This window comes from Chrysemys picta, chromosome 11, assembly GCF_011386835.1.
Source record: "Chrysemys picta bellii isolate R12L10 chromosome 11, ASM1138683v2, whole genome shotgun sequence".
NCBI lineage: Eukaryota > Metazoa > Chordata > Testudines > Emydidae > Chrysemys > Chrysemys picta.
The window spans coordinates 63,724,561-63,795,640 of record NC_088801.1 but is presented as its reverse complement, the minus strand read 5'-3'; the positions used below and the strand labels follow the sequence as shown (position 1 = coordinate 63,795,640).

The 71,080-nt window shown below is 45.5% G+C and overlaps 3 protein-coding genes across 3 annotated transcripts; all 3 read left to right on the top strand.

Annotated features, from left to right (window-relative positions):
* Window positions 1–17,239: 17,239 nt before the first annotated feature.
* LOC135974274 (interferon lambda-3-like) lies at window positions 17,240–22,451 on the top strand. Its single transcript, XM_065561289.1, has 5 exons — window positions 17,240–17,395; window positions 18,638–18,715; window positions 19,624–19,767; window positions 20,574–20,654; window positions 22,038–22,451. The coding sequence occupies exons 1-5, from the start codon at window positions 17,240–17,242 to the stop codon at window positions 22,134–22,136; spliced, it is 558 nt and encodes a 185-aa protein (XP_065417361.1). The 3' UTR covers window positions 22,137–22,451.
* Window positions 22,452–38,238: 15,787 nt separating this feature from the next.
* On the top strand, window positions 38,239–40,622 carry LOC135974273 (interferon lambda-3-like). Its single transcript, XM_065561288.1, has 3 exons — window positions 38,239–38,400; window positions 38,842–38,919; window positions 39,623–40,622. The coding sequence occupies exons 1-3, from the start codon at window positions 38,239–38,241 to the stop codon at window positions 39,830–39,832; spliced, it is 450 nt and encodes a 149-aa protein (XP_065417360.1). The 3' UTR covers window positions 39,833–40,622.
* A 1,820-nt stretch (window positions 40,623–42,442) lies between these two features.
* LOC135974272 (interferon lambda-3-like) lies at window positions 42,443–47,746 on the top strand. The gene is made up of 5 exons (XM_065561287.1): window positions 42,443–42,598; window positions 43,715–43,792; window positions 44,701–44,844; window positions 45,655–45,735; window positions 47,111–47,746. The coding sequence occupies exons 1-5, from the start codon at window positions 42,443–42,445 to the stop codon at window positions 47,207–47,209; spliced, it is 558 nt and encodes a 185-aa protein (XP_065417359.1). The 3' UTR covers window positions 47,210–47,746.
* The last annotated feature ends 23,334 nt before the right edge of the window (window positions 47,747–71,080 follow it).

Genomic DNA, 71,080 nt, shown 5'->3' with positions numbered 1-71,080 from the left:
TATTTTGCTTGGGGTGGCAAAAAAGCTAGGGCCGGCCCTGCTTACAAATGTACTCTGTTGTTTTGCAGATCATGTACCCTTTACCCTGGCATATTCCCTAAGTACCCAACGTTCTTCCAAAGACTTCACTACTGGACATGGTAAAGTGTTATTCCTTCAGCATCTTCGGGGCGTTTCTGAATGCACTTTCATCAAAGACAATACATGCGAGAATCACAAATCTGTATGGCAGGGGCCAGTGACTTTTTAGGAAGAGGTGCCTAAATACTTGTCTGTGAAACTTTCATTCCTTATTAACCTATCACATGGGGATTGGCCCCTCTAGGGGAGACGGTCCCCACCTGTGACTAATTAGCAGATTAGTTGACTGCAGGAGCAAGGGAAAGCAAGCCTGTCTGGCTCTTGTAGGAATCCAAGGCTCAGGACAAGGGGGTAAGTGGGGAGAACACGAGGTGAGGGGACCGTCTCCGGGAACTGTAGCCCATGTTGGGCTGAGGATCTACTTTGTGATGACATTTTTGACAACACTTCTGGTTAGCCAATACATTATGCCCTGAGGAAAGGGCCTGAAACCAACCCTGGGATGATATTGACACTTCCTTGGCTAGTGGGAACCCTGCAGCTTCCATGTGGTGGAGAACACGGACCAAGGATTGGGCCTTGGGTGTCTGGTGGGGCCCCCACTCCTAGTAAATAGAAAGGATGGAAGTGATTCTCTGCCTGCTGTTGGCTCAAAAGGAATAACAGCTCCCCTCCAGCACAGTCAACACAAGAAGCAGGAGGCTCAGACACCAGCAGCAGAAGTCATTCCTGAGAGTAATTTTCACAACTGTATTTTGCCCCAAATTCTCCCAGCCAGGTGTTGTAATTCTACATTACATCATCCAGGAAGAAGAGTGATCCCCAGAGCAGGGGAGGTCTTGTAGCTGCCGGAAGATGGGCTGGATATCAGTTGAGCAGGCCCCCATAGTGATTCTGTGCAAGATGGTCTCTCTCAGATCCAAATGGAGGCTTATGGAGCACTGACTGCTTTGCATTTTAGTGTGGTCAGCACAGGGGCAGAGCTCCGGTGGCCCAACTAAAAGCCACACAGTCAACACAGGCTCTCCATGGGCCTCTCCATGGATCTCAGAGGGGCTATTCTGGCTGCCCCTGCACCATGTGTAAAATAGCCAGCGTTTGACCCAAGATAAGGAAAATGTGTGACTTCAGGAGGTAACAGACATAATGGTGCTGTGAAAAGGACGTTGCTTTGAAACTCTGGTAACCGTGCTATATTTTGATCTCAATACAATGAATTAACTGCAGCTTCTAGTTAATGAGAAGATTAGACGAGAATTAGAACTCAAAACTGTCCTCAGAGTTATTACAGCCCAATCAACCATAATTCAATAGGGTCTGTGAATTCAGAACCTCGCTGATGAGACACTGAGTCCTAATCGTGGAAATCAGCCAGGAGATGAAAGTCAGCTCATTTCAGCTGTTTCTTAGCAACACAGCCAACTATTAAGAAATGCATACCCTAGAGGAGAAATTTGGACTTCTGCTATTACTTTGTCTCGGCTTTACTTCCAGGGTGTTTGTACTCAGAAATGAAAGATGACTTCGATTGTTTCCATCTTATCTTTCTGACAAGGTGAACTCCAACGCACTGAATGTTCCCCAGCTAATCTTGGTTTTGCCTACACATGTGAGAAGATGCAGTGCAATGCATGCAAATGAGATATAGGTCAGTGAAATGCACACCGAGAAATCTCATCCATTTACAATAACTCTGCCTAGCACCTTGCATAGCTAATTATTTATGCACTCTTCCTCCTCGTTATCTGCACAACACTTTGCTTATTACCCACCCTGCCTATAATTTTCCGTCAACTTGCCCTTCTAGTTCTTGAGCAGACAGTCTCCTGGTTTAGGGGCTGATCCAGCTGCCACTGAAGTCAGAGGTACAATAATTATTGCTTGGCTCTGACCACTAGGTCTGGCTGCCCATGACCTGGCCCTGACAGTGGACAAGGACCCCTTTGCGCTAGAGCGGTACAGACACAGAACAATGCTCAGGTCATTTATTTCCCATGTTAAGAACATAAGAACAGCCAGACTGGGTCAGACCAAAGGTCCATCTAGCCCAGTATCCCGTCTTCCGACTGTGGCCACTGCTGGTGCTTCAGAGGGAACAGAACAGGTAATCATCAAGTGATTTGTCCCAGGTCACCCATTCCCAGCTTCTGGCAAACAGAGGCTAAGAACACCATGCCGGCCCATCCTGGCTAAATGCCATTGCTGGATCTATCCTTTATGAACTTGTCTAGTTCTTTTTTTAAACTCTGTTATAGTCCTGGCCTTCACAACATCCTCTGGCAAAGAGTTCCACAGGTTGACTGTGCGTTGTGTGAAAAAATACTTCCTTTTGTTTGTTTTAAACCTGTTGCCTATTAATTTCATTTGGTGACCCCTAGTTCTTGTGTTACGAGAAGAAGTAAATAACACTTCCTTTCTACTTTCTCCACACCAGTCATGATTTTATAGACCTCTATCATATCCCCCCCCCAAGTCATCTCTTTTCCAAGCTGAAAGGTCCCAGTCTTTTTAATTTCTCCTCAGATGGAAGTTGTTCCACACCCCTAATCATTTTTGTTGCCCTTTTCTGTTCTTTTTCCAGTTCCAATATATGTTTTAGAGATGTGGTGACCAGATCTGCACGCAGTATTCAAGATGTGGGTGTACCATGGATTTATATAGAGGCATTATGATTGGAGGGTTAGGGGTGCCTGCATTATCCCTGTCAGCTTTCTGTCTTTCTGCTGCAAAGCCCTTAAAGTCCCGTAACGGCTCTCTAGCAAACATGCTTTCCAGACATAGGTTCAGATCCTTTTTGCCTGACGCATACAACTAGACTTCGAAGTGACTCGCATAAGATGAGCAGAATTTTTCCCTCAATGGAAAGTATTAGGGTTCTATAGTGATCTTAAAATGGAAGTATTCTTCTCCGCCCCCGCCCCGTTCCTATACAGCTGCATGCATCTGCCATGTGTCATCTAGTGGCTAGGGAACTGACGTAGAACGCAGGAGGTATGAGTTAATTCCCAGCTCTGCCAGTGAGTTGCTGGGCGACCCTGGCCACATCAATTCCCTCACTGAACCTCAATTTCCCCTTCTGTAACATGGCGATGATACTGGCCTCCTTCATATAGCGCTTTGAGATCCAAAGATGAAACTGGTAGATAAGAGCTAGGTACTATTATTGCTAATTACGTCTAACTCTATCATAGCCACAATAGGCAATTAACAATCCTGAATAATTAAACAACACACCTGAAAAGTTCTTTTAAAAACTCTTGTGAAATAATAGCTGCATCTAAATGGGTTAAAAATTTCTTTTGTACATTTCACCTCTTGAATCCCATTAATCCATTTCTCCTTCTTGAATAGGTCGCCTGCGTAGCTGGAGTTCGGAAGCAATATGTTGATGTAACTCAACCAGTTTCAGTTTTGTTTCATTAGCTCCTAACCTTATCTCAGCAAGGCACATGTCACAGAGTCCTCAGTTGATACATGCAGTAGAATTTGATTCAGTGTAGTGTATGGCCTGCTAATAGTGTCCCCTACAGTTTACTTTAGTGGTGTCAGAAAGCCGCTTTTCATACACCAGGAAACATCTCTCTTTTGTCAGCTACCTGAAAGGGTCCCACTGACTGAACCCAGTTATCTATCAATTATTTGGGCTAAGAATTGTTTCCATATAGTTGTGGATTTTCCTGTTACTCTGAATAAGAAGCCCTGATCTAATGCATGTTCTGGTTCGCTTTGCACGTGGCAAGCCGCACAAATACACACAGGTTTCCTTTTATTCATTAGAAATGTTGGGCGCAGATCATACACATCCTTCAATGGCACAGGTAGCACCAGGAATTTAAACACCTGGGTCGACATAACTGATAACTATGCCTGCCAGTGACCTGGTTATGGTTAACAGAACCTGTCAGCAGCAGAGAGAGAGAATAATGCATAGAAGGTGAACAGGAATCAGGGCTAATAAAAGGAAGTTGCTGGAAAGGCAATGAAACGTACAAGCCAGCAAGTAGAAGGGAGTGAAATCTTCTTAACAAATTGTTCGTTTAAAAAATCATCAAATCCCACTATTGAGAGAGTTAGGCATGGGAAGCTGGTTAGCTTTGGGTCTGCAGTGCTTTCATAGGCTGAATACTACTGAAGTTAGTGGGTGTTTTGTCTGAGTAAGTACTGGCAGACTTCAAAGGTGAATCAAAGGGTTTTTCTACCTTCCAAAACCTGAGTGTAGTCATTCAAGAATCTGTTTCCTAGAAAGGAGTGAGCTGCCTTTTTCATGTGTTTCTAGAGCCCTTTGCTCTAGTCAAATGCAAGCCCCTGAAATCAAAGTTTTTTCACAACTAGTACATTGTACTGCTTTGACTCTAGCGGTATATTGGCATGGTTAAAGAGTACAACCTCCCTTACTGTTCCTCTCAGCCCCCCAAAAGGAATGCAGATGCTTTATACCGGCAATAGCTCTGCCTGTACAGAAAGGTACAGGCACCGTTATGCTGAGATAACTGCATCCACACTTTGTTGTATTGGTATAATTGAATCGATTAAGAAATCACAGTCAGGCCTGGTTAACACTTGAAAGTTGTATCATTCTACGTACTGCCAGAAAAGCAAAGGTGAAACAACTTTTAAAAAATATTTATTTTATGTGGTGTAGCTTTGTTATTTCAGAGACCCATTTGGATAGCGTTTAAATGAGGAAAGGGAGCACGAGATCTGTTACTTTAAAAGTTGTCTGGCTGTATTCCTCAGAGTCTGTCTGAATAATGGAGCTCAGCCTTGACCGAGGCAAGGCGACAACAGCCATTGAATACAGCAGAAAGATCAGAACAAAAGACAGGAAACAGATCATAACACACGTACGAGTACAGCATGAGGCCTAGGGCTGGCAGGTGGGGGGAGGGGAGGACTGCAAAGAGCTGTACCTAGGAAAGGAGACAATAGCACATATACTCTTCATTAATCCGGGCCAAGCTTTGCTCCTATTACTGCCGTCCTTGTCTCTCCCCCTCACTTGTGTTCTACAACCCCATTGTGACAAGGCTCCATTTAGACTGTAAACGTATCTAGGGGACTGCCTGTATTTTATGTGTACGATGCTTATATAATGAGGCCCTGATCCTGACTGGGGCCTCGGTGAACGAGTGGAATAAATGCTACTGCAGCTAATTGGTAATGTTAGAGTACAGAAGATCTCCACAGGGACCGTATGTCCTTGGCTTTGTGGTGAAAAGTAAAACAAATGGGATGGACAAACCAATACCCACCCAGCTCGAAATTCCTGCATGTCGGGCTTAACTGTAGTCCTCAGTGCACATCTATGGTGTATCTAGACATTAAAGGAAAGCCCTGGTTTGCTGTAAGTAACCTGTGATCTGCAGGAGATTGGCAAGAAGGTTCCAACCCTCCTGATCATTTTACATTTTTGAGGCTATATCTGCAAGGAAAAGGACTTTAAAAACAAAAGGGTCTGAAATTCTTCTGGCTTAGCAATTCAGCAAGTCTACATACATACCTACTCTAGGCAGGGAACTCTTGCATAATTCACTTGTGACATCACAGTGTTTTCATCACCTGGAAATCCCTCAGAGCTCTGAGCTCAGGTGTGATACCTGCCTCACTTTCGCTTTCCCTTTCCAAACACTTTGCTGCTCTTTGCTGGGTGACAGCAGAGCTGGGTTTTTCTGCCCTAGACTAAAGCAAAATGTGGTTTCATGTTATTTTTCTTAACCAGAAAGAGCCTTTTAGTATAAAAGCAAGAGCCATGGAGAAGAAAAACCACATCCAGAGCCAAGAGAGCGGCAAAGCAGCCCTGAGACACAAGAGTCAACTAAAGCAACATCCCAGCAAATACATGGCAAGGTAAAAGTGACTAGCCTGGAGCCTCTCCTTACCACACAATTGTTCTTTACCGAGTGATTATATTGTGCTCTATGGTAGACAGCAAGGAATATATGTTGTACAAGCAAAGTGCTTTACACCTGTAATGTATTATTAATGGCTGACTATTTAAACAAAAAAACCCTCTGATTCATGAATATTTTCCTGGAGAAAATCAGAGTTCACGTTGGTATGATTTGTAGGGTGTTTAGTTTTGTATCTGGAGAATTGTTGGGTACTTGCAAAAAGGGTTTGCCTTCCCCAAAACTTTCACAACTGATATTTCATACAAAAATGTGCATGGATTAAAAATAGTTCAGTCATCAAATTATGGAGAAGAAACAATGTCGTGACATAGGAGACCAGCAAGAAAATACGACTATCAAATTTCTATCAGACAAAAAGAGTCAGTAGCCTGAAAATTATTTATCAGAACTATTTTGCAAGTGGCAGATATATATTTGCGTAAAATTAGGATTCGTTCATACTTTGCTATACTAAAAGAAGCAGGATAAATTTGTAACAAATGCTGTAGGATGATGTACCCTGCTGCACCTATTAGATACTTTATTGTTTGACGACATAGTGTGCAAGTATTTATAACAGCTGAAGTCTGAAGGGTGGTTTGAAAAGAACAGATAATTCTGCTGAATGTCATAGACTCATAGACTCATAGACTTTAAGGTCAGAAGGGACCATTATGATCATCTAGTCTGACCTCCCGCATATGCAGGCCACAAAGCCGTCCCAACCCCTTTCCCTTGACTCTGCTGTTGAAGTCCCCAAATCCTGTGGTTTAGAGACTTCAAGTAGCAGAGAATCCTCCAGCTAGCGACCCCCTCCCCATGCTGCGGAGGAAGGCGAAAAACCTCCAGGTCCTCTGCCAATCTACCCTGGAGGAAAATTCCTTCCCGACCCCAAATATGGCGATCAGTAGAACCCCGAGCATGTAGGCAAGATTCTCCAGCCAGACCCTCATTGGCCATTGATACTATTTACCAGCGATGGCACGCTGTTCATTTAACTAAAATCATGTTATCCCATTAAACCATTCCCTCCATAAACTTATCTAGCTTAATCTTAAAGCCAGACAGGTCCTTCGCCCCCACCGTTTCCCTCGGAAGGCTGTTCCAGTATTTCACCCCTCTGACGGTCAGAAACCCTTCGTCTAATTTCAAGCCTAAACTTACCCACGGCCAGTTTATATCCATTCGTTCTCGTGTCCACATTAATACTGAGCTGAAATAATTCCTCTCCCTCCCTGGTATTTATTCCTCTGATATATTTAAAGAAAGCAATCATATCCCCCCTCAGCCTTCTTTTGGTTAGGCTAAACAAACCGAGCTCCTCGAGTCTCCTTTTATACGACAGATTTTCCATTCCTCTGATTATCCTAGTGGCCCTTCTCTGTACCCGTTCCAGTTTGAGTTCATCTTTTTTAAACATGGGAGACCAGAACTGCACACAGTACTCCAAAGGAGGTCTCACCAGTGCCTTGTACAATGGAAGCAGCACCTCCTTATCCCTACTAGATATAACTCGCCTAATGCATCCCAAGACCGCATTGGCTTTTTTCACCGCCACGTCACATTGTCGACTCATAGTCATCCTGCGGTCTACCAGGACTCCGAGGTCTTTCTCCTCCCCCGTTAATTTTAACTGATGCGTCCCCAGCTTGTAACTAAAATTGTTGTTAGTCATCCCTAAATGCATCACCTTACACTTTTCTCTATTAAATTTCAACCTATTTCTGTTACTCCAATTTACAAGCTCATTCAAGTCTCCCTGCAGAATATCCCGATCCTCCTCCGAATTGGCAATACCTCCCAACTTTGTGTCATCTGCAAACTTTATCAGCCCACTCCTACAATTGGTTCCGAGGTCAGTAATAAATAGATTAAATAAAATCGGTCCCAAAACCGAACCTTGAGGAACTCCACTGGTAACCTCCCTCCAACCTGACAGTTCACCTTTCAGTATGACCCGCTGCAGTCTCCCCATTAACCAGTTCCTTATCCACCTCTGGATTTTCATATCGATCCCCATTTTTTCCAATTTAACCAATAATTCCTCGTGCGGTACCGTATCAAACGCTTTACTGAAATCGAGGTATATTAGGTCCACCGCATTTCCCTTATCTAATAAGTCTGTTACTTTCTCAAAGAAGGAGATCAGGTTGGTTTGGCATGATCTGCCTTTGTTAAAACATGTTGTAATTTGTCGCAATTGCCATTGACCTCAAGGTCCTTAACTGCTTTCTCCTTCAGAACTTTCTCCAGGACCTTGCACACTACAGATGTTAAACTGACAGGCCTGTAGTTACCCGGGTCACTTTTTTTCCCTTTCTTGAAAATAGGAACCACATTAGCTATTCTCCAGTCCAACGGTACCACCCCTGAGTTTAAAGATTCATTAAAAATTATCACTAAGGGGCCTGCTATTTCTCGCGCCAGTTCCTTCAATATTCTTGGATGAAGATCATCCGGTCCTCCCGACTTAGTCCCGTTAAGGTGTTCAAGTTTGGTTTCTACCTCGGATATGGTAATCCCCCCTCCTGTATCCCCTTCTGTCACGCTGCCAATATTCCTAAACCCTTCATTGGCCTCATTGAACACCGATGCAAAATATTCGTTTAGATATTGTGCCATGCCTAGATTATCCTTAATCTCCACTCCAGCTATAGACTTCAGCGGTCCCACTTCTTCTTTCTTTGCTTTCTTCCTATTTATATGGCTATAAAACCTCTTACTATTGGTTTTAATTCCCCTCGCAAGGTCCAACTCTACACGGCTTTTGGCCTTTCTCACTCTATCTCTACATGCTCTGACCTCAATAAGGTAAATTTCCTTACTGATCCCTCCCCTCTTCCACTCTTTGTACGCTTTCTGTTTTTTCCTAATCGCCCCTTTGAGACGGTCGCTCATCCAGCTTGGTCTAAATCTCTTGCTTACTAACCATTTTCCCTTTTTCGGGATACAGGCCTCCGACAGCTCCTGCAGCTTTAACTTAAAATAATCCCAAGCATTATCTGCCTTTAGATCCATTAATATGTTTTCCCAATCCACTTCCCTTACCAGTCCTCTTAATTTATTAAAATTAGCCTTTTTAAAATTTTAAACCCTAGTCTTCGATTTAATTCTGTTAATCCTTCCATTTAGTTTAAACCGAATTAGCTCATGATCACCTGAGTCAAGGTTGTCCCCCACGACCATTTCCTCAATGAGCTCCTCACTACTCACCAAAACCAAATCCAAAATGGCCTCCCCCCTCGTCGGTTCAGCTACTACTTGTTGAAGGAATTGATCAGCAAGCACATCTAGGAACATCTGAGCTCTATTATTGCTACTAGCATTTGTTCCCCAATCTATATCTGTTAAAGTTAAAGTCCCCCATAATTACACAGTTCCTATTAGTATTTACTTCCCTAAACACATCAAATAGTTCTTTATCCATATCCTGGGTAGATCCCGGCGGTCTATAGCTTATGTCAATAAGTTAGTTTTAATAAAAGAAGAAAACATCACTTTCGCCAGCTGTTTCATTTCATTCATTTCACAGCTGATCAAATTAACTAGTTGGCTTGAGGAAGGCTTGAGAAATGGTAACAATTGTTTTACTTCCCAGTCCCCTAAAGGAAGCCACAGCTCAGAGTTGGGCATTTCACTGACTCTGTGTCACCAGCTGCCTCCTGCAGTAGATTTAACCATGTTTGAAGAAACAGTAAAAAAAAAATTTAGAGCTAGGTTTGTCTCCAATGCAGGCCTAGCTTATGAGACGGCGTCCAACTCGCTGGCTGGTAAGCCTGGCAGCCTGGCATGTCAGTGATGTATCTCTCCCGTTCTGTCTCCCTTAGGGAAAATGGTGAACGTAGGCGACAAAGTTCTCTTTGCTCTGGCCATCTGGACGATGACTACAGAGTCCTTTCCCAAAGGCACTGAGAGGACAAAATGCCACCTCGCAAAATACAAGTCCCTGCCACCTCGGGAACTGGAGGCCTTCAAGAAAGCCAAGGACAAATTTGTAAGTGTGAAGAACACACACTGGGCAATAACAGCACTGTGAGCCCTAGGCTGTCATCGGAACAGCGGCCCGCTCTGCATGTCCCTTTGCACTCAGGGAAGAAGCTGAAAACTAACTACCAAGAAGGATTTCGTTTTACTTTTCTGCCAGCTCGAGCACCCTGCTGGCCAGCACCAGGCTCTAGCACAGCGCCTGCTGAACCCAGGTCCTCTCCTCGCTGGAGGAGAACAACAAAGCACAGTTTAAACTTGGTCATGCCTATCAATGTCATATCCCTTGTGGATACCAGCCCTAGAGGTACAAGGGACACATTTGATGTCAGCATCTCGTCTCCCTGCATCACCACTGGGATTGCGTAGAACTAGGAAGGGAAGAACTAGTACAGATTTGTTCCTTTTCCTACATAAATATGGGTCTCTGTTCTTTCCTTCTGCCTCCAGGAGGACATGATGCTGTTGTCAGACCGAAAATGCAGCACCAGGATTTTCCACCGGAACTGGGAAGTCAAAGAGCTGTCGGTATGAAAAATCTCAGCCAAGGGGCACAAGAAGGTCACATGCTAGCACAGGGGTTCTCAAACTGAGGTTTGGGACCCCTCAGGGGATTGCAAGGTTATTACATGGGGGGGGTCGCGAGCTGTCAGCCTCCATCCCAAACCCTGATTTGCCACCAGCATTTATAATGGTGTTAAATATATTTTAAAGGGTTTTTAATTTATAAGGGGGGGTCGCACTCAGAGGCTTGCTATGTGAAAGGGGTCACCAGTAGAAATGTTTGAGAACCACTATTCTAGTAGATGGTTCTTCCTAACATGTGTCCCTTTCTCGCTGAATCTGATCTCACTTACCCTTGTGCTAATCTGACACAAGGCCCTTTGACCATTGACTTTGTAGTCACTGATTTAGTCAGGAGCATGTCAGATTTGACAGTGGCTCTTTCTCAGTGTAAATAAGAGTCACCCCTCACCTTCAGTTCAGGTGCCTTCTCACTGGCTATAAACTGGTGTCAAGAAGGACGTGTGGAGATGAAGCTCTTTCCAGTCAGGAGTGATTTTAATATTTCATTTATTGACAAATCAAGAAAGCCTTGAGTGGCTTTGGAAAATCTCCTGTTTCAACCTAGACCTGAGGGACTGTGTGAGTATTCAGTGCCAGATTTCTCTTTCTCTTTCAGTGCCAGCAAATACTTGCATGTGGCTCTTGCTTTGGGCCCATCCGTATATGGGACATTGAAAGCGGGGGTAGTTGATATGACATGCACAAGGGTAGCTGCCTAGACTATGTCCGGGCAAGAACTGCTCTGCGTCTGTAGAGAAAGGGCTTTGGTCCACTGTTGGCTGAAATCTCTGGGCACCAACCAGTCTGTATCAACTTTGTTTTCAGACCAGACAAACTCATTCTCATCGACACTCCAGGAGGTTGAACAATTGGCTCCAAAATTTCCATAAGAGCAAGGAGACGGTGAGTAGTCATTGGAGACAATGAGGAAAGTGAACTTCCATACAAATTAGAGAAGGAACACGCCTACTAGGTTTCCATCCCAGAGGCGAGGGTGGGATCCATTGTGCAATGATGTCACAGACTACAGCAACAGCTAATGTATGGTTTCAATTATGCTGCATTTCATATTAGTACGATAAACTGCAGTTTGCGTGTGCATCTGCTTGGGTTCCAGAAATCCGCATTCACATTGCTCTGTTTCCAGCACTCACCCTCTTTCCACATCTTCTGTGCTTCTTAAAGATATGCACTTGCCTCCTAATTATGCAACATACCCGTGGTGGCTTTAATTTAGCCCCATTCACACTTCCTGTTGTAAATATTCTCTCATTTCCCAGGAAACACCTGGCTGCCTGGAAGCATCTGTGATCCTTAATCTCTTCCGACTGCTGAACGAAGACTTGAGATGCGCTGCCTACATGGAGCTGTGTGTGTAGCCATCTGGTCTCTGCAGTGCCCGTGTCCACATCTACTTAGAGACTGGAGAGTCCCTAGCCTGAGAGCACCGCATACATATTGGGAGAAGTCGTGTGTGAACCAGGAACATTCATCTTCTCCCTCCGGCTGCTGATCATAGATCCCCGAGCAAACGGATTCCATCCTTTTATACCAAAGAATTACACAACAGTTGGCCTCCAGGTTGCTCCAATTTCCAGCTGGTGCAGCACTCTAGACTCCTTAGACTTCACAGGGATTTGGCCCTCTGGGGATATTATTTATTGGATGTAATTGTATTGTCCCTATATGAAAGCATTTTCAAAGTCAAGGTAACATAACCAAAAATATTGGAAACATTTAATAAGCTTTAATTTTAATAAAAAACACACTCCGTTCTAGGATTTACACACTAGTCATGGCTTCGGATCTCTTAGAAACAACCTCAGGAAATGCATTAATATTGAACTTTGGAAGTTCTTACTGTACAGATCCTCGACAGATGTATTTATACAGAGTGTATTTTTATCTTGCTGCTGCTTTACGTATTATTACAAAACTAAGAAGAGTAATTGATTTCTATAGCTTCCCGACTTGAACCAAAGTGTTATTTATTATGGATCAGCTATTTATTTTTATGTATTTATCTATTACTAAGATGGTGCCTTTTTATCTATAATTGTGAACAAATACAATTGTTTTCCCAGGCCTTGGCATTCCTGCCTTTTAATTTGTAAACAGAATATTGGGTGCACTGGAGTAATGAAACCCAGCTCCTATATAGTGCTGTGCAGGAGTAGATCCCAAAGTGCTTTACAAAGGAAGTTATTCTCATTATTCCTGATTTCACAGATGGGGAACTAAGGCACAGAGAGGCAAAGTGATTTGTCCAAGATCACTTAGCAGGCCAGTGGCAGAGCCAAGAATCCTGAGAGCTGATCTTACACTGTAGCCATTAGGCCACACTGCCTCCCTTTTGCATTGTGAAGCTGCTTGCTTTTGGATCACCCTCACTGCATTTCCAAACACGCAACTAAAAGGCCAAAGAGAGATGTGACTCTTGTCTTTCTCCTTCCTTTTGGCATTACCATTAGAGGCAAACAAATGTTTCCTGGGGAGCCCAGACTAAATTCCTGTGACTGTCAATTCCGTAAGAAGCTGGAACCTCAGACCAAGCTCGCAGATTGCACACCATTTCAGAGCAACCCTGAGAGGACTTCTGCACTTGCGGCAAAGTCCAAGCAAAAACTAAGCTCCTACTTTGTGGCTTGCAAAGTTCACACATGACAAGATTGAGAAACAGACAGGTTCCCACTGAACTGACAGCAATACCCCTGAACTGACAGCGCTGCCTCCTGGAGCTGAATGTAGATTGCTTTCCCCAAGACAGCTGCTTTAACTACACACTGATCGGAGACTTTTAAAATACCAACCGGGAGGACTGTCACATTTTTTCCTGAGTGCAAGAGTCATTCAGCCTCCCTCTAATCTACACTCCTTGCCTTAGAGGATGGAGGCCCGACGTCTCTGTTGGATGGTAGTGTTGGCACTGCCACTCTGGTGTACTGTGCTTGACCTGATCACAAAGGCATGGCTTCACTTGCTACTGGCTGGTTTTTGGCTGGAACAGGCAGTAATGGATGCTAAACTGTATTATACTGTTCAGTCACGTAGTGCTGTGTGCAAAATACTTTATTTAAAGCTTACTGAGCCATACCTGGTAGAGTATTAAAGAATCTTATGATGAACATATCCGGTATATATAAGCAAGCTCTGTGACCAGGCCATTGCTGGTACAGGAGAACGTGACTTGTTGTCAGGAGTAAACTAAGAACAGAAACAGAAGGAAACAGCAACAAAAGTTGCAGACAGAAGGAACAAAGCAAGAAAGGTTGCAGGATCTCATCAACATTGTGACAGTGTACCCCATAAGGCTTTATGAGGAGGGGGTGCTTATAAATGTATGTATGACATAACTGGGATATGTTTTGTGCTGTCTGTGCCAGGTAACATATCTCCGTAAAGGTTATGGTCTACTATATCTATTCATCCTATTTGTACATATATATATCATTTTCTACTTGAGGTTAAGAATATGGGCTGTATGCTTGCTTGGTTTCTAAGTAAGCTTTGGGAGGCATTTGTTCAGCTTCTTTAGGAAGGAATTCTCCAGGTTAAGTACTTGATCAGGAAACACTTGGAGAACAATGCATCTTGGAATGCTCCAATCCACATGGGGTCGGCCTGTAAAGACTGAGTTATGCAGGGGCATGTGACTTGCCCAGGTGACTCCAAAACTCCATCTTGGAGCTGGACTTTGCATAGGAGGGGGGTCCCCACCCACAAGAGTCTATTTAAACCCGTGGGAGACCTTTCCATTTGGTCTTCAGCTGGCTAAAGAAGGAGCCTCTCCACCCCCCCAGGATACTTGAAGGAGACTGAAACAAAGGAGAGTAACTACAGGGGGTGTGAGTGATTGCTGGACCCAGGCTAAAAGGAGATTAGCCTGTAAAAGGAACAAAGCAAGAAAGATTGCAGGATCTCATCAACATGCTACTCTTCAATGCCCCAGAGTATGTCCACTTTGACAAACCTTTACAATGGACAGGCTGGAAATAATATTTTGCAAGATTTCACATTGCTACCAAGGTCCACAAAGAAACTTGAGATATGCAGGTATATTCTTTCATTTATGCCGCGGAGACGCAGGCAAAGCATATCTCTAAATCCTTTGATTTTTACTCAAGACAGTCACAAACATGACTATGCAAGCATTCTGGCTATGTTTCATGTGTTCTTTATAGCGCAAAGATAAGTGGTTTATGAAAACGAGAATTGAAGAGCCATGGGAAAATGTTGGAAGTTTCACAAGAATTCTGCATACTCTGGCTGAAAACTGTGATTGTGAGAATGTAAAACATGAAATATCAGACAGTCTAGTTATTGCATTAACAGATTAAAAACCTTTCACAGCAGCTACCATTGAAAGATTTAATCTTTGCCACAGCTATTCAAATAACAAAGCCATTGGAGCTGGTGAGACAGCAAAACTAAGAGCAACTCTCCAAACTTGAAAAGTAAAACAACTAGCTTAGAAGCTGTTAACAGATGCAGCATGAGTATTAAAAGTCATTACCAGAAAGCTCTGTGACTGAGGGACAGATTCAGCCTACATCAACAAGGTGTGGAAAAAGTCATAGTACAAGAGATGATGCATGTCCAGCAAGAGACACATAGTGTACTAAATGCTAAAAATATGGACATTTTGCACCTGTTTGCTGCATCAAAGCAGTCAGGGAGTTGATCATATTACAGACAATTAAGAGCCATTGTTTCTGGGATCTATCACTTGTGATGATATAGAGCCTGCCTGGCGAATGAAACTGCATATTTATGGCAGGAATGTTGAGTTTAAAATTAACTCAGGAACTGACATCACAATCATCTCAGTTAATTAAAAGAGTCCATGGGAGTAAGACGCTCACCAGGCATGACCTGTATAGGCTGATTGCAAGTCAGACTGGGTAGAGGGTTCTGAGCTAGATGCAGCCAGAAACAGTCAGAGATGTGACTGGTGTGAGAGGACAACAGAAGGGGCTGTAAGGCCGAAGGAAGAAGTATTCTGCAGAGTCTTTCTCAACCAGCTTCTCTACCCAACAGGCCCATGCACTCACAGCCCAGCTGCAACGATTCCTTACTAGGCCTGGAAGAAATAAAAGCAGGCAAGTTCCCTCACTACAGTGGTTTGAACGGTTACAAGAAAAGATACATGTGCTAGTTCCTAACTCTGCAACGTCGGCCACTCCTCATGCTGAATAGAAGTGTATCCTTGCCCTAGGGGCGACTCAGGCTGAGACCTTGGCCTGCCCTTGGTAAGCCATCCCTTTGTGGAGGGAAATTAAGTATTGGCTTGTACGGCCCACTGGCCACAGTTCAGGCTTGTTTCTGGTGATTTAACTGTGAGTTGTCTTCCTGTTGGCCACCTGTTAGAGCCTCTGTTGCAAGCTACCTGCTAACAAACCCGTCTTGACACACGGCCCTTATTTATGTCAGTGCCTCTGAAAACACACAGCCCCTCCCCAGTGGTGAAGAAGAGTCCTTCTCTAGACCAGTGTCCTGGGTCTGGAGTACCTTGGAAGGCTGCTACCTCTGTGCCTCCAGCCTCCATTCTCTGCTGTTTCCCCTGGGCTGTATTGTACTATTGCTGCAGCTTCTACTAACCTTCTGCCTGCTCCCCTGCCACACTCCCATTCAGCCTGGCCCAGCTCTCAGGCTGCTGGTTCTCAGTCTCCCTGGCCCAGATCTCAGACAGCCTGTGGCTGGCTCTTCCCCCTTGGACTAGTGCCAAAAGTGCTTCCCAGGTTCTCCTTCCTCCAGGCCAGGTAAATCACAAACATGGATCGTTAACCTGTATGTTATCAAGACTGCAGGGGAAGGCTCCCTTCTGGGAACAGTCCCTTTCTGCCAATTTGTGAGAGCACCGTCCTCCTCCCCTTCGCTGATCAGTGATGGCTCGCAGAGTCACTCCTGAGGGTGGGGGAAAAATGAATGAAAAGGCTGCTCAGTGGATCGTTACAATAACACAGCAAACCCGGAAGCTGGGCAATGCTAAGATTAGAAACAGAACTCGCCTACTCTAGGCAGGGAAACCTTGCATCATTTGGTCATGATGTCATGCAGAGGTTCTCTCACCTGGGAATCCCTGGTGAGGGCAGAGGGTTAGGAGCTAGATGCACCTGCCATACTTTCACTTTCCAGTTTCCATTGATCAAGAAGCAGCATTAACGTGTGGGGTTTTCTCCTTTGACTAAAGGAAAACAATATTCCATTTTATTTTTTCCTAAAGAGTATAAAAGCAAGAGCAATGGCAAAGCGAGGCTACATTCACAGACCAGAGGGAGGCAAAGCAACCCTGAGGAAGAAGAAGAAGACACTAAAGCGATTTCCCAGCAAACATGCTCCAAGGTACGTGCCTCTAAGTCTGGGGCTTCTGTCTAGCACATGGGCTTACTAGACTGATCTGCTGTGATCTACTCTAAAGAGTAAGGATCAAACATTATCCATTCCTCTAAGTATTTTACCGGTTTATTTTTTATTATTAGTGCTGGGGCTGTAAATTAAGAGGCTGGATCTGAAAACATTTGTGAATAGAAGAGTTGAGTTTGCTCAGCTGTGATCTTTGGGGTCAACCCACCAATTTATATATATGATTGTAGCCCTCATCTTCCTGCACCCCTCCTTTCCCTGCTTTGTCAGACTGTCAAAAATACAGTTTATAATCCTTGTAACCTGGAAATGGAGTGATGCGTGGAATTCCCCTTTCTGATTCAATAGGAAAAATGATGAGTTGCAAACTGGTCCTGGTCCTGACCCTATGGACAGTGTCTACAGAGGCCTTTCCCAAAGGTGCTCAGATGAAGAAGTGCCACCTCTCAAAATACAAGTCCCTGCCACCCCGGGAACTGGAGACCTTCAAGAATGTTAAGGACAGATTTGTAAGTGCAAAGAAGACACATAAGTAGGGTAATAATGGCAATGTGAGTGCTAGGCTGTAGTTTCAACAGCAGCCTTCTCGGCATATTACTATGGGCAGATGAAATAAGATGGGAGGCATATGCTTAGGTAAGGTTGGGGTGTAGGGTTGCAGATACAATAGAAAGAAGTCTCTCTGTCTGGATCTTCTTTGTTGGTGATCCCCCACCCACTCTTAATTATGAAAGGGCAAAGCACAGAATGTTCAGCTCCAGGAAGTATTCAGATATTTGGGGAATGGGGATCATAGATGTGGAGAGAGGCAGAGTCATGTTCAGGGCAGGAAGGTTGGAACTGATCTAGGGCAGAATCACAGATTAGACAATAGCAGGGAAAGAATGGGATTCTTACTGTTAGAAAAGAGCGAGGGGAGAAAGAAGGGAAAATCTATCTAAGTGGGTGTTCCTAATCCAAGTCAGTCTAAGGACGTTAGGGCCTGGCCAGCTCGGATTTCTTATAGAGTCAACCGTCCTTAATCTTAAATCTCAAAAAGTTCTGAAAGGGGTTCAAACTCTGTCCTGAGTTAAGATCAAACCTAGAGAATGAGACCCAGTTTTTAACTATCTGCGGTCTTTCCCTTCCAGAGAAAACCGAGTCTAGTCCTTTAAACAGACAATCTGAGGACCCCAAATTCATGTCATGCCATCAAGCAGAATTAGAGAGATCCAGTCACTTATTTTTAAGTTGTGCAAACATTCCATGTTAACTGAAGCTGAGGAAGTGCACCACTCAGATTAGTGGTCAAGTTATCCTCCGTGTCAAGAGTTAAAGGATGCCGGTTCTCAGTTAAACTCCTGCACAAATGCAGTTCACAGCCTGAAACCAGCAAAGCAATATGACAAGAGCGTGTTATTGACGTCTGTCCCATCTTTGGCACCATCTTGGAAAGAGCCAGGACTCTAGGAGAGCAGCATTGTTAGGGGATCAAAGTGTTGAGTCAAATTCTGCCAGGATTTGGCACCTTCGCATGGCTAGGCTGACCAGATAGCAAGTGTGAAAAATCGGGACAGGAGGTGGGGGTAATAGGTACCTATGTGAGAAAAAGACCCCAAAATCGGGACTGTCCCTATAAAATCGGGACATCTGGTCACCCTATGCATGGCTGAATGGGGTTATATGATGTAACTGAGGGCAGAATTTGGCACTTTCTCCCCTGCTTTGCCTCCACTTACACATTTCCCCGTGTTCTCATTTGGTGCCTCCAGGAGGACATCGTGCTGTTGTCAAACCGAAAATGCGACACCAAGATTTTCCACCGGAACTGGGAAGTCAAAGAGCTGTCCGTAAGCAAGACCTCTGCCAAGAGAGATGCAGTTACAAAATAGCACTTGCTTCTTTCCAAAGTTGCAGTACTGTCTCTTTCCAAGCTGGATTCTGATTTCAGGTGATCCTTTTGTAGAGTAACTTGAACAGGGAATTTATTCCCAAATGACACAGGAGTCATCTGAGGTTGGAATCTGGCCCTTTTTCTATTTCTGTATTTTGTACATCCTTAGGGCTGGGAAACCAGACAAACGTTGAGACTGTGAATCAGTTTAACAAATAATTGAGCCAGGAAACAATTTACATCTCAACATCTCTACCTTGTTCCCTGTTAATACAATGCATGATACTAACTTTATCCTCAGTGTTCAACAAACCAAAGGCTTTGTCACCGCCAACTCATCCACACCTGTCTTTATCATCTATTTCCAGACTGAACTTGGTTAACCTCCCTCACATAGGCAGCTCCAGGTCGTATGGCAGGAAATCCTCAGTTTCTGTATTTTGGTTTCCCATGAGAGAATATTTTAGTACTCTAAAATCATATCCACATTTATGTACAGCCACTTTGAAGATCCAGAAACCATTCACCAAATCACCAGCAAAAAAAAAATACTTGCACTGGCCAAATATATCTTCAGATTTTTGTAACATAATAAAGGTTTGAGACTGATCTGAAGCACAACATGTTGTTGGATTCCAAGGAAGGAAGGTGTAAGCAACAGAGTCCAAAGGTTCAAGACTAGCAGGCTCTGTGTACAGAGTGGATTCACACCTCCCCTGCGTCTTAGGTGTCTTCCCATTGGCCATGGCTTTGGAAAGTCTCCCTAAGCAGGCCACGCCTAGCTGCTGCTAACACAGACATTCCTTATCTCCGTGTCTGCGACTCCCCTTGTCACACTGTTTTACCTGCACATTCTCTCCCTAGGTGCACGACAGAATGATCCTGGTGAAGGAGGAGCTGCACCTCGTTATTGACGTGCTGGAGAACTTTGAGGATCCCAGTCTGTCCGAGCCGCTTGTGAGGCCATTAGAAATCCTGAGGCACATCAGAGAGGACTTGAAGATCTGCGTGAGTATTGGATTGCAAATGTCTCTCGCCACAGTGGGACTGGGAGTTGTCTATTGAACTCCCAACAGCATTAATTTCTTAAGTGGATCCAGGATCTAGTCATCCTTGTGCCAGTAATTGTGGACTTTGCTTTGCACCTCCCTTTATAACAATGAAAGTGTCCGGATTAGGTAGTTGCTGTATGCCTTGCTCATATACATAATCTAATTAGCTAATTAACTTGATTAACTAGTTAGGGACAGATGATGCCTGGCTGCTCTGCTACTGTGCAAGCAGGTACGTCCTCTCCTTCAGCTCCTGGGCTGTAGTTTGGTATCACTGCAGATACTGTGCTCTCTGTAGCACAGCTACTGTTGTTTCCATGTGCCCCCCAGAACATCGCAGTGGAGGTGGGGAGGAGCCGGGAGGAGACAGACCCATGGGTGGCTGCATACACTGGGGGAGTATGCTGCACTCCTGCTCAGCTCCAGGGCACGTTCGGTTTCTATTCAGTGGAGTTCCTCCCAGAGCTCTTCTGGGCAGCACAAGGCATACCTCCCCCTATATAGGGCCATTCCCACAGGGCTCAGTAAAGCCCATAGTTAATGCTTCAAACACTTCTGAAGTGAAAAGTACCATACAAATGCTTGGTATTGTATTATTAATAGAACCTGGCAGGTTAACATGGAATCCATCTAAAGAACAAGATAAACTCAATCAAACCAATTTGTGCCTTGGGCTTGTACCGAGAGGTAGGAGGCTCAGCCATTGTTCCTGAAATCTCTACTCATGTGCCAGTCTGCTTCATGTATTGATTTTCTTTTCAGACCAGCCATCAGCCTGACGCCCATCGACGCTCCAGGAGGCTGACTAGCTGGCTCCACAAATTCCACGCAGCCAAGAAGATGGTGAGTACATTTGGCAAACACACAAGACAAACTTTCATCACATGTTAGTGGGAACAAATCTGTACAGGTTCATCAGCTCCATTCCCTTCCCATGGGGCCAGTCCAGGATGGTGCCCTGTATATTGTCCAGGAGCTTCTGCAGTCCAGGTGTCCTGAGACTGAATTAGTTCAGAAAGCTGGTAAATTTCTCATATCAGGAAGGGTCATTACATCTGCTGCAGACTGTAGCGGACCAGGCATCCAGAAAACAGCCTTTACCTTGTGGCCTAGCTTGGGTCCTTCCATAGGATGCAAATAGCAGAGTTTCAGATAAACATGTGGCATCTGATCCTCCACTGCTTTGCACCTTGTACCTTGTGGAATCATTTATATTTTTACAAAAACTTTGAAGAGGTGTAGATGCTGGGCTGGGCAATGGGAAAAGAGGCCCAGAGATAATTCATTCGTACAGATCTGCCAATGCCCAGGCCTTCTTCGGAATCCAATAGAGCCAAAGATAATACCCTTCAAATTTACTATTACCCCAGATCACTGTGCCTTTTGCTTCATTCAGACTCACTGGTTCATGTAACAGACCACAGCACACGTTGTTATATACTAAGAATTACAGGACATTAGACCACCTTGTAAATGAGTATTTCCTTAGAGTAGGCCTGGGCTACACTAGTGGGGGGGGTTCAAACTAAGATACGCAACTTCAGCTATGCTATTCGCTATTCGCGTAGCTGAAGTTGAAGTATCTTAGTTCGACTTACCTGGCCGTCCTCACGGTGGTGAGTCGACTGCCACAGCTCCCCCGTCGACGCCGCTTACTCCTCCTACCGAGGTGGAGTACGGGCGTCGATTCGCGGATCGATCTATCGCATCCAGACGAGATGCGATAAATTGATCCCCGTTACATCGAACTCTACCTGCCGATCTGGCGGGTAGTATAGACGTACCCTTAGAGTGTTTGTAAGGTCTTGTCTACACACGGACATCCAGGAAAATTAATCTGAATTAACTAAAGGTGTGAGTTCGAAGTGGATTAGTTAAACTGCTTTAAAGCCCTGTATTGATGCTGTTATTCAGAGTTAAAGTGATCTCTGGAAGTGAAGTAAAGTAACCAAATTAGACCACTTTAATTTTGAATGAGGGTGTTCACACAGGAATTTAATGCCATTTAACTAACCCACTTCAAATTCACACAGTTAGTTCAGATTAGCTTTCTTTGAAGTTCCTGTGTAGACACTGCTCTGTTCATCCTTTTTCTGCATGCTCTGTGCTCCCTATCTATTTACACCTCCCGCCTCCATCATGCCTGTGTGCAGTAGCTTTCACTGGCCCACTGCTAGCCAGCCATTCTCTGTTACAAACGTGTTCACTTCCTCTCTCCTGTCCCAGGAAACTCCAGGATGCTTGGAAGCATCTGTGATCCTCAATCTCTTCCGACTGCTGAACAATGACTTGAAGTGCGCAGCCTACATGGAGTCCTGCACCTAAACGCCAGATCTTTACACTGTCTCACCTCATGCATCTAATCAGACACTGGAGAGCCCAGCGAATGGGAACCCTGAATCCTTCCTACAGGACACTGTATTTTAACCAGGCGTGATGCTCTTTCCATCTTGGCATTTTACCATGGATCCCACCACCCATGATCTCTGAACAAAAGATTCACATACAACCAATCTTTAGGAACAGATCTCTCCGACTCCAATTGCCAGTAGCTGATTGGTTCTAGGCCAATTCCTTAGCTGCAGCTAAAGTGTAGGGCCTGTTCCCCCTGAAATCAATGGGAGATTGGCCACTGATTGCAGCGGGATTAAAATTTAGCCCTAGAGGATATTATTATTAGTTATTGTATTGGTTTATTGCTACACACAAATATTTACCAATAGTATGTTAAGTGTTGCCGTTATTTATTTTAATTTAAATAACTAGTTTTTTCACACTATTTCTTTGATTTACAGACTAGTGAGTATTTCATTAGTGTCTTAGAAAGATGCTGGAAAATGCAATAATTTTGATGCATGGAAGGTGTTGCTGTATTAGACAGATTCCGAGAATCTATTTTTGTTTCACTGGCTGACATAATGTTAAGGCATCTGATGCGATCCTTATTTAAGCAAATCTGATTTTTATTTAAGTTATTTATTGTATCTATCATTTATTTATGTGCATATTTATCAAATGGATTGTTTTTATAATATTTAATTTTTTAAATATTTAATAAAACTGGAAGATGTAAAATAAAACTGAAATGATATACATTGATGGTTGACCCTCTGCTTCCTGCATTATGTTCTGATCTCATCACCTCCAAAAATAGAAAACAACAAAAGTAATTAGAGGCAGAGAAGTACTTCCAGATGAGGAGAAATTGAAGACATTAATATTGCTTAGATTAGCTGGATGGTGAGAGGGGACATAACAGAGATACTTAAAATAATGAAAAGTGTAAAGTTATAGGTATGTTCCCACTATAGCAAATCTTAGGAAACTGCTGGTGGCAGGACCGAATATTACGGGGCCTTTAAATTGGCCAAAAAGCACCTACTATAATTAGTATCCTATATTTACCACAGTATATGTGACACACTCCTCTAGAGTAAAATGCTGCTGTTTTAACTGGAGCTTGAATGTATCATGTATTCTTGTTTACTTCCTTTTTATTTGTATGCATTGAAATCAGTGTGAAGACACAGCTCTGGAAAAAGTATTCACCTGCTGTTGCACAGTACATAGTGGCTGCAATTTGCCCTGTTTTTGTCTTAGGGGGATAGATACTGGGGACTGGCACTCAGGAAACCTTAATTCTCTTCCCAGCTCTGCCACTGACCTGCTGGGAGTGGTGGATGACGTTGGGTAAGTCACTTCACTGCTCTGTACCTCAGTTTCTCCATCTGTAAAATGGGAATAATGATACTGAATTCCTTTGTAAAGTGCTTTGAGAGCTACCAGTAAAAAACACTCTAAAAGAGCTTTCTATTATTAATATAATTATATGCACTATATAAAAAGCCTGATTCTCTTCTGCCCCGGTATTGTCAGCCCTCATGACTTTTTCACAGATTGCAGGATTTTAGCCGGGGCTGGAACCTTTCTGGTGATGATGTGAGAATCTCCAGCGCTCTTGGGACTTTCAGCCTGGCTTCTGACTGGTTGTCTTTCCCACTATCTCCGGTCTTGGGGAAGAATGGCCAATCAAGGCTGCTGCAAGAAGCAGTCAGAGATCTCTGCCCCTTAGTTGCCAACACCACTGTCACAGGAGTGGAGGAGAGAGGAGCTCAGAGAGGCTCCACTCCCTCCTCCACTCCCTGCAACACCAGTCCCTGGGAGAGGGGAGGGGAAGAGTCACAGCAGCTTCAGGAGGAGCTGCAGTGAAGGAAGGAGGGGCAGTAATGATGGGGACACAGGGGGACGAGCAGAGTTGATCTGGAGAGAGGATTGATTTGGGGACAGGGTGCAGAATTATTTTCAGAGTATGGGATGGACTGTGGAGGGGCACAATCACCTTACACAATAAATATGGAAGTGTTGGCAACACTATCTCACAAACACACTGGGTGGACAGGGGAGTTCAAAACAACTACAGTAGAATCTTTTAAAAAAACTCATGATGTTTTGGGATCCACATGATTTGTGGATCTTTGGGGGTGGGCAATATTGCAACCTTGCACTTGGATTTTTCATTTACACTATTGCAAAGTGCTACCAAATCAACAGTGATCATTTTTTCTACTCATTTTGCATCACTTTGCAAGTGTGTAAATGACTCTTCACGATTTAGGAAAGCAGAGGTTTAAGCCTGGACTCTCTAAAGTATCATCGTCTTCCCCATGAGGATGAAATTCTGGAATTAAAAGCAAAAAATATTTCGGCTCTGAAGGACCTATTCCCAATTTGATTTAAAGTGACAGTATTGCCAACCCCAAGAATTCAAAAATCATTAGTCAGGTCCCCCCAATCACAAGATTGCCTTTAAAATCATGAGATTTTTTAAAAATAATACATGATGGGTCCTTTTGTAATTACCTGCTGGTTACTGAGACTTTAGGGAGTCACGTTTATAAGCCTTTTTCCTCAATCATGAGGCCTAGAAATATACTTTCTTATTTTAAATCAAAGCTGAGAGTCACACATAATCACTTGACTCCAGGAGCTGGGGCTTTAAGAATAACACCAAATATCACAAGATTCAGAAAAACTCACAAGGGCTGGCAGCACTGCAAGACAACCTGCCTTTTACCAGGATAGTCCCATGTCTCAAGGGGCTCTCCAGCAAATTTGGAATCTTAGAACAAGACACCTAAGGGTCCTATTTTATGCTCAGTACCGCCCCTCATTCTACCATCTCTGGAGGGAGCCAAGCTGTGGGAGGTCAAGTGCAGGAGCTCCAGGCTTGGTAACACATCAGCAGAGGCAGGTGGTGGTGGTATTGCCCGGTGATTGGTACCGGCATCCCCCAGGCCAGGAGGAATAAAACCCAGTTGGCAACAGCAGCCCAGGAGACAAGGGAGGTAGGTGCAGAGAATGGCCTTCCCATGGGGGTGGATGAGAAGGGAAGGGAGAGGCCCTGGTCCCCTGACTGGGGTGAGCTATTCGCTGAACATTAACAGGCCAGCTGGAAACAGATGGGGAGAGGTCACATAAGGGATTGGTTGATGCAGGTTTCCTCAGGGGTGATAAGTGGCAACCAGGTGAATGATCTGTGAGAGTTGGGGGAGGGGGTAATCACAGGGGCAGGGTGTGTGAGGCCCTGGGGGGCAGGATAGGGGTTGAAGGAAGGAAGGGGGGTCACATAGACAGGATGTTTGGGGCCCTGGGTGTGCGGGTTGGAGTGGCAGGGGATGTGGGGCAATGTGAGTGTTGGAGGCGAGGGTATTACAAAGATAAAGGGTGTGGAGCCCTGGGGGGTGGGAGATGAGGGTGTCACAGAGGCAGCGGGTGTGATCCCTGAGGGGAGTGTGCAGGTTGGAGGTGGGGGTTCACAGAGGCAAAGTGTGTGTGGGGCCCTGGGGGTGTTGGAGGCGGGCGGGGGGTGTCACAGAGGCTGGGGGAGTTGGGACCTGGAGGCAGTGTAGGGGGGTAGAGCCATGGGGGTCACAGTGGCAGGTTCTGGAGCCTGGTGGGGACTGGGGGGGGGGATTTTGAAAATGGCGGCCATCTTGGCTTATGAGAAGCTAAGTTGAGGGGGATGGGAGAGGGGCTCGGGACGTTATAGGGAGTAGGGAAAAGGGGTGAAGTCTGGCTCTGGGGAAGGGAGCTGGGTGTGAGGCAGGGGACTCCTGAGTGCAGTGGAGGAAGCTGCTGCATCAAGTGCTAAGGATTTGAGAGAGGAACGCCGCCCCGTCCTGTCGTCCCCCCCGCCCAGCCTGCCCGCCCCACAAAGCATGGGCATCCTCCTGCTGAGATGAAGCCACATGAGCCTAGATGGGCTCAGAGCGTGGTCCTTGGAGCTGACTGGGCCTTTCCAAATGGCTCTGGCCCCAGCACAACCCACCAGCTCCTTGTCGCAATTCAGCTCCATACTCTGGGGGCAGGGAACCCCTCCGCCCCCATTGGCCACAGTTTCATTGCACTCACAGGGGCATGGCCTACATTACATCCCTTCTGCTATAACAGAGGTGGGCAAACTACGGCCTCTTGGACTGTCCTGCCCGGCCCCTGAGTTCCTGGCCGGGGAGGCTAGCCCCCGGCCCCTCCCCCGCTGTCCCCTCTCTCCCACAGCTACGCCGCCACGCGGGCAGCGCTCTGGGTGGCGGGGCTGCGCGCTCATGCCGGGCAGCGCAGCAGTGTGTCTGGCTCCGGACATGAGGCGCGGCTCCAGACATGCTGCTCTGAGCGGCATGGTAAGGGGGCTGGGGGGCTGGATATGGGGCAGAGAGTTCTGGGGAGTAGTCAGGGGACAGGGAGCAGGGGGGTTGGATGGGTCGATGGTTCTGAGGGGGGCAGTCAGGGAAGGGAAAGTAGGAGGGGCCAGATAGGGGGTGGGGTCCAGGCTGTTTGGGGGGCACAGCCTTCCTTACCCAGGCCTCCATACAGTTTCGCACCCCGATGTGGCCCTTGGGCCAAAAAGTTTGCCCACCCCTGTGCTATAAGAATTTATGCTGAGCATTATCCTATAGCTTGCATTCTAGGGTGACAGTACTACTATGTGTATGGTAAAGGGACCACTATTAGGAGAATTATGGAACTGGATCATTGGTTGGTAGCTCACTAGTCTGCCCCCTCTGTCTCCAGGTTGGAGGAAATCAAAAGCATCTGAACATATTCCTTGCATGTAGCCAGGGTGCAGTGGTTGCTTTAGAGCTGAGATGCAGGTGAGTGTTGAGCTGAGCATCACATGCCATCAGTAGGAAAGGAAGGGAGCTGGAGAGGGATGTGTGTGCTCCATGTTACCTCTGGGGTCCTGTTTACACTGACCAGCAATATTGAGCTGGTTCTCCTGTGAGGTTCAACAGAAAAATGCTCCTTGCATGCAGGACTTCTGTTTGTGTAGAGGTCTTTGGAGTGAACACCCCATCCAGAGCGTTTAGCAGCTAATGTTTACAAATGTGATTTCTTCTCTTAACAATTAGAGCTGAGTGAGTAATTCACAGCCAGGGAATTTTGCCTCTGTTTCTCTTTGCAAAATTCCAGCAAACCAATAACAAACACACTTGAGAATGTTGGAATGGGAAAACATTCAACATCGTGTTTATGATATGATAGAGCTTCTATCCTTGAGTAAATGAGCATAATTTATGAAATGTGAAATATGAAATATGAGATGTCATCTGCAAACATGATCAGAAAGTAAATGTAATGTTGACTCATTACAAAAACCTGCAAGTGTGCATGCTTAACATTTGCGTTCTCTGATCATTTATGCTATTAATTCTCAATTACACCAGTGTTTGTGGAAAGCAAACACAACAGGAGTGAGAACACAGCCAGTGAAAATGTGTTTAAAATTCAAACAAATATTAATGGAAATTGTTTTGCAGTATTTATCCATCCTAGTAATAAGTTTCTTCCTAAGCTGGTTTGTCTTTTTATTTCAAATGAGCCTTGTTGAATTAGCCCTGTACACATGTGAAGATCCAAACACTCGCTTGGGATTGCTGCCTGTTACAACCTGATCTCAGTTAGCGTAAAGTAGGAAAATAGGAAAGCTATAGTATTCCTCGTTTTAACATCTGTACCTAAGGATATTCAGCCATTGAGAATGCAGCCTTAAGTGAATATTCCTCCATGAGATATACTCACTCAATATAACAAAAGAGAACTTCGATAATACTCAACTCCATCACCAGACATGAGAGGTAATACAAGTTTAAAATAATAAAACTAGTGTCCACAGTTCAATGCATCTGAAGAAGTGAGGTTTTTTTACCCACGAAAGCTTATGCCCAATAAATCTGTTAGTCTTTAAGGTGCCACCGGACCCCTTGTTGTTTTTGTACAATAATACAGCTTCTTTGAGTTTATGAGGTGGCTTCCTTGTGTGGTGATAACATCCTAGCCAAGGATGTCAAAAGTCGAGCATTGAAATCCTACCTCTGTAGTGCCAGTGGATGTGGTAAAGATACTCTCCATTATTACAGCTCAGTGAACTCATCCTCAGACAGTGGAAGCAGCAGTATCTGAGATTCCCACACTTCTTCTATACTGTGATAACACAGTAACTGGGCTGGATCCTAATCTCATTTACTGGGTCTAACCAAAATCAGGATCTGTCCCACCATGATCATTGCAAACAATTAAGGGCTTTCACTGTTTTACTCGGGAAGTCATTTCTTCTAGTAATGACATCACTATGTAACCTTGTCAGTAGCACCTCCCACGCAACCCCCCCAAAACCCCAAAAGACCCATGATGCCTGTTCCAAAGCCTCTTCTCTCTTGGCCAGACCTCCTACACCAGGGGCCAAAATGGGTAGGAGGGAGACACAGAGCCACTACCGCATCTGCACCCCCTCCAAAGCTGCTAGGAAAATTCCAGGTTAGCAGTTATGACAGCTTTGCTGCAAGCTTTGAGCTGCAAAAGTAGGTAAAGCAGCTGGAATGGAACTGAGAATCAGCTCCCAGAGCAAAATGTCAGTGTTGGTTGGCACAGAGCTGATGTAAGCCTATGGTGAGTGTGTGATACATGTCCCTGATCCAGAGAACATGGGTCTGTTACAGCTGCAGCTAAGGACGTATGCCGTTTTAGCTCAAACCGTAACTGCTCGTGCTTTTGTCTCTGGGGGACTTGGCTCAATCCCAGGTGTGTTGAACAAGAAGGGAGCTATTGCATTAGCACACCGTGTTTTTCTCCTCTCTTTGCAAAGCCAACCCAACATTTAATCTCATGATTTTTAAGCCAGTCTGGTGATTTTCCAAGGCTTGACTCATAATTTTTAAACGCCTTAACAGTATCCCTTTTTAAGGGAAAGTGGTAATGTGTAAAAAGCATCACTCCAGAATCAGTTCCACTCAGTGCATTGGCTAACGCTGCATTACAGGTAACTTAAATCCAAAAATTTAATGTAGCCCTTCTAGTCAGCCACAGCAATTATCCATTCCAGATTTGTTTCATATAAGGTAAAATATGTCGAGTGGCTGAAATAAGAGTATCCGTAGCCCAGCTCCTCAAAGATATTTGTGTGCCTAACTCTCAATGGAGTTCGGAGCCTGAATACCTTTAAGGACCTGGGCCCACATAATTAAATTAAACTGGGTCAGATCCACTGGTACTTTCTAGCTCATTAGATCCACTCCAGTGACTCAAAGCAGCCATGAACTCGGCTACTTACCCAGCCAGTTTAACCAGGGTTACTGATGCCTTGTGCTGCCTGAGCAGCTGGTGCGTACCAGTGAATCTGCCTCACTCTTGTCTCACAGAATTACTGTATCTTCAGAATGCAGCTTAACATGGTTATTACTGTATGGATTTGCTAATAGAATTTTCCCCTTGTGGGACACAATATTGATTCATTATTGCCTTAGGCCCTTGCCAATATTTTAGCTCCGTATTAACCACCCCATAGCAATCTGAGTTACAAGAGCATTTATAATAATCACATGTATCGCTGCTCTTCGTGTTAGCCAGTGTATTAAGTATTTAATGAAATTGGGACGCAGGGAGACGAATGGCTCATTCTATGTTATGAATCAATAGCTAGGGTACATGCTGTTAACATTTCACTGCTCTTAATTAAATAGAATATTTGGAGGATACGCTATATTGAATTAACTCAGTTGTAATTTAAGGTTACTGCCGTTAAAGCAAATTTTAATTTGAAAAATGAATGACTATTTTTGAGGAAAATCACTGATACTATGGATCTGATTGTTTTTATTTAAATCATCTCCAATTTTGTACAAGTAGTTACTAGCAGCTGGAGCTCTAACTACTTGATTGTGCCTGTGAATCAGACAATGAGACACCCGAGGGCCGAGATTTATACCTGCAATTATCTGTACCTGTAATTTTGCTGCAGAAAATAATTGCAGGGGCTTTTTTACGTTCACTAAGTTGGAGGCCCAGTTGAAACCCCTTTAAAATGTGGGCTCCTATCCTCAAAGGTATTTAGGCTCCTACCATCCAATGAAATCAGTGGAACTTAGGTGGCTAAATACCTTTATTGCAGGAATCTTGTGAGAATGTTGTATATTGTTCTCGGTGTAAAGGAAAAAAAGAAAAGTAGTGCTTGAGAGAGAGGCCAGTAGAGTGGAGCGTGAAGTTGACTTTTTATCTGCAAATATATCTGGGCGTGCTATGCACATGAGCGTTTCTATAGCCATTACATTGCAAAGGAAGTTTGCAGGTGTAGAAGAGGGGATTATGATGTAAATGATAGTCCAGTAAGAGTTTGACTGAGAGACTCAGATCCCCGAAGGCATCAATTGATTCCAATGGGAGTTAGGCACCAAAGTACCTTTGAGGAGATCTGAGCTAAACTGACTAGGTCGTTTACCATCGTTGTTTGCAGTGTTGTAGCCAGGATATTCGAGAGACACGGTAATGAGGTAATTTATTTTATTGGACCAACTTCTGTTGGTGAAAGGCACAAGCATTGTGTGGGGTGGTTAATACGGAGCTAAAATATTGACAAGGGCCTAAGGCAACAAGACCAGAAGAAGAGCTCCGTGTAGCTTGAAAGTTTGTACCTTCCACCCACAGATGTTGTTGCAATACAAGATATTGCCTCACCCACCTTGTCTAGCTCATTTAAATCTACCCTGAAAGGTATGTGGACACCGAACCCCCATTGATTTCCATCTCAGCCTTAAGTCATTTTTGAAAACGGGGCATAGACTCCAAAATCACGTAGGCCCTTTTGAATGTTTTTTTCCAAAATCTCTAACTGAAAACAAACCCACAAACAAAATAGCCATCAAGTAAGAGTGACCTATTTATGTACAAAACACATTTAATGTGGGCCTGGAAAATCTGTTATTCAAAAAATGAATTATATCTACAGTATCCAATGTTCCTTGGAGTAAAATTTGTATAAGTAATAAGTCTCCCTTTTCTCTGGAGGTCTCTTTCATGAGCTGTATGTTCAGAGATACCACCTTCATTTCCAGAAATTAAGGTGAGGAAGTTTCTTGCAGTTGTTTTGAGAACAGTGAAAAGGGAGTGTACTGACTCCCAAAAAGATGCTTACAAACAGGGCCGGCTCCAGGCACCAGACAAGAAAGCACGTGCCTGGGGCGGCACATTGTAAGGGTGGCATTTCGGCCAATCTTGGGACGGCACATTCCGGCTGCTCACCATGACGCCGGGCTCCCCAGGATGCGCCACTCCCCGCCGCCTGCACCAACCTCCGCCTCCCGTGCCGCTCTGAGCCCGGCCCGGCCGAGCCGCCTTTAAAGGAGCGGCTGAGCCAGCACCTCCTGCAGCCCCCGGGGGCTCTGACTGCCCGGCTGGGAGAGACACCCCAAAGCTGGAGGGGGCAGCCCCTCTCACCCGGCTGAGAGTGGGTTGCAGCGCCTGGCTGCCTACGGGAAGAGGGAGCGGGTGGGCGCCTTTCACCCCCCTGCGAGCCGCCTTGAACATCCACCACGGCTGCCGTTTTTTTATTTTGCTTGGGGTGGCAAAAAAGCTAGGGCCGGCCCTACTGAGAAATGTACTCTGTTGTTTTGCAGATCATGTACCCTTTACCCTGGCATATTCCCTAAGTACCCAACGTTCTTCCAAAGACTTCACTACTGGACATGGTAAAGTGTTATTCCTTCAGCATCTTCGGGGCATTTCTGAATGCACTTTCATCAAAGACAATACATGCGAGAATCACAAATCTGCATGGCAGGGGCCAGTAACTTTGTAGGAAGAGGTGCCTAAATACTTGTCTGTGAAACTTTCATTCCTTATTAACCTATCACATGGGGATTGGCCCCTCTAGGGGAGATGGTCCCCACCTGTGACTAATTAGCAGATTAGTTGACAGATTATTAGCAGATTAGTAGGAATCCAAGGCTCAGGACAAGGGGGTGGGTGGGGAGAACGAGGTGAGGGGACCGTCTCTGGGAACTGTAGCCCATGTTGGGCTGAGGATCTACTTTGTGATGACATTTTTGACAACACTTCTGGTTAGCCAATACATTATGCCCTGAGGAAAGAGCCTGAAACCGACCCTGGGATGATATTGACGCTTCCTTGTCTAGTGGGAACCCAGCAGCTTCCATGTGGTGGAGAACACGGACCAAGGATTGGGCCTTGGGTGTCTGGTGGGGCCCCTGCTCCTAGTAAATAGAAAGGATGGAAGTGATTCTCTGCCTGCTGTTGGCTCAAAAGGAATAACAGCTCCCCTCCAGCACAGTCAACACAAGAAGCAGGAGGCTCAGACACCAGCAGCAGAAGTCGTTCCTGAGAGTAATTTTCACAACTGTATTTTGCCCCAAATTCTCCCAGCCAGGTGTTGTAATTCTACATTACATCATCCAGGAAGAAGAGTGATCCCCAGAGCAGGGGAGGTCTTGTAGCTGCCGGAAGATGGGCTGTATCTCAGTTGAGCAGGCCCCCATAGTGATTCTGTGCAAGATGGTCTCTCTCAGATCCAAATGGAGGCTTATGGAGCACTGACTGCTTTCCATTTTAGTGTGGTCAGCACAGGGGCAGAGCTCCGGTGGCCCAACTAAAATCCACACAGTCAACACAGGCTCTCCATGGGCCTCTCCATGGATCTCAGAGGGGCTATTCTGGCTGCCCCTGCACCATGTGTAAAATAGCCAGCGTTTGACCCAAGATAAGGAAAATGTGTGACTTCAGGAGGTAACAGACATAATGGTGCTGTGAAAAGGACGTTGCTTTGAAACTCTGGTAACCGTGCTATATTTTGATCTCAATACAATGAATTAACTGCAGCTTCTAGTTAATGAGAAGATTAGACGAGAATTAGAACTCAAAACTGTCCTCAGAGTTATTACAGCCCAATTAACCATAATTCAATAGGGTCTGTGAATTCAGAACCTCGCTGATGAGACGCTTATTACCCACCCTGCATATAATTTTCCGTCAATTTGCCCTTCTAGTTCTTGAGCAGACAGTCTCCTGGTTTAGGGGCTGATCCAGCTGCCACTGAAGTCAGAGGTACAATAATTATTGCTTGGCTCTGACCACTAGGTCTGGCTGCCCATGACCTGGCCCTGACAGTGGACAAGGACCCCTTTGCGCTAGAGCGGTACAGACACAGAACAATGCTCAGGTCATTTATTTCCCATGTTAAGAACATAAGAACAGCCAGACTGGGTCAGACCAAAGGTCCATCTAGCGCAGTATCCCGTCTTCCGACTGTGGCCACTGCTGGTGCTTCAGAGGGAACAGAACAGGTAATCATCAAGTGATTTGTCCCAGGTCACCCATTCCCAGCTTCTGGCAAACAGAGGCTAAGAACACCATGCCGGCCCATCCTGGCTAAACGCCATTGCTGGATCTATCCTTTATGAACTTGTCTAGTTCTTTTTTTAAACTCTGTTATAATCCTGGCCTTCACAACATCCTCTGGCAAAGAGTTCCACAGGTTGACTGTGCGTTGTGTGAAAAAATACTTCCTTTTGTTTGTTTTAAACCTGTTGCCTATTAATCTCATTTGGTGACCCCTAGTTCTTGTGTTACGAGAAGAAGTAAATAACACTTCCTTTCTACTTTCTCCACACCAGTCATGATTTTATAGACCTCTATCATATCCCCCCCCCCAAGTCATCTCTTTTCCAAGCTGAAAGGTCCCAGTCTTTTTAATTTCTCCTCAGATGGAAGTTGTTCCACACCCCTAATCATTTTTGTTGCCCTTTTCTGTTCTTTTTCCAGTTCCAATATATGTTTTAGAGATGTGGTGACCAGATCTGCACGCAGTATTCAAGATGTGGGTGTACCATGGATTTATATAGAGGCATTATGATTGGAGGGTTAGGGGTGCCTGCATTATCCCGGTCAGCTTTCTGTCTTTCTGCTGCAAAGCCCTTAAAGTCCCGTAACGGCTCTCTAGCAAACATGCTTTCCAGACATAGGTTCAGATCCTTTTTGCCTGACGCATACAACTTGACTTCGATGTGACTCGCATAAGATGAGCAGAATTTTTCCCTCAATGGAAAGTATTAGGGTTCTATAGTGATCTTAAAATGGAAGTATTCTTCTCCGCCCCCGCCCTGTTCCTATACAGCTGCATGCATCTCCCATATGTCACCTAGTGGCTAGGGAACTGACGTAGAACGCAGGAGGTGTGGGTTAATTCCCAGCTCTGCCAGTTAGTTGCTGGGCGACTCTGGCCACATCAATTCCCTCACTGAACCTCAATTTCCCCATCTGTAAGACAGCAATAATACTGGCCTCCTTCGTATAGCGCTTTGAGATCCAAAGATGAAACTGCTAGATAAGAGCTAGGTACTATTATTGCTAATTGCTTCTAACTCTATTATAGCCACAATAGGCAATTAACAATCCTGAATAATTAAACACACCTGAAAAGTTCTTTTAAAAACTCTTGTGAAATAATAGCTGCATGGGTTAAAAATTTCTTTTGGACATTTCACCTCTTGAATCCCATTAATCCATTTCTCCTTCTTGAATAGGTCGCCTGCGTAGCTGGAGTTCGGAAGCAATATGTTGATGTAACTCAACCAGTTTCAGTTTTGTTTCATTAGCTCCTAACCTTATCTCAGCAAGGCACATGTCACAGAGTCCTCAGTTGATACATGCAGTAGAATTTGATTCAGTGTAGTGTATGGTCTGCTAATAGTGTCCCCTACAGTTTACTTTAGTGGTGTCAGAAAGCCGCTTTTCATACACCAGGAAATATCTCTCTTTTGTCACCTACCTGAAAGGGTCCCACTGACTGAACCCAGTTATCTATCAATTATTTGGGCTAAGAATTGTTTCCATATAGTTGTGGATTTTCCTGTTACTCTGAATAAGAAGCCCTGATTTAATGCATGTTCTGGTTCGCTTTGCACGTGGCAAGCCGCACAAATACACACAGGTTTCCTTTTATTCATTAGAAATGTTGGGCGCAGATCATGCACATCCAAAATGGCACAGGTAGTACCAGGAATTTAAACACCTGTGTCGACATAACTGATAACTACACCTGCCAGTGACCTGGTTATGGTTAACAGAACCTGTCAGCAGCAGCAGAGAGAGAATAATGCATAGAAGGTGAACAGGAATCAGGGCTAATAAAAGGAAGTTGCTGGAAAGGCAATGAAACATACAGGCCAGCAAGTGGAAGGGAGTGAAATCTTCTTAACAAATGGTTAGTTTAAAAAATCATCAAATCCCACTATTGAGAGAGTTAGGCATGGGAAGCTGGTTAGCTTTGGGTCTGCAGTGCTTTCATAGGCTGAATACTACTGAAGTTAGTGGGTGTTTTGTCTGAGTAAGTACTGGCAGACTTCAAAGGTGAATCAAAGAGTTTTTCTACCTTCCAAAACCTGAGTGTAGTCATTCAAGAGTCTGTTTTCTAGAAAGGAGTGAGCTGCCTTTTTCATGTGTTTCTAGAGCCCTTTGCTCTAGTGAAATGCAAGCCCCTGAAATCAAAGTTTTTTCACAACTAGTACATTGTACTGCTTTGACTCTAGCGGTATATTGGCATGGTTAAAGAATACAACCTGCCTTACTGTTCCTCTCAGCCCCCCAAAAGGAATGTAGATGTTTTATACCGGCAATAGCTCTGCCTGTACAGAAAGAGACATAACGATACTGGTATCAGGCACCGTTATGCTGAGATAACTGCATCCACACTTTGTTGTATTGGTTTAATTGTATCAGTTAAGAAATCACAGTCAGGCCTGGTTGACACTTGAAACTTGTATCATTCTACGTACGGCCAGGAAAGCAAAGGTGAAACAACTTTTAATAAATATTTATTTGATATGGTGTAGCTTTGTTATTTCAGAGACCCGTTTGGGTAGTGTTTAAATGAGGAAAGGGAGCACGAGATCTGTTACTTTAAAAGTTGTCTCGCTGTATTCCTCAGAGTCTGTCTGAATAATGGAGCTCAGCCTTGATCGAGGCAAGGAGACAACAGCCATTGAATACAGCAAAAAGATCAGAACAAAAGACAGGAAACAGGTCATAACACACGTACGAGTACAGCGTGAGGCCTAGGGGTGGCAGGTGGGGGGAGGGGAGGACTGCAAAGAGCTGCACCTAGGAAAGGAGACAATAGCACATGTCTTCATTAATCCGGGCAAAGCTTTGCTCCTATTACTGCCGTCCTTGTCTCTCCCCCTCGCTTGTGTTCTACAACCCCATTGTGACAAGGCTCCATTTAGACTGTAAACGTATCTAGGGGACTGCCTGTATTTTATGTGTACGATGCTTATATAATGAGGCCCTGATCCTGACTGGGGCCTTGGTGAACGAGTGGAATAAATGCTACTGCAGCTAACTGGTAATGTTAGAGTACAGAAGACCTCCACAGGGACCCTATGTTCTTGGCTTTGTGGTGAAAAGTAAAACAAATGGGATGGACAAACGAATACTCACCCAGCTCAAAATTCCTGCATGTCGGGCTTAACTGTAGTCCTCAGTGCACATCTATGGTGTATCTAGACATTAAAGGCAAGCCCTGGTTTGCTGTAAGTAACCTGTGATCTGCAGGAGATTGGCAAGAAGGTTCCAACGCTCCTGATCATTTTACATTTTCGAGGCTATATCTGCAAGGAAAAGGACTTTAAAAACAAAAGGGGCTGAAATTCTTCTGGCTTAGCAATTCAGCAAAGGCCAAGTCTACATACATACCTACTCTAGGCAGGGAACTCTTGCATAATTCACTTGTGACATCACAGTGTTTTCATCACCTGGAAATCCCTCAGAGCTCTGAGCTCAGGTGTGATACCTGCCTCACTTTCGCTTTCCCTTTCCAAACACTTTGCTGCTCTTTGCTGGGTGACAGCAGAGCTGGGTTTTTCTGCCCTAGACTAAAGCAAAATGTGGTTTCATGTTATTTTTCTTAACCAGAAAGAGCCTTTTGGTATAAAAGCAAGAGCCATGGAGAAGAAAAACCACATCCAGAGCCAAGAGAGCGGCAAAGCAGCCCTGAGACACAAGAGTCAACTAAAGCAACATCCCAGCAAATACACGGCAAGGTAAAAGTGACTAGCCTGGAGCCTCTCCTTACCACACAATTGTTCTTTACCGAGTGATTATATTGTGCTCTATGGTAGACAGCAAGGAATATATGTTGTACAAGCAAAGTGCTTTACACCTGTAATGTATTATTAATGGCTGACTATTTAAACAAAAAAACCCTCTGATTCATGAATATTTTCCTGGAGAAAATCAGAGTTCACGTTGGTATGATTTGTAGGGTGTTTAGTTTTGTATCTGGAGAATTGTTGGGTACTTGCAAAAAGGGTTTGCCTTCCCCAAAACTTTCACAACTGATATTTCATACAAAAATGTGCATGGATTAAAAATAGTTCAGTCATCAAATTATGGAGAAGAAACAATGTCGTGACATAGGAGACCAGCAAGAAAATACGACTATCAAATTTCTATCAGACAAAAAGAGTCAGTAGCCTGAAAATTATTTATCAGAACTATTTTGCAAGTGGCAGATATATATTTGCGTAAAATTAGGATTCGTTCGTACTTTGCTATACTAAAAGAAGCAGGATAAATTTGTAACAAATGCTGTAGGATGATGTACCCTGCTGCACCTATTAGATACTTTATTGTTTGACGACATAGTGTGCAAGTATTTATAACAGCTGAAGTCTGAAGGGTGGTTTGAAAAGAACAGATAATTCTGCTGAATGTCAATAAGTTAGTTTTAAGAAAAAGAAGAAAACATCACTTTCGCCAGCTGTTTCATTTCATTCATTTCACAGCTGATCAAATTAACTGGTTGGCTTGAGGAAAGCTTGAAAAATGGTAACAATTGTTTTACTTCCCAGTCCCCTAAAGGAAGCCAGAGCTCAGAGCTGGGCATTACACTGATTCTGTGTCACCAGCTGCCTCCTGCAGTAGATTTAACCATGTTTGAAGAAACAGTAACAAAAAAAAATGTAGAGCTAGGTTTGTCTCCAATGCAGGCCTAGCTTATGAGACGGCATCCAACTCGCTGGCTGGTAAGCCTGGCAGCCTGGCATGTCAGTGATGTATCTCTCCCGTTCTGTCTCCCTTAGGGAAAATGGTGAACGTAGGCGACAAAGTTCTCTTTGCTCTGGCCATCTGGACGATGACTACAGAGTCCTTTCCCAAAGGCACTGAGAGGACAAAATGCCACCTCGCAAAATACAAGTCCCTGCCACCTCGGGAACTGGAGGCCTTCAAGAAAGCCAAGGACAAATTTGTAAGTGTGAAGAACACACACTGGGCAATAACAGCACTGTGAGCCCTAGGCTGTCATCGAAACAGCGGCCCGCTCTGCATGTCCCTTTGCACTCAGGGAAGAAGCTGAAAACTAACTACCAAGAAGGATTTCGTTTTACTTTTCTGCCAGCTCGAGCACCCTGCTGGCCAGCACCAGGCTCTAGCACAGCGCCTGCTGAACCCAGGTCCTCTCCTCACTGGAGGAGAACGACAAAGCACAGTTTAAACTTGTTCATGCATATCACTGTCATATCCCTTGTGGATACCAGCCCTAGAGGTACAAGGGACACATTTGATGTCAGCATCTCGTCTCCCTGCATCACCACTGGGATTGCGTGGAGAGAACTGAGGGAAGAACTAGTACAGGTTTGTTCCTGCTCCTACATAAATATGGGTCTCTGTTCTTTCCTTCTGCCTCCAGGAGGACATGATGCTGTCGTCAGACCGAAAATGCAGCACCAGGATTTTCCACCAGAACTGGGAAGTCAAAGAGCTGTCAGTATGAAAAATCTCAGCCAAGGGGCACAAGAAGGTCACATGCTAGCACAGGGCTTCTCAAACTGAGGTTTGGGACCCCTCAGGGGGTTGCAAGGTTATTACATGGGAGGTGGGGTCGCGAGCTGTCAGCCTCCATCCCAAACCCTGATTTGCCAGCATTTATAATGGTGTTAAATATATTTTAAAGGGTTTTTAATTCATAAGGGGGGGTCGCACTCAGAGGCTTGCTATGTGAAAGGGGTCACCAGTAGAAATGTTTGAGAACCACTATTCTAGCAGATGGTTCCTTCCTAACGTGTCCCTTTCTCACTGAATCTGATCTCACTTACCCTTGTGCTAATCTGACACAAGGCCCTTTGACCATTGACTTTGTAGTCACTGATTTAGTCAGGAGCATGTCAGATCTGACAGTGGCTCTTTCTCAGTGTAAATAAGAGTCACCCCTCACCTTCAGTTCAGGTGCCTTCTCACTGGCTATAAACTGGTGTCAAGAAAGACGTGTGGAGATGAAGCTCTTTCCAGTCAGGAGTGATTTTAATATTTCATTTATTGACAAATCAAGAAAGCCCTGAGTGGCTTTGGAAAATCTCCTGTTTCAACCTAGTCTGCCTGCCCCTACGCATGGGAATTTCTAGTCCTGTATCTGCACAGCTGTGCCTCTTTCTCCCACAGACAGTCTCTTACCTACAAGTTTCTCTCCCCAGGTGCACGATAGAGTCATCCTGGTAGAGAACGAGCTGCACTTTACCATTAACGTGCTGGAGAACGTTGAGGACCCCAGTCTGTCCAAGCTGCTCTCAAGGCCGCTAGAAATCCTGACACAGATCAGAGGGGACCTGAGGGACTGTGTGAGTATTCAGTGCCAGATTTCTCTTTCAGTGCCGGCAAATCTTGGAATGCTCCAATCCACATAAGAAGTCTTCCTGGAGACATGCAAGATACCAGGTGGACAATGGGGTCGGCCTGTAAAGACTGAGTCATGCAGGGGCATGTGACTTGCCCAGGTGACTCCAAAACTCCATCTTGGAGCTGGACTTTGCATAGGAGGGGGGTCCCCACCCACAAGAGTCTATTTAAACCCGTGGGAGACCTTTCCATTTGGTCTTCAGCTGGCTAAAGAAGGAGCCTCTCCACCCCCCCAGGATACTTGAAGGAGACTGAAACAAAGGAGAGTAACTACAGGGGGTGTGAGTGATTGCTGGACCCAGGCTAAAAGGAGATTAGCCTGTAAAAGGGAGCACTCTGGAACTGGTGAGGAAATTATCTGTATTCAGTTTGATTAGGCATAGATTTGCACATTTTATTTTATTTTGTTTGGTGACTTACTTTGTTCTGTCTGTTACTACTTTGAACCACTTAAATCCTACTGTCTGTATTTAATAAAATCACTTTTTATTTAGTAATTTACTCAGAGTATGTATTAATACCTGGGGGAGCAAACAACTGTGCATATCTCTCTATCAGTGTTATAGAGGGCGAACAATTTATGAGTTTGCCCTGCATAAGCTTTATGCAGGGTAAAACGGATTTATCTGGGTTTAGACCCCATTGGGAGTTGAGCATCTGAGTGCTAAAGACAAGCACACTTCTGTGAGCTGGTTTCAGGTAAACCTGCAGCTTTGGGACAAGTGATTCAGACCCTGGATCTGTGTTAGAGCCAGACAGGAGTGGCTGGCTCAGCAAGACAGGGTGCTGGAGTCCTGAGCTGGCAGGGAAAACAGGAGCAGGGGTAGTCTTTGCACATCGGGTGGCAGCTCCCAAGGGGGTTTCTGTGATCCAACCCGTCACAAACATGCTACTCTTCAATGCCCCAGAAAATATCCACTTTGACAAACCTTTACAATTGACAGGCTGGAAATAATATTTTTCAAGATTTCACATTGCTACCAAGGTCCACAAAGAAACTGGAGATATGCAGGTATATTCTTTCATTTATGCCGTGGAGACGCAGGCAGAGCATATCTCTAAATCCTTTGATTTTTACTCAAGAGAGTCACAAACATGACTATGCAAGCGTTCTGGCTATGTTTCATGCGTTCTTTATACCACAGAGATAAGTGGTTTATGGCCACAGTTCAGGCTCGTTGCTGGTGATTTCACTCAGAGTCTGTGAGTTGTCTTCCTGTTGGCCACCTGTCAGAGCCTCTGTTGCAAGCTACCTGCTAACAAACCCCTCTTGACACACGGCCCTTATTTATGTCAGTGCCTCTGAAAACACACAGCCCATCCGCAGTGGTAAAGAACAGTCCTTCTCTAGACCAGTGCCCGGGGTCTGGAGTACCTTCGAAGGCTGCTACCTCTGTGCCTCCACCCTCCATTCTCTGCTGTTTCCCCCGGGCTGCATTGTACTATTGATGCAGCTTCTACTAACCTCCTGCCAGCCCCGGCCTGCTCCCCTGCCACACTCCCATTCAGCCTGACCCAGCTCTCAGGCTGCTGGTTCTCAGTCTCCCTGGCCCAGATCTCAGACAGGCCCTGATCTCAGACTACCCCTTGGACTAGTGCCAAAAGTGCTTCCCAGGTTCTCCTTCCCCCAGGCCGTTGCTTCCCAGGTAAATCACAAACATGGATAGTTAACCTGGATGTTATCGAGACTGCAAGGGAAGGCTCACTTCTGGGAACAGTCCCTTTCTGCCCAGTTGTGAGACCACTGAAACCACTCTCCTCCTCCCCTTCGCTGATCAGTGATGACTCGCAGAGTCACTCCTGAGGATGGGGGAAAAAATGAATGAAAAGGCTGCTCAGTGGATCGTTACAATAACACCGCAAACCCGGAAGCTGGGCAATGCTAAGATTAGAAACAGAACTCGCCTACTCTAGGCAAACCTTGCATCATTTGGTCATGATGTCCTTCACCTGGGAATCCCTGGTGAGGGCAGAGGGTTAGGAGCTAGATGCACCTTTGATGATGATGATGAAAGATGATGTACTTTCATTTTCCAGTTTCCATTGATCAAACAGCAGCATTAACGTGTGGGGTTTTCTCCTTTGACTAAAGGAAAACAAGATTCCATTTTATTTTTTCCTAAAGAGTATAAAAGCAAGAGCAATGGCAAAGCGAGGCTACATTCACAGACCAGAGGGAGGCCAAGCAACCCTGAGGAAGAAGAAGAAGAGACTAAAGCGATTTCCCAGCAAACATGCTCCAAGGTACGTGCCTCTAAGTCTGGGGCTTCTGTCTAGCACATGGGCTTACTAGACTGATCTGCTGTGATCTACTCTAAAGAGTAAGGATCAAACACTATCCATTCCTCTAAGTACCTTACCAGTTTATTTTTTATTATTAGTGCTGGGGCTGTAAATTAAGAGGCTGGATCTGAAAACATTTGTGAATAGAAGAGTTGAGTTTGCTCAGCTGTGATCTTTGGGGTCAACCCACCAATGTATATATTTCATTGTAGCCCTCATCTTCCTGCACCCCTCCTTTCCCTGCTTTGTCAGACTGTCAAAAATACAGTTTATAATCCTTGTAACCTGGAAATGGAGTGATGCGTGGAATTCCCCTTTCTGATTCAATAGGAAAAATGATGGGTTGCAAACTGGTCCTGGTCCTGACCCTATGGACAGTGTCTACAGAGGCCTTTCCCAAAGATGCTCAGATGAAGAAGTGCCACCTCTCAAAATACAAGTCCCTGCCACCCCGGGAACTGGAGACCTTCAAGAATGTTAAGGACAGATTTGTAAGTGCAAAGAAGACACATAAGTAGGGTAATAATGGCAATGTGAGTGCTAGGCTGTAGTTTCAACAGCAGCCTTCTCGGCATATTACTATGGGCCGATGAAATAAGATGGAAGGCATATGCTTAGGTAAGGTTGGGGTGTAGGGTTGCAGATACAATAGAAAGAAGTCTCTCTGTCTGGATCTTCTTTGTTGGTGATCCCCCACCCAGTCTTAATTATGAAAGGGCAAAGCACAGAATGTTCAGCTCCGGCAAGTATTCAGATATTTGGGGAATGGGGATCATAGATGTGGAGAGAGGCAGAGTCATGTTCAGGGCAGGAAAGTTGGAACTGATCTAGGGCAGAATCACAGATTAGACAATAGCAGGGAAAGAATGGGATTCTTACTGTTAGAAAAGAGCGAGGAGAGAAAGAAGGAACAATCTGTCTAAGTGGGTGTTCCTAATCCGAGTCAGTCTAAGGACGTTAGGGCCTGGCCAGCTCAGATTTCTTATAGAGTCAACTGTCCTTAATCTTAAATCTCAAAAAGTTCTGAAAGGGGTTCAAACTCTGTCCTGAGTTACCATCAAACCTAGAGAATGAGACCCAGTTTTTAACTATCTGCGGTCTTTCCCTTCCAAAGAAAACTGAGTCTAGTCCCTTAAACAGACAATCTGAGGACCCCAGATTCATGTCATGCCATCAAGCAGCATTAGAGAGAGCCAGTCACTTCTTTTTAGTCGTGCAAACATTCCATGTTAACTAACGCTGAAGCTGAGGAAGTGCACCACTCAGATTAGTGGTCAAGTTATCCTCCGTGTCAAGAGTTAAAGGATGCCGGTTCTCAGTTAAACTCCTGCACAAATGCAGTTCACAACCTGAAACCAGCCAAGCAATATGACAAGAGCGTGTTATTGACGCCTATCCCGTCTTTGGCACCTTCTTGGAAAGAGCCAAGACTCTAGGAGAGCAGCATTGTTAGGGGATCAAAGTGTTGAGTCAAAATCTGCCAGGATTTTGCAGCATTGCATGGCTGAATGGGGTTATATGATGTAACTGAGGGCAGAATTTGGCACTTTCTCCCCTGCTTTGCCTCCACTTACACATTTCCCCGTGTTCTCATTTTGTGCCTCCAGGAGGACATCATGCTGTTGTCAGACCGAAAATGCAACACCAAGATTTTCCACCGGAACTGGGAAGTCAAAGAGCTGTCGGTAAGCAAGACCTCTGCCAAGAGAGACGAAGTTACAAAATAGCACTTGCTTCTTTCCAAAGTTGCAGTACTGTCTCTTTCCAAGCTGGATTCTGATTTCAGGTGATCCTTTTGTAGAGTAACTTGAACAGGGAATTTATTCCCAAATGACACAGGAGTCATCTGAGGTTGGAATCTGGCCCTTTTTCTATTTCTGTATTTTGTACATCCTTAGGGCTGGGAAACCAGACAAACGTTGAGACTGTGAATCAGTTTAACAAATAATTGAGCCAGGAAACAATTTACATCTCAATATCTCTACCTTGTTCCGTGTTAATACAATGCATGATACTAACTTTATCCTCAGTGTTCAACAAACCAAAGGCTTTGTCACCGCCAACATATCCACACCTGTCTTTATCATCTATTTCCAGACTGAACTTGGTTAACCTCCCTCACATAGGCAGCTCCAGGTCGTGTGGCAGGAAATCCTCAGTTTCTGTATTTTGGTTTCCCATTAGAGAATATTTTAGTACTCTAAAATCATATCCACATCTATGTACAGCCACTTTGAAGATCCAGAAACCGTTCACCAAATCACCAGCAAAAAAAAAATACTTGCACTGGCCAAATATATCTTCAGATTTTTGTAACATAATAAAGGTTTGAGACTGATCTGAAGCACAACATGTTGTTGGATTCCAAGGAAGGAAGGTGTAAGCAACAGAGTCCAAAGGTTCAAGACTAGCAGGCTCTGTGTACAGAGTGGATTCACACCTCCCCTGCGTCTTAGGTGTCTTCCCATTGGCCATGGCTTTGGAAAGTCTCCCTAAGCAGGACACGCCTACCTACTGCTAACGCAGACATTCCTTATCTCCATGTCTGCGACTCCCCTGGACACACTGTTTTACCTGCACATTTTCTCTCTAGGTGCACGACAGAATGATCCTGGTGAAGGAGGAGCTGCACCTCGTTATTGACGTGCTTGAGAACTTTGAGGATCCCAGACTGTCCGAGCTGCTTGTGAGGCCATTAGAAATCCTGAGGCACATCAGAGAGGACTTGAAGATCTGCGTGAGTATTGGATTGCAAATGTCTCTTGCCACAGTGGGACTGGGAGTTGTCTATTGAACTCCCAACAGCACTAATTTCTTAAGTGAATCCAGGATCTAGTCATTCTTGTGCCAGTAATTGTGGACTTTGCTTTGCACCTCCCTTTATAACAATGAAAGTGTCCAGATTACGTAGCTGCTGTATGCCTTGCTCCTATACATAATCTAATTAGCTAATTAACTTGATTAACTAATTAGGGACAGATGATGCCTGACTGCTCTGCTACTGTGCAAGTAGGTACGTCCCCTCCTTCAGCTCCTGGGCTGTAGTTTGGTATCACTGCAGATACTGTGCTCTCTGTAGCACAGCTACTGTTGTTTCCATGTGCCCCCCAGAACATCGCAGTGGAGGTGGGGAGGAGCCGGGAGGAGACAGACCCATGGGTGGCTGCATACACTGGGGGAGTATGCTGCACTCCTGCTCAGCTCCAGGGCATGTCCGGTTTCTATTCAGTGGAGTTTCTCCCAGAGCTCTTCTGGGCAGCACAAGGCATACCTCCCCCTACACAGGGTCATTCCCACAGGGCTCAGTAAAGCCCATAGTTAATGCTTCAAACACTTCTGAAGTGAAAAGTACCATACAAATGCTTGGTATTGTATTATTAATAGAACCTGGCAGGTTAACATGGAATCCACACGTCTAAAGAACGAGATAAACTCAATCAAACCAATTTGTGCCTTGGGCTTGTACCGAGAGGTAGGAGGCTCAGCCATTGTTCCTGAAATCTCTACTCATGTGCCAGTCTGCTTCATGTATTGATTTTCTTTTCAGACCAGCCATCAGCCTAACGCCCATCGACGCTCCGGGAGGCTGACTAGCTGGCTCCACAAATTCCACGCAGCCAAGAAGATGGTGAGTACATTTGGCAAACACACAAGACAAACTTTCATCACATGTTAGTGGGAACAAATCTGTACAGGTTCATCAGCTCCATTCCCTTCCCATGGGGCCAGTGCAGGATGGTGTCCTGTATATTGTCCAGGAGCTTCTGCAGTCCAGGTGTCCTGAGACTGAATTAGTTCAGAAAGCTGGTAAATTTCTCATATCAGGAAGGGTCATTACATCTGCTGCAGACTGTAGCGGACCAGGCATCCAGAAAACAGCCTTTACCTTGTGGCCTAGCTTGGGTCCTTCCATAGGATGCAAATAGCAGAGTTTCAGATAAACATGTGGCATCTGATCCTCCATTGTTTTGTACCTTGTGGAATCATTTATATTTTTACAAAAACTTTGAAGAGGTGTAGATGCTGGGCTGGGCAATGGGAAAAGAGGCCCAGAGATAATTCATTCGTACAGATCTGCCAATGCCCAGGCCTTCTTCGGAATCCAATAGAGCCAAAGATAATACCCTTCAAATTTACTATTACCCCAGATCACTGTGCCTTTTGCTTCATTCAGACTCACTGGTTCATGTAACAGACCACAGCACACGTTGTTATATACTAAGAATTACAGGATATTAGACCACCTTGTAAATGAGTATTTCCTTAGAGTAGGCCTGGGCTACACTAGTGGGGGGGTTCAAACTAAGATACGCAACTTCAGCTATGCTATTCGCTATTCGCGTAGCTGAAGTTGAAGTATCTTAGTTCGACTTACCTGGCCGTCCTCACGGTGGTGAGTCGACTGCCACAGCTCCCCCGTCGACGCCGCTTACTCCTCCTACCGAGGTGGAGTACGGGCGTCGATTTGCGGATCGATCTATCGCATCCAGACGAGATGCGATAAATTGATCCCCATTACATCGAACTCTACCTGCCGATCTGGCGGGTAGTATAGACGTACCCTTAGAGTGTTTGTAAAGTCTTGTCTACACACGGACATCCAGGAAAATTAATCTGAATTAACTAAAGGTGTGAGTTCGAAGTGGATTAGTTAAACTGCTTTAAAGCCCTGTATTGATGCTGTTATTCAGAGTTAAAGTGATCTCTGGAAGTGAAGTAAAGTAACCAAATTAGACCACTTTAATTTTGAATGAGGGTGTTCACACAGGAATTTAATGCCATTTAACTAACCCACTTCAAATTCACACAGTTAGTTCAGATTAGCTTTCTTTGAAGTTCCTGTGTAGACACTGCTCTGTTCACCCTTTTTCTGCATGCTCTGTGCTCCCTATCTATTTACACCTCCCCCCTCCATCAGGCCTGTGTGCAGTAGCTTTCACTGGCCCACTGCTAGCCAGCCATTCTCTGTTACAAATGTGTTCACTTCCTCTCTCCTGTCCCAGGAAACTCCAGGATGCTTGGAAGCATCTGTGATCCTCAATCTCTTCCGACTGCTGAACAATGACTTGAAGTGCGCAGCCTACATGGAGTCCTGCACCTAAACGCCAGATCTTTACACTGTCTCACCTCATGCATCTAATCAGACACTGGAGAGCCCAGCGAATGGGAACCCTGAATCCTTCCTACAGGACGCTGTATTTTAACCAGGCGTGATGCTCTTTCCATCTTGGCATTTTTCCATGGATCCCACCACCCATGATCTCTGAACAAAAGATTCACATACAACCAATCTTTAGGAACAGATCTCTCCGACTCCAATTGCCAGTAGCTGATTGGTTCTAGGCCAATTCCTGATTGCAGCGGGATTAAAATTTAGCCCTAGAGGATATTATTATTAGTTATTGTATTGGTTTATTGCTACACACAAATATTTACCAATAGTATGTTAAGTGTTGCCGTTATTTATTTTAATTTAAAGAACTAGTTTTTTCACACTATTTCTTTGATTTACAGACTAGTGAGTATTTCATTAGTGTCTTAGAAAGATGCTGGAAAATGCAATAATTTTGATGCATGGAAGGTGTTGCTGTATTAGACAGATTCCGAGAATCTATTTTTGTTTCACTGGCTGACATAATGTTAAGGCATCTGATGCGATCCTTATTTAAGCAAATCTGATTTTTATTTAAGTTATTTATTGTATCTATCATTTATTTATGTGCATATTTATCAAATGGACTGTTTTTATAATATTTAATTTTTTAAATATTTAATAAAATTGGAAGATGTAAAATAAAACTGAAATGATATACATTGATGGTTGACCCTCTGCTTCCTAACTGCATTATGTTCTGATCTCATCACCTCCAAAAATAGAAAACAACAAAAGTAATTAGAGGCAGAGAAGTACTTCCAGATGAGGAGAAATTGAAGACATTAATATTGCTTAGATTAGCTGGATGGTGAGAGGGGACATAACAGAGATACTTAAAATAATGAAAAGTGTAAAGTTATAGGTATGTTCCCACTATAGCAAATCCTAGGAAACCGCTGGTGGCAGGACCGAATATTATGGGGCCTTTAAATTGGCCAAAAAGCACCTACTATAATTAGTATCCTATATTTACCACAGTATATGTGACATACTCCTCTAGAGTAAAATGCTGCTGTTTTAACTGGAGCTTGAATGTATCATGTATTCTTGTTTACTTCCTTTTTATTTGTATGCATTGATATCAGTGTGAAGACACAGCTCTGGAAAAAGTATTCACCTGCTGTTGCACAGTACATAGTGGCTGCAATTTGCCCTGTTTTTGTCTGAGGGGGATAGATACTGGGGACTGGCACTCAGGAAACCTTAATTCTCTTCCCAGCTCTGCCACTGACCTGCTGGGAGTGGTGGATGATGCTGGGTAAGTCACTTCACTGCTCTGTACCTCAGTTTCTCCATCTGTAAAATGGGAATAATGATACTGAATTCCTTTGTAAAGTGCTTTGAGAGCTACCAGTAATTAAACACTCTATAAGAACTTTCTATTATTAATATAATTATATGCACTATATAAAAAGCCTGATTCTCTTCTGCCCCGGTATTGTCAGCGCTCCTGACTTTTTCACAGGTTGCAGGATTTTTGCCAGGGCTGGAACCTTTCTGGTGATGATGTGAGAATCTCCAGCGCTCTTGGGACTTTCAGCCTGGCTTCTGACTGGTTGTCTTTCCCACTATCTCCGGTCTTGGGGAAGAATGGCCAATCAAGGCTGCTGCAAGAAGCAGTCAGAGATCTCTGCCCCTTAGTTGCCAACACCACTGTCACAGGAGTGGAGGAGAGAGGAGCTCAGAGAGGCTCCACTCCCTCCTCCACTCCCTGCAACACCAGTCCCTGGGAGAGGGGAGGGGAAGAGTCACAGCAACTTCAGGAGGAGCTGCAGTGAAGGAAGGAGGGGCAGAAATGATGGGGACACAGGGGGACGAGCAGAGTTGATCTGGAGAGAGGATTGATTTGGGGACAGGGTGCAGAATTATTTTCAGAGTATGGGATGGGCTGTGGAGGGGCACAATCACCTTACACAATAAATATGGAAGAGTTGGCAACACTATCTCACAAACACACTGGGTGGACAGGGGAGTTCAAAACAACTACAGTAGAATCTTTTAAAAAAACTCATGATGTTTTGGGATCCACATGATTTGTGGATCTTTGGGGGTGGGCAATATTGCAACCTTGCACTTGGATTTGTCATTTACACTATTGCAAAGTGCTACCAAATCAACAGTGATCATTTTTTCTACTCATTTTGCATCACTTTGCAAGTGTGTAAATTACTCTTCACGATTTAGGAAAGGAGAGGTTTAAGCCTGGACTCTCTAAAGTATCATCGTCTTCCCCATGAGGATGAAATTCTGGAATTAAAAGCAAAAAATATTTCGGCTCTGAAGGACCTATTCCCAATTTGATTTAAAGTGACAGTATTGCCAACCCCAAGAATTCAAAAATCATTAGTCAGGTCCCCCCAATCACAAGATTGCCTTTAAAATCATGAGATTTTTTAAAAATAATACATGATGGGTTCTTTTGTAATTACCTGCTGGTTACTGAGACTTTAGGGAGTCACGTTTATAAGCCTTTTTCCTCAATCATGAGGCCTAGAAATATACTTTCTTATTTTAAATCAAAGCTGAGAGTCACACATAATCACTTGACTCCAGGAGCTGGGGCTTTAAGAATAACACCAAATATCACAAGATTCAGAAAAACTCACAAGGGCTGGCAGCACTGCAAGACAACCTGCCTTTTACCAGGATAGTCCCATGTCTCAAGGGGCTATCCAGCAAATTTAGAATCTTAGAACAAGACACCTAAGGGTCCTATTTTATGCTCAGTACCGCCCCTCATACTACCACCTCTGGAGGGAGCCAAGCTGTGGGAGGTCAAGTGCAGGAGCTCCAGGCTTGGCTTGGTAACACATCAGCAGAGGCAGGTGGTGGTGGTATTGCCCGGTGATTGGTACCGGCATCCCCCAGGCCAGGAGGAATAAAACCCAGTTGGCAACAGCAGCCCAGGAGACAAGGGAGGTAGGTGCAAAGAATGGCCTTCCCATGGGGGTGGATGAGGAAGGAAGGGAGAGGCCCTGGTCCCCTGACTGGGGTGAGCTATTCGCTGAACATTAACAGGCCAGCTGGAAACAGATGGGGAGAGGTCAAATAAGGGATTGGTTGATGCAGGTTTCCTCAGGGGTGATAAGTGGCAACCAGGTGAATGATCTGTGAGAGTTGGGGGAGGGGGTAATCACAGGGGCAGGGTGTGTGAGGCCCTGGGGGGCAGGATAGGGGTTGAAGGAAGGAAGGGGGGTCACAGAGACAGGATGTTTGGGGCCCTGGGTGTGCGGGTTGGAGAGGAGAGTCAGTGGCAGGGGGTGTGAGGCAATGTGAGGGTTGGAGGCGAGGGTATTACAAAGATAAAGGGTGTGGGGCCCTGGGGGGTGGGAGATGAGGGTGTCACAGAGGCAGCGGGTGTGATCCCTGAGGGGAGTGTGCAGGTTGGAGGTGAGGGTTCACAGAGGCAAAGTATGTGTGGGGCCCTGGGGGTGTTGGAGGTGGGCGGGGGGTGTCACAGAGGCTGGGGGAGTGGGGACCTGGAGGCAGTGTGGGGGGGTAGAGCCGTGGGGGGTCACAGTGGCAGGTTCTGGATCCTGGTGGGGATTGTGGGGGGGTTGAAAATGGCGGCCATCTTGGCTTATGAGAAGCTAAGTTGAGGGGGATGGGAGAGGAGCTCGGGACGTTATAGGGAGTAGGGAAAAGGGGTGAAGTCTGGCTCTGGGGAAGGGAGCTGGGTGTGAGGCAGGGGACTCCTGAGTGCAGTGGAGGAAGCTGCTGCATCAAGTGCTAAGGATTTGAGAGAGGAACGACGCTCCCCTCCTGTCGTCCCCCCCCCCAGCCTGGCCGCCCCACAAAGCATGGGCATCCTCCTGCTGAGATGAAGCCACATGAGCCTAGATGTGCTCAGAGCGTGGTCCTTGGAGCTGACTGGGCCTTTCCAAATGGCTCTGGCCCCAGCACAACCCACCAGCTCCTTGTCGCAATTCAGCTCCATACTCTGGGGGCAGGGAGCCCCTCCGCCCCCATTGGCCACAGTTTCATTGCACTCACAGGGGCATGGCTTACATTACATCCCTTCTGCTATAACAGAGGTGGGCAAACTACGGCCTCTGGGACTGTCCTGCCCAGCCCCTGAGTTCCTGGCCGGGGAGGCTAGCCCCCGGCCCCTCCCCCGCTGTCCCCTCTCTCCCACAGCTACGCCGCCACGCGGGCAGTGCTCTGGGTGGCGGGGCTGCGCGCTCATGCCGGGCAGCGCAGCAGTGTGTCTGGCTCCAGCCAGGAGGCGCGACTCCACACATGCTTCTCTGAGCGGCATGGTAAGGGGGCTGGGGGGCTGGATATGGGGCAGAGGGTTCTGGGGGGTAGTCAGGGGACAGGGAGCGGGGGGGTTGGATGGGTCGAGGGTTCTGAGGGGGGCAGTCAGGGAAGGGAAAGTAGGAGGGGCCAGATGGGGGTGGGGGCCAGGCTGTTTGGGGGGCACAGCCTTCCCTACCCAGGCCTCCATACAATTTCGCACCCCGATGTGGCCCTGGGGCCAAAAAGTTTGCCCACCCCTGTGCTATAAGAATTTATGCTGAGCCTTATCCTATAGCTTGCATTCTAGGGTGACAGTACTACTATAAAAAGAAGAACAGGAGTACTTGTGGCACCTTAAAAAGAAGAACAGGAGTACTTGTGGCACCTTAGAGACTAACAAATTTATTAGAGCATAAGCTTTCGTGGGCTACAGCCCACTTCTTCGGATGCATATAGAATGGAACATATATTGAGGGGATATATACACACACATACAGAGAGCATAAACAGGTGGGAGTTGTACAGTACAGACAGTTTGTTAAGAAGTGTGAGAATACTTACAAGGGGAGATAGATTCAATGTTTGTAATGGCTCAGCCATTCCCAGTCCTTATTCAAACCGGAGTTGATTGTGTCTCATATCAATTCTAGCTCAGCAGTGTCTCGTTGGAGTCTGTTTTTGAAGTTTTTCTGTTGTAATATAGCCACCCGCAGGTCTGTCACTGAATGACCAGACAGGTTAAAGTGTTCTCCCACTGGTTTTTGAGTATTTTGATTCCTGATGTCAGATTTGTGTCCATTAATTCTTTTGCGTAGAGACTGTCCGGTTTGGCCAATGTACATGGCCATTACAAACATTGAATCTATCTCCCCTTGTAAGTATTCTCACACTTCTTAACAAACTGTCTGTACTGGGCTATCTTGATTATCACTTCAAAAGTTTTTTTTCTCTTAATTAATTGGCCTCTCAGAGTTGGTAAGACAACTCCCACCTGTTTATGCTCTCTGTATGTGTGTATATATATCCCCTCAATATATGTTCCATTCTATATGCATCCGAAGAAGTGGGCTGTAGCCCACGAAAGCTTATGCTCTAATAAATTTGTTAGTCTCTAAGGTGCCACAAGTACTCCTGTTCTTCTTTTTGCGGATTCAGACTAACACGGCTGCTACTCTGAAATGTGGCACCTTAGAGACTAACAAATTTATTAGAGCATAAGCTTTCGTGGACTACAGCCCACTTCTTCGGATGCAAGGGACCACTATTAGGAGAATTATGGAACTGGGTCATTGGTTGGTAGCTCACAAGTCTGCCCCCTCTGTCTCCATGTTGGAGGAAATCAAAAGCATCTGAACATATTCCTTGCATGTAGCCAGGGTGCAGTGGTTGCTTTTGAGCTGAGCTACAGGTGAGTGTTGAGCTGAGCATCACATGCCATCAGTAGGAAAGGAAGGGAGCTGGCGAGGGATGTGTGTGCTCCATGTTACCTCTGGGGTCCTGTTTACACTGACCAGCAATATTGAGCTGGTTCTCCTGTGAGGTTCAACAGAAAAATGCTCTTTGTGGGGCTGGCTGCATGCAGGACTTCTGTTTGTGTAGAGGTCTTTGGAGTGAACACCCCATCCAGAGCGTTTAGCAGCTAATGTTTACAAATGTGATTTCTTCTCTTAACAATTAGAGCTGAGTGAGTAATTCACAGCCAGGGAATTTTGCCTCTGTTTCTCTTTGCAAAATTCCAGCAAACCAATAACAAACACACTTGAGAATGTTGGAATGGGAAAACATTCAACATCGTGTTTATGATATGATAGAGCTTCTATCCTTGAGTAAATGAGCATAATTTATGAAATGTGAAATATGAAATATGAGATGTCATCTGCAAACATGATCAGAAAGTAAATGTAATGTTGACTCATTACAAAAACCTGCAAGTGTGCATGCTTAACATTTGCGTTCTCTGATCATTTATGCTATTAATTCTCAATTACACCAGTGTTTGTGGAAAGCAAACACAACAGGAGTGAGAACACAGCCAGTGAAAATGTGTTTAAAATTCAAACAAATATTAATGGAAATTGTTTTGCAGTATTTATCCATCCTAGTAATAAGTTTCTTCCTAAGCTGGTTTGTCTTTTTATTTCAAATGAGCCTTGTTGAATTAGCCCTGTACACATGTGAAGATCCAAACACTCGCTTGGGATTGCTGCCTGTTACAACCTGATCTCAGTTAGCGTAAAGTAGGAAAATAGGAAAGCTATAGTATTCCTCGTTTTAACATCTGTACCTAAGGATATTCAGCCATTGAGAATGCAGCCTTAAGTGAATATTCCTCCATGAGATATACTCACTCAATATAACAAAAGAGAACTTCGATAATACTCAACTCCATCACCAGACATGAGAGGTAATACAAGTTTAAAATAATAAAACTAGTGTCCACAGTTCAATGCATCTGAAGAAGTGAGGTTTTTTTACCCATGAAAGCTTATGCCCAATAAATCTGTTAGTCTTTAAGGTGCCACCGGACCCCTTGTTGTTTTTGTACAATAATACAGCTTCTTTGAGTTTATGAGGTGGCTTCCTTGTGTGGTGATAACATCCTAGCCAAGGATGTCAAAAGTCGAGCGTTGAAATCCTACCTCTGTAGTGCCAGTGGATGTGGTAAAGATACTCTCCATTATTACAGCTCAGTGAACTCATCCTCAGACAGTGGAAGCAGCAGTATCTGAGATTCCCACACTTCTTCTATACTGTGATAACACAGTAACTGGGCTGGATCCTAATCTCATTTACTGGGTCTAACCAAAATCAGGATCTGTCCCACCATGATCATTGCAAACAATTAAGGGCTTTCACTGTTTTACTCGGGAAGTCATTTCTTCTAGTAATGACATCACTATGTAACCTTGTCAGTAGCACCTCCCACGCAACCCCCCCAAAACCCCAAAAGACCCATGATGCCTGTTCCAAAGCCTCTTCTCTCTTGGCCAGACCTCCTACACCAGGGGCCAAAATGGGTAGGAGGGAGACACAGAGCCACTACCGCATCTGCACCCCCTCCAAAGCTGCTAGGAAAATTCCAGGTTAGCAGTTATGACAGCTTTGCTGCAAGCTTTGAGCTGCAAAAGTAGGTAAAGCAGCTGGAATGGAACTGAGAATCAGCTCCCAGAGCAAAATGTCAGTGTTGGTTGGCACAGAGCTGATGTAAGCCTATGGTGAGTGTGTGATACATGTCCCTGATCCAGAGAACATGGGTCTGTTACAGCTGCAGCTAAGGACGTATGCCGTTTTAGCTCAAACCGTAACTGCTCGTGCTTTTGTCTCTGGGGGACTTGGCTCAATCCCAGGTGTGTTGAACAAGAAGGGAGCTATTGCATTAGCACACCGTGTTTTTCTCCTCTCTTTGCAAAGCCAACCCAACATTTAATCTCATGATTTTTAAGCCAGTCTGGTGATTTTCCAAGGCTTGACTCATAATTTTTAAACGCCTTAACAGTATCCCTTTTTAAGGGAAAGTGGTAATGTGTAAAAAGCACCACTCCAGAATCAGTTACAGGTAACTTAAAGCCAAAAATATATTTGTGTCACATAATATTAATGTAGCCCTTCTAGTCAGCCACAGCAATTATCCATTCCAGATTTGTTTCATATAAGGTAAAATATGTCGAGTGGCTGAAATAAAAGTATCCGTAGCCCAGCTCCTCAAAGATATTTGTGTGCCTAACTCTCAATGGAGTTCGGAGCCTGAATACCTTTAAGGACCTGGGCCCACATAATTAAATTAAACTGGGTCAGATCCACTGGTACTTTCTAGCTCATTAGATCCACTCCAGTGACTCAAAGCAGCCATGAACTCGGCTACTTACCCAGCCAGTTTAACCAGGGTTACTGATGCCTTGTGCTGCCTGAGCAGCTGGTGGGTACCAGTGAATCTGCCTCACTCTTGTCTCACAGAATTACTGTATCTTCAGAATGCAGCTTAACATGGTTATTACTGTATGGATTTGCTAATAGAATTTTCCCCTTGTGGGACACAATATTGATTCATTATTGCCTTAGGCCCTTGCCAATATTTTAGCTCCGTATTAACCACCCCATAGCAATCTGAGTTACAAGAGCATTTATAATAATCACATGTATCGCTGCTCTTCGTGTTAGCCAGTGTATTAAGTATTTAATGAAATTGGGACACAGGGAGACGAATGGCTCATTCTATGTTATGAATCAATAGCTAGGGTACATGCTGTTAACATTTCACTGCTCTTAATTAAATAGAATATTTGGAGGATACGCTATATTGAATTAACTTAGTTGTAATTTAAGGTTACTGCCGTTAAAGCAAATTTTAATTTGAAAAATGAATGACTATTTTTGAGGAAAATCACTGATACTATGGATCTGATTGTTTTTATTTAAATCATCTCCAATTTTGTACAAGTAGTTACTAGCAGCTGGAGCTCTAACTACTTGATTGTGCCTGTGAATCAGACAATGAGACGCCCGAGGGCCGAGATTTATACCTGCAATTATCTGTACCTGTAATTTTGCTGCAGAAAATAATTGCAGGGGCTTTTTTACGTTCACTAAGTTGGAGGCCCAGTTGAAACCCCTTTAAAATGTGGGCCCAGATCCTCAAAGGTATTTAGGCTCCTACCATCCACAGAAATCAGTGGAACTTAGGTGGCTAAATACCTTTATTGCAGGGGTCTTGTGAGAATGTTGTATATTGTTCTCGGTGTAAAGGAAAAAAAGAAAAGTAGTGCTTGAGAGAGAGGCCAGTAGAGTGGAGCGTGAAGTTGACTTTTTATCTGCAAATATATCTGGGCGTGCTATGCACATGAGCGTTTCTATAGCCATTACATTGCAAAGGAAGTTTGCAGGTGTAGAAGAGGGGATTATGATGTAAATGATAGTCCAGTAAGAGTTTGACTGAGAGACTCAGATCCCCGAAGGCATCAATTGATTCCAATGGGAGTTAGGCACCAAAGTACCTTTGAGGAGATCTGAGCTAAACTGACTAGGTCGTTTACCATCGTTGTTTGCAGTGTTGTAGCCAGGATATTCGAGAGACACGGTGATGAGGTAATTTCTTTTATTGGACCAACTTCTGTTGGTGAAAAGCACAAGCATTCCAGCTACACGGAAGACCAGAAGAAGAGCTCCGTGTAGCTTGAAAGTTTGTACCTTCCACCCACAGATGTTGTTGCAATACAAGATATTGCCTCACCCACCTTCTCTAGCTCATTTAAATCTACCACTGACCAGCAATCAGATGGCATGAAGGTGTGGCTATCAAGCCGGACTAGATTCAAACAAGTAACTGATGAAAGGCTAACTGTCCCATTACCAGTCACAAGAGCAATCCCTTCCCCTTGTGTCTCCACAGGAGTACAGTGATTAACTTTCTTGAACAAAGGTGAGTGTGAAAAATGATGTCCATAAAGAGGAGGCAGAGCAGGCTTCCATGGCCCACCCAAAACCCAAAATTAACCCTGCGAACATCACTGGACATCCAACACTACGGGAGAAACTGGCATGCCAGCTGGCCTTACCAATGCTATATTTGTTAAGAACAACAGGCTGAGCTAGAATTGATATGCAAACTAGACACAATCAACTCCGGTTTGAATAAGGACTGGGAATGGTTGAGCCATTACAAACATTGAATCTATCTCCCCTTGTAAGTATTCTCACACTTGTTATCTAACTGTCTGTACTGGGCTAGCTTGATTATCACTTCAAAAGTTTTTTTTCTCTTAATTAATTGGCCTCTCAGAGGTGGTAAGACAACTCCCACCTGTTTATGCTCTCTGTATGTGTGTATATATATCTCCTCAATATATGTTCCATTCTATATGCATCCGAAGAAGTGGGCTGTAGTCCACGAAAGCTTATGCTCTAATAAATTTGTTAGTCTCTAAGGTGCCACAAGTCCTCCTGTTCTTCTTTTTGCGGATACAGACTAACACGGCTGCTACTCTGAAACAGGCTGACGTTTACTTGATCCTACGTAAGCGCGGGCGCTGGACTTGGTGATGTCTCGAGTTCCCTTCCAGCCCTACATTTCTGTGACTCTATGTTGACTGAGACAATATTACAGTAAAATGTCTCCTTTGGGTACCCAGATGGAGCTTCACAGTCTGCATTATCTTCCATTTTCTGATGTATAGAATACAAATTATTAGCAAATGCACATAGCCCCTTCCCCTGACCTAACTAGCCTCTGGGAGCGAGATCTCATCCCTATTCTCTAGTGCCCCATTTCAGTGCCAGCGATGCCTGTCTAGTCTTTGAATGTGGCACAAACACCAGAGATAAAAGCACCTAATTGACTAAGGAGCTAAGTCCGATTGACTTTCAGGGGCACGTAGACCCCGAAAGGCCCAGATCCTGAAAGGTATGTGGACACCGAACCCCCATTGATTTCCATCTCAGCCTTAAGTCATTTTTGAAAACGGGGCATAGACTCCAAAATCACGTAGGCCCTTTCGAATGTTTTTTTCCAAAATCTATCATTGAAAACAAACTCACAAACAAAATAGCCATCAAGTAAGAGTGACCTATTTATGTACAAAACACATTTAATGTGGGCCTGGAAAATCTGTTATTCAAAAAATGAATTATATCTACAGTATCTAATGTTCCTTGGAGTAAAATTTGTATAAGTAATAAGTCTCCCTGTTCCCTGGAGGTCTCTTTCATGAGCTGTATGTTCAGAGATACCACCTTCATTTCCAGAAATTAAGGTGAGGAAGTTTCTTGCAGTTGTTTTGAGAACAGTGAAAAGGGAGTGTACTGACTCCCAAAAAGATGCTTACAAACAGGGCCTTCTCCAGGCACCAGACAAGAAAGCACGTGCCTGGGGCGGCACATTGTAAGGGGTGGCATTCCGGCCAATCTTGGGACGGCACATTCCGGCCGCTCACCATGACTCCGGGCTCCCCAGGACGCGCCACTCCCCGCCGCCTGCACCAACCTCCACCTCCCGTGCCGCTCTGAGCCCGGCCCGGCCGAGCCGCCTTTAAAGGAGCGGCTGAGCCAGCACCTCCTGCAACCCCTGGGGGCTCTGACTGCCTGGCTGGGAGAGACACCTGAAGGCTGGATGGGGCAGCCCCTCTCGCCCGGCTGAGAGTGGGTTGCAGCGCCTGGCTGCCCACGGGAGGAGGGAGCGGGCGCGCGCCTTTCACCCCCCTGCGAGCCGCCTTGAACATCCACCACGGCTGCCGTTTTTTTATTTTGCTTGGGGTGGCAAAAAAGCTAGGGCCGGCCCTGCTTACAAATGTACTCTGTTGTTTTGCAGATCATGTACCCTTTACCCTGGCATATTGCCTAAGTACCCAACGTTCTTCCAAAGACTTCACTACTGGACATGGTAAAGTGTTATTCCTTCAGCATCTTCGGGGCATTTCTGAATGCACTTTCATCAAAGACAATACATGCGAGAATCACAAATCTGCATGGCAGGGGCCAGTGACTTTGTAGGAAGAGGTGCCTAAATACTTGTCTGTGAAACTTTCATTCCTTATTAACCTATCACATGGGGATTGGCCCCTCTAGGGGAGATGGTCCCCACCTGTGGCTAATTAGCAGATTAGTTGACTGCAGGAGCAAGGGAAAGCAAGCCTGTCTGGCTCTTGTGGGAATCCAAGGCTCAGGACAAGGGGGTGGGTGGGGAGAACGAGGTGAGGGGACCATCTCCGGGAACTGTAGCCCATGTTGGGCTGAGGATCTACTTTGTGATGACATTTTTGACAACACTTCTGGTTAGCCAATACATTATGCCCTGAGGAAAGGGCCTGAAACCAACCCTGGGATGATATTGACGCTTCCTTGGCTAGTGGGAACCCTGCAGCTTCCATGTGGTGGAGAACACGGACCAAGGATTGGGCCTTGGGTGTCTGGTGGGGCCCCCACTCCTAGTAAATAGAAAGGATGGAAGTGATTCTCTGCCTGCTGTTGGCTCAAAAGGAATAACAGCTCCCCTCCAGCACAGTCAACACAAGAAGCAGGAGGCTCAGACACCAGCAGCAGAAGTCGTTCCTGAGAGTAATTTTCACAACTGTATTTTGCCCCAAATTCTCCCAGCCAGGTGTTGTAATTCTACATTACATCATCCAGGAAGAAGAGTGATCCCCGGAGCGGGGGAGGTCTTGTAGCTGCTGGATCTCAGTTGAGCAGGCCCTCATAGTGATTCTGTGCGAGATGGCCTCTCTCAGATCCAAATGGAGGCTTATGGAGCACTGACTGCTTTGCATTTTAGTGTGGTCAGCACAGGGGCAGAGCTCCGGTGGCCCAACTAAAAGCCACACAGTCAACACAGGCTCTCCATGGGCCTCTCCATGGATCTCAGAGGGGCTATTCTGGCTGCCCCTGCACCATGTGTAAAATAGCCAGCGTTTGACCCAAGATAAGGAAAATGTGTGACTTCAGGAGGTAACAGACATAATGGTGCTGTGAAAAGGACGTTGCTTTGAAACTCTGGTAACCGTGCTATATTTTGATCTCAATACAATGAATTAACTGCAGCTTCTAGTTAATGAGAAGATTAGAAGAGAATTAGAACTCAAAACTGTCCTCAGAGTTATTACAGCCTGATCAACCATAATGCAATAGGGCCTGTGAATTCAGAGCCTCGCTGATGAGATGCTGAGTCCTAATCGTGGAAATCAGCCAGGAGATGAAAGTCAGCTCATTTCAGCTGTTTCTTAGCAACACAGCCAACTATTACGAAATGCATACCCTAGAGGAGAAATTTGGACTTCTGCTATTACTTTGTCTCGGCTTTACTTCCAGGGTGTTTGTACTCAGAAATGAAAGATGACTTTGATTGTTTCCATCTTATCTTTCTGACAAGGTGAACTCCAAGGCACCGAATGTTCCCAAGCTAATCTTGGTTTTGCCTACACATGTGAGAAGATGCAGTGCAATGCATGCAAATGAGATATAGGTCAGTGAAATGCACACCGAGAAATCTCATCCATTTACAATAACTCTGCCTAGCACCTTGCATAGCTAATTATTTATGCACTCTTGCTCCTGGTTATCTGCACAACACTTTGCTTATTACCCACCCTGCCTATAATTTTCCGTCAACTTAATCTTCTAGTTCTTGAGCAGACAGTCTCCTGGTTTAGGGGCTGATCCAGCTGCCACTGACGTCAAAGGTACAATAATTATTGCTTGGCTCTGACCACTAGGTCTGGCTGCCCATGACCTGGCCCTGACAGTGGACCAGGACCCCTTTGCGCTAGAGCGGTACAGACACAGAACAATGCTCAGGTCATTTATTTCCCGTGTTAAGAACATAAGAACAGCCAGACTGGGTCAGACCAAAGGTCCATCTAGCCCAGTATACCGTCTTCCGACTGTGGCCACTGCCGGTGCTTCAGAGGGAATGAACAGTACAGGTAATCATCAAGTGATTTGTCCCAGGTCACCCATTCCCAGCTTCTGGCAAACAGAGGCTAAGAACACCATGCTGGCCAATCCTGGCTAAACGCCATTGCCGGATCTATCCTTTATGAACTTGTCTAGTTCTTTTTTTAAACTCTGTTATAGTCTTGGCCTTCACAACATCCTCTGGCAAAGAGTTCCACAGGTTGACTGTGCGTTGTGTGAAAAAATATTTCCTTTTGTTTGTTTTAAACCTGTTGCCTATTAATTTCATTTGGTGACCCCTAGTTCTTGTGTTACGAGAAGAAGTAAATAACACTTCCTTTCTACTTTCTCCACACCAGTCATGATTTTATAGACCTCTATCATATCCCCCCCCAAGTCATCTCTTTTCCAAGCTGAAAGGTCCCAGTCTTTTTCATTTCTCCTCAGATGGAAGTTGTTCCACACCCCTAATCATTTTTGTTGCTCCTTTCTGTACTTTTTCCAGTTCCAATATATGTTTTAGAGATGTGGTGACCAGATCTGCACGCAGTATTCAAGATGTGGGTGTACCATGGATTTATATAGAGGCATTATGATTGGAGGGTTAGGGGTGCCTGCATTATCCCTGTCAGCTTTCTGTCTTTCTGCTGCAAAGCCCTTACAGTCCCGTAACGGCTCTCTAGCAAACATGCTTTCCAGACATAGGGTCAGATCCTGTTTGCCTGACGCATACAACTAGACTTCGATGTGACTCGCATAAGATGAGCAGAATTTTTCCCTCAATGGAAAGTATTAGGGTTCTATAGTGATCTTAAAATGGAAGTGTTCTTCTCCGCCCCCGCCCCGTTCCTATACAGCTGCATGCAGCTGCCATGTGTCACCTAGTGGCTAGGGAACTGACGTAGAACGCAGGAGGTGTGGGTTAATTCCCAGCTCTGCCAGTGAGTTGCTGGGCGACCCTGGCCACATCAATTCCCTCACTGAACCTCAGTTTCCCCATCTGTAACACGGCAATGATACTGGCCTCCTTCGTAGAGTGCTTTGAGATCCAAAGATGAAACTGGTAGATAAGAGTTAGGTACTATTATTGCTAGTTACTTCTAACTCTATCATAGCCACAATAGGCAATTAACAATCCTGAATAATTAAACAACACACCTGAAAAGTTCTTTTAAAAACTCTTGTGAAATAATAGCTGCATCTAAATGGGTTAAAAATTTCTTTTGGACATTTCACCTCTTGAATCTCATTAATCCATTTCTCCTTCTTGAATAGGTCGCCTGCGTAGCTGGAGTTCGGAAGCAATATGTTGATGTAACTCAACCAGTTTCAGTTTTGTTTCATTAGCTCCTAACCTTATCTCAGCAAGGCACATGTCACAGAGTCCTCAGTTGATACATGCAGTAGAATTCGATTCAGTGTAGTGTATGGTCTGCTAATAGTGTCCCATACCATTTACTTTAGTGGTGTCAGAAAGCCGCTTTTCATACATCAGGAAACATCTCTCTTTTGTCAGCTACCTGAAAGGGTCCCACTGACTGAACCCAGTTATCTTTCAATTATTTGGGCTAAGAATTGTTTCCATATAGTTGTGGATTTTCCTGTTACTCTGAATAAGAAGCCCTGATCTAATACATGTTCTGGTTTGCTTTGCACGTGGCAAGCCGCACAAATACATACAGCTCTCCTTTTATTCATTAGAAATGTTGGGAGCAGATCATGCAGGTAGCACCAGGAATTTAAACACCTGTGTCGACATAACTGATAACTACGCCTGCCAGTGACCTGGTTATGGTTAACAGAACCTGTCAGCAGCAGAGAGAGAGAATAATGCATAGAAGGTGAACAGGAATCAGGGCTAATAAAAGGAAGTTGCTGGAAAGGCAATGAAACGTACAGGCCAGCAAGTGGAAGGGAGTGAAATCTTCTTAACAAACTGTTAGTTTAAAAAATCATCAAATCCCACTATTGAGAGATTTAGGCATGGGAAGCTGGTTAGCTTTGGGTCTGCAGTGCTTTCATAGGCTGAATACTACTGAAGTTAGTAAAAAGAACAGGAGTACTTGTGGCACCTTAGAGACTAACAAATTTATTAGAGCATAAGCTTTCGTGGACTACAGTTCACTTCTTCGGATGCATATAGAGTGAAACATATATTGAGGAGAAATATATACACACATACAGAGAGCATGAACAGATGGGAGTTGTCTTACCAACTCTGAGAGGCCAATTAAGTAAGAGAAAAAAACTTTTGAAGTGATAATCAAGCTAGCCCAGTACAGACAGTTTGATAAGAAGTGTGAGAATACTTACAAGGGGAGAAAGATTCAATGTTTGTAATGGCTCAGCCATTCCCAGTCCTTATTCAATCCTGAGTTGATTGTATCTAGTTTCATATCAATTCCAGCTCAGCAGTCTCTCGTTGGAGTCTGTTTTTGAAGTTTTTCTGTTGTAAAATAGCCACCCGCAGGTCTGTCATAGAATGACCAGACAGGTTAAAGTGTTCTCCCACTGGTTTTTGAGTATTATGATTCCTGATGTCAGATTTGTGTCCATTAATTCTTTTGCGGAGAGACTGTCCGGTTTGGCCAATGTACATGGCAGAGGGGCATTGCTGGCACATGATGGCATATATCACATTGGTAGATGTGAAGGTGAACGAGCCCCTGATGGTATGGCTGATGTGATTAGGTCCTATGATGATGTCACTTGAATAGATATGTGGACAGAGTTGGCATCGGGCTTTGTTATACTGATGTTAGTGGGTGTTTTGTCTGAGTAAGTACTGGCAGACTTCAAAGGTGAATCAAAGGGTTTTTCTACCTTCCAAAACCTGAGTGTAGTCATTCAAGAGTCTGTTTCCTAGAAAGGAGTGAGCTGCCTTTTTCATGTGTTTCTAGAGCCCTTTGCTCTAGTCAAATGCAAGCCCTTGAAATCAAAGTTTTTTCACAACTAGTACATTGTACTGCTTTGACTCTAGCGCTATATTGGCATGGTTAAACAGTACAACCTCCCTTATTGTTCCTCTCAGCCCCCCAAAAGGAATGCAGATGCTCTGCCTGTACAGAAAGAGACATAACGATACCGGTATCCGGTACCGTTATGCTGAGATAACTGCATCCACACTTTGTTGTATTGGTATAATTGTATCAATTAAGAAATCACAGTCAGGCCTGGTTGACACTTGAAAGTTGTATCATTCTACATACTGTTGGTGTCACTAGGCATGACTGCCAGGTAACTGGGGGGAGAGGAAGGCCATAAGTGCCGATGAAACTCCTGCGCTCTGGGTCTAAGTGAACCACAGTGACTCCATCTTGTGAACTTTCACCTACTTCTATGCTAACTGCTTACATGCTGAAGCAGGCTGAAGCAGAAATGTAAGGGTCAGCTTTTCTAGCAGACAGCTGTACTTTCGCTCACAAACACAGTAGAGATAAGGAAGTGGGAGGGAGAAGCTCTACGTCTTAGCCTGCGAAGGGCGAAGATAGCAGACGAATGGGAATTTTTCTAACTGTAACTGCTTGAGGAGGGAGGGGAAGGAAGGGTAGGGGGAAAAGTAACAGAACAAAAGCTTACAGAAACTGCTTGGAATATAAAAGGGAAAACTTGCTTATATGTGCTGCGCTTGATTTGAGACATGCTGGTCTCCTAGTGCCTATTCAGAGCTCTTGAATAAAGTTGGTTTGTTTCTCCACCCCTGGTGTGATTATTAGTGCAAAGCACACCGGGCAACGAACCCCGCTGTTGCCCCCCTCGGGCTCTTTGAGCCGGCAACAGTACTGCCAGGAAAGCAAAGGTGAAACAACTTTTAAAAATATTTATTTGATGTGGTGTAGCTTTGTTATTTCAGAGACCCGTTTGGGTAGAGTTTAAATGAGGAAAGGGAGCACGAGATCTGTTACTTTAAAAGTTTTCTGGCTGTATTCCTCAGAGTCTGTCTGAATAATGGAGCTCAGCCTTGACCGAGGCAAGGAGACAACAGCCATTGAATACAGCAAAAAGATCAGAACAAAAGACAGGAAACAGATCATAACACACGGACGAGTACAGCGTGAGGCCTAGGGGTGGCAGGTGGGGGGAGGGGAGGACTGCAAAGAGCTGTACCTAGGAAAGGAGACAATAGCACATGTACTCTTCATTAATCCGGGCAAAACTTTGCTCCTATTACTGCCGTCCTTGTCTCTCCCGCTCACTTGTGTTCTACAACCCTATTGTGACAAGGCTCCATTTAGACTGTAAACGTATCTAGGGGACTGCCTGTATTTTATGTGTACGATGCTTATATAATGAGGCCCTGATCCTGACTGGGGCCTCGGTGAACGAGTGGAATAAATGCTACTGCAGCTAACTGGTAATGTTAGAGTACAGAAGACCTCCACAGGGACCGTATGTTCTTGGCTTTGTGGTGAAAAGTAAAACAAATGGGATGGACAAACGAATATCCACCCAGCTCGAAATTCCTGCATGTCGGGCTTAACTGTAGTCCTCAGTGCACATCTATGGTGTATCTAGACATTAAAGGCAAGCCCTGGTTTGCTGTACATAACCTGAGATCTGCAGGAGATTGGCAAGAAGGTTCCAACCCTCCTGATCTGAAAAACCAAATGCCCTTGGTTTCACACTAACAGTCTTGTCACCTTTTTGTTTAGCTGGAACCAGTAGCCGTCATTCTGCTGAGTACTGGGGTCACTTAAAGTCATCCCCAGCTGCCTACATCTCATGGGGAACAATGCAGGTAATTACCACAGGATCATGCAGGCACTGGCTTCGGGGCTGGGGTGGTGGCTCAGCTGACCTCCTCCAGTCACCAACTTCTCTGTGGGAACTCAGGGCCCTCCTGAGTCCCATCGGTGGCTTTGGGAAGGGTCCGGGCCACCCAAGAGATCTCTGTCAGGAGCATTTTCCCTCTCCTCCTGGCCAGTCAAGCAGCAGAACAGGTTCCTGAATCTAGCTCCTAGGGTCTGAGGTGACTGGTTTCTGCCACCATCCCGAACTTGCTGAATGGCCCGTGAGACACTGACACGGACAGAGGAATCCGGATCTTGCTGCAGGCCACTGAGAGCTGAGACAGAGAGAGGAAGCTCAGGTCAAAACACATATAGTATTAGCATGCCCTAGCACCTGCACCATGGGCCTCTGTATCTTCCACAGGGGCGGCTCTATGTTTTTTGCCACCCCAAGCACAGCAGTCAGGCGGCCTTTGGTGGCATGCCTGCGGGCGGTCCGCTGGTCACGTGGATTCAGCGGCTTTTCTGTCAGTGATCTGCCGGTCCCGCGCCTTCAGCGTACCTGCCGCCGAATTGCTGCCGAAGCTGCGGGACCGGCGGTCCTCCCGCAGGCATGCCGCCGAAGGCTGCCTGACTGCCGCCCTCACGGCGACCGGCACGCTGCCCCCCGTGGCTTGCCGTCCCAGGTACCCACTTGCTGTGCTGGTGCCTGGAGCCGCCCCTGATCTTCCACAGCAACTAACTCCTCCCAGATGCTCTGGACCCACCAGGGCTATCAGTGTCATCGCCATCTGATAACTGCTTAAGTCCTCAGGGACATCTGCCCTTGGCAGCACCATCTTCCACTGCATTCTGGGGCATGCACCTCCTTAGCACCATCTCCCTGACACATGCCAGGGCCTCTCACCCTGCCTGGCATTTACTTTCTCCTGGTAAAACCTTCTGGCACCTGGAGATGGAAGTGACGCCTGACATCAGAGAAAACAAAGCTGGGACTGATGTCCAGGCTCTCTCAACAGCTACCTCTGGCCACGTCTAAATTGAACTCAATGCAGCAGCATGGCGGGGGAGTTGCACTTTTTCCTAGACTGATTCACAAGCGGGAGGGATAGCTCAGTGGTTCGAGCATTGGCCTGCTAAACCCAGGGTTGTGAGTTCAATCCTTGAGGAGGCCATTTAGGGAACTGGGGTTTAAAAAACAAACAAACACTATCTGGGGATTGGTCCAGGGGGTTGGATTAGATGATCTCCTGAGGTCCCTTCCAACCCTGATATTCTACAAGGAGCATGAGCTCTCCTTCCACATACAAACACAGCCATGTGGCAACTACTTACACTGAAGTATCAACTCCTTCTCTTCCCTGACCATGGCGGGCTCTGAGCTTTGAACAGTGCAACCTGGAACGTACAATGGAAATGAATCTTGCAGGAGTTTTCACCTCCCCTGGGGCTACCTTTTAAAAAATGTCAGTCTTTCCAACAAGCAAAACAGCTTTCAAGTGGTCCCTGGGATAATCAGACAAGTCCACAAGCTCCAAGACAAAGAGGCTCATGTCTTGGAAGATACAGAGAGCCTGATTGCCAATGGCTATGGTATTGCTGCAGTCCCACAGGGATTCCAGTCGGTGGAGCTGGAGGGTAGGGTTGTAATTTGCTCCAGGCCTTTTGATATAATCCCCAGCCCAACTGCCTCAAGGGCAGGAAATCTAGACACTAGGATCCCAGGGGGTTAATTCTTGCTGCTAGTGCCCTCCAAGCAGAACACAGGACAACCTCTCAGATAGAAGTTGCTTAAGAAAAGTTGTGGTTACCGATAAAGATGGCTGCTGCCTGTCGTATTGGAGCCTGGGGGCTTTGGAGGTGATCCAGACATTGGAGCAAGATGTCAGATACGCTCTTGAGCTTCAGCACCTAGGAATAGAAACCAAAGAAGCTTCTTGTTGCTGGGGCCACAGGGTGAGGAGAAGAGAGATTTCATCTCCAGGTAGCTGCTTGGCTTGGAGGGGTGGGAAGAATGCAGCTCCCATCTCCATGTATCCTGGGGGCGACCATCTACATGCCAGGGAGTCATTAAATTACCATTTCAAAGTGTCACCAGACACATTGCTGGTGTCTGAGCTGCTGGCACTGCAGGGCTGGAGCCTGGCACTAGAGAACACTGAAGCCCAGTTGTATGGGCTTCATCTGGGGAGGACATTAGAGAGGGTGCAGAGCATAGGAAATACGGTGCAGAAGTGGCCAATGAGCTGGGGTAAGGTGAAAAATTGGGGACATCCAGTTTCCTGCAGGATTCGGAAGGCATTTTTGCCATCAACTGATTCTTTATGTTGTGAGCTTTCACCTCCGAACTGAACTCCTGGCCAGGTCTGGCTGTTCAGATCTGACAGGCACTGGGAGGAGTGGGGGAGCTGGGTGCTTCTAAGAGGAAGCCAGAGTGCAGTATGCTAGTACTAGACATGCAATCAGAGCAGTGAGTGAGGGAACACGTTTCCGGTCCCACATCTAGAAGCAGCACTCACGAGAAGCCGATTGTTCACTTACAGAGTGCTGGCAGATCTTGTCCACCACCCGGGGATGGGTGTGCCAAGCCTTTTTGCTGTTAATCTGCTTAGGACAAGACCATCCCAGGAGCTGAAAACACCCAGCCAAGGCTTTCTGACACCTCTGCAACACAAGATGGGACAAGGAGAGTTTGCATCATGAGAAGAGCTGGAATCTGTGGTCACTCTGCAGTGAAAATCCAGCTGAAATGATCAATGAGGGAAAGGAATGTGGGGGTCACATGGTATCCTGCTGACCCTTGGTGTCTCTTTGTTCCTATTAGTGGAGGCTCCTGGAGTTTGATCTTCATGGTGGCTGCAGTTCAGTGACTTAGGAAGTGGCTGCTGGGAGCCATAAAACATCTCCACTTGTGTGTCCATTGAAGGCCAGGGAACTTGCTTGGGTAAGCAGGTAGAGCTGAGATTTTTCACTTTTGGGAGGCGGCTCTGGAGACAGATCTAGCAGGAGAGCTGGAGCAGTCAGGGCCTGCTGCACCAGGGAGCACATGGCAGCGGGACTCACCTTGCCCACGTCAGGGTCCTCGTCCTGTAAGTGAAGGAGCAGTGGGACCAGGCTGCGGGTCACTTCCTCCTGCAGCAGGGGCTTCTGCCTCCTCTTCACTGTGTTAAGCAACTCTGTAAAGAGCATGATGGCAGCAGAGCGCACCTGGGGTCTCACCTGTGATGGACACACAACCATGAGGGGATCTCACCGAGGGAGCTTCACACTCTCCTTACAGGGTGAGCTCGGCACAATGCAAACCACAGATAGGGGCCAGTCTGACTAATAACTCCATGGTCTGCCCACCAAGAGGGCACCCATTTGCAGAAAGGTTTGGGTGGAGGGGCAGACAACACAGGTTAGGACAGTGGTTCCTAAATTTCCCTGGAGGCCTCCTGTAAGTGCTGACTCCATCCACAGTGAAGGGCTCTTTGGAGGGTTTCTTTAATGGGTTCAACACTTTCATAGTTTCATAGCATTTAAGGGTCATTCATTCATCTAGACTCCAAAGCACAGGACATTACATTTCACCCCATGACCACTATATTGAGCATGTTAACTTGAGTTAGATTAAAGCATATCAGTCCTCAGGAGACCAAACGGTTGCATGCCACACACAGAGAACACGAGAGACCAAGGTGTCACCAATGCCTGAGGCCCAGGCAATGGCTCGGAACTGATCAGGTCAGATATGCCACCACTACGACTCCAGAGTCACAACACTGCCTGGCTGGGGATGGGCAGGTCAAGAGCCCCTGACTTACAGCATCGAGTAAGGGGATTAGCTTCCTGGCCACGCTGGTGAGCTCACTCCCATCCAGGCTCTGCAGAAGGTTCTGAACAGCTGAGATGGCCTCCAGAATACTCCCATCATCCATCTCATCCGAGCCCCAAAGGATGGCAGGCAGCAGGGCCTTGACTTGTTCCACCTACACACACACACACACATGGGGGGGCTCATCAGATCTCCCAGCCCTCCAGTGAGTACACGCCACAGTGCCAGGGCTGTGTTTATTCTACCTCATGGCACCAAGTCAGAGAGAAGCTCCGTCTCCACAGTCGGAGGCGTGGTGCTTTAGAATCGATGGGGATGCCTGACGAGGCAATCAGTGAATCCTAACCCTGTCCCGGGTCGTTCTGGTGTAGGGTGGGCAAAGCTGTGGTTTGCTTCGGGGCTTTTCTCTCTTTTCTACGTGCTATTAATTATTATTATAGCAGATGCTGGCAGCAATCTCCATAGTTAAGGCTGGTGGTACACAGTTTCCATTCTAGTTGCTCCTTTTGATACGCTCCTAAAAACATTCCCTTTTTGGATGGAAATGTTCCATGCTGTCTCCCCAGTCAATTGTGATTTTTTCCTGGGGTGATTGCGTCTCTGAGCTGTAGGACAGTTTTTCCACTTACAAACAAACAAACGAAAACTTCTAGCCACCTTCTTTTCCCATGCAGACAATCCCCCAAATGGTGAAATTTGGGGAAAAAAATCAAACCTGGCCCATGGGGAGTCCTAGGTGAGAGCTGAACCCTCTGCAAAGTTTGAGAAACTTGGACCTGATAGTGCAAGGCATTGAAATATCATTTGGGGGCAGGGTCACTCTTTAAGAGAGTGCTCTGCCTCTCTCAGGGCCAGAGACTTTGGGGCCAGCCAGCTCCATGCATTAATCAGATGCAGCGGAGGAGGAGAGAACTATTTTGGGCTGTCAGGAAGGAAGGGGAAGCAGGAGCAGGGGGGAGTGGCTCCTAGAGTACCCTGGGAGGGAATGCAGGGGGAATCTGATGGGGGAAAGGGGCCTCCAGGGAGGAAGCCTTGGGAAGCAGTCCTCCCCCAAGAGAACAAAGAACTCCGCAGAGCCTGGGGGCAAAAAGCTTGCAGAAGGGGTGCCCAGGAAGGGGGCCAAAGTTAAGTTTTCTTACGTTTACTAAGGACAGGGTGGAACCTTTGTTGGGTGAGCTCAGAAGAGGAGATGTGGCAGAAGATCCTGTTTCTGATTTTTAGTCCGTTGGACACTGTCAGGTTTGATTCTGAGGGTTTTATCTTTGGCCTTCAAAGGCTTGTTTGTCTTAATAAATGAGCCTGAATAAGGGTGTTATTGAACGAGGTATTTGTGAAGTCAAGCCGAGGAGGGGAAAACTGAGGCAGTGCTGCAATGTTGGGTCTTGCCACAGGAGGGGGCGATGAGACAGGGCCCTGTGTGCTCGCTAAGGTCTTTAGACCAATCAAGGTCTTCCTTTGTGACAGCACCAGGAATGGTCTCTCCAAGAAGGAACAGGAATGCTGCTGGGGTAATTTGCATGTGGGAGAATTAGGGTTACCCTATCTGAACTTTCAAAGAGAGGACACTCCATGGGGGGGGTAGCCCCGCCCCCTAGCCACTCCCTCCCACTTCCCGCCCCCTGACAGCCCCCCCAGAACTCCCGACCCATCTAAC

What these genes read in the sequence shown, in the direction of transcription:
- LOC135974274 (XM_065561289.1), top strand. Translation starts at nt 17,240, where the DNA reads ATGATGAGTTGCAAACTGGTCCTGGTCCTGACCCTATGGACAGTGTCT. An exon ending in GAGAGGACTTGAAGATCTGC is followed by an intron (nt 19,768 to 20,573) that starts GTGAGTATTGGA and finishes TTTTCTTTTCAG; the next exon opens with ACCAGCCATCAGCCTGACGC. An exon ending in TCCACGCAGCCAAGAAGATG is followed by an intron (nt 20,655 to 22,037) that starts GTGAGTACATTT and finishes CTCCTGTCCCAG; the next exon opens with GAAACTCCAGGATGCTTGGA.
- LOC135974272 (XM_065561287.1), top strand. Translation starts at nt 42,443, where the DNA reads ATGATGGGTTGCAAACTGGTCCTGGTCCTGACCCTATGGACAGTGTCT. An exon ending in GGGAAGTCAAAGAGCTGTCG is followed by an intron (nt 43,793 to 44,700) that starts GTAAGCAAGACC and finishes TTTTCTCTCTAG; the next exon opens with GTGCACGACAGAATGATCCT. An exon ending in GAGAGGACTTGAAGATCTGC is followed by an intron (nt 44,845 to 45,654) that starts GTGAGTATTGGA and finishes TTTTCTTTTCAG; the next exon opens with ACCAGCCATCAGCCTAACGC.
- LOC135974273 (XM_065561288.1), top strand. Translation starts at nt 38,239, where the DNA reads ATGGTGAACGTAGGCGACAAAGTTCTCTTTGCTCTGGCCATCTGGACG. An exon ending in AGAAAGCCAAGGACAAATTT is followed by an intron (nt 38,401 to 38,841) that starts GTAAGTGTGAAG and finishes TTCTGCCTCCAG; the next exon opens with GAGGACATGATGCTGTCGTC. An exon ending in GGGAAGTCAAAGAGCTGTCA is followed by an intron (nt 38,920 to 39,622) that starts GTATGAAAAATC and finishes TTCTCTCCCCAG; the next exon opens with GTGCACGATAGAGTCATCCT.